The sequence below is a fragment of the Glycine max genome, chromosome 6 (genome assembly GCF_000004515.6).
Source record: "Glycine max cultivar Williams 82 chromosome 6, Glycine_max_v4.0, whole genome shotgun sequence".
Taxonomy (NCBI): domain Eukaryota; kingdom Viridiplantae; phylum Streptophyta; class Magnoliopsida; order Fabales; family Fabaceae; genus Glycine; species Glycine max.
Window position 1 is genome coordinate 8,529,152 of NC_038242.2, and position 60,948 is coordinate 8,590,099.

Genomic DNA, 60,948 nt, shown 5'->3' on the forward strand with positions numbered 1-60,948 from the left:
CCACCACCAGCCGAGGCTGATTTCGTGTCTCTAGAAAGCAAAAAAAATTAAGTAATGATAGTTGCTTAAATCCAAACCAGAGACTACTCACTGAGATGAGAAAGTATCCCGTAAACCATAGTTAGCGCTAGGGACAATGTGTAATAGCCACCACACCATATCATCTATTTATATAACTATAATTAAGCTCACATAACTCATAGGAGAAAAAGGCTGAACACTTTTGATTCCAATTTGTCCAAATTTCGCCATTAGTTGATATACCTATATATTTTGGAGAAAGAATGGCCTGAATGGGTGTCGTCGTACAAGAAAAAATAGGTAAAAAAATAAACATATATTTAGTGTGTGACTAGTTCATAGTGAAAAGTATCAGGACTAATATTTTGCTTTCTGTCAAATGTGATTTTAATAAAAATACAGATGTTGAGTTATTGTCAGGTAAAATTAATCTTACCTCTAAATCTTAATTTAACTAAAAGTGAAAAAAATATTTTTGTTAGGTTGAAAAAATTATACTTAGAGTAGTGGATTTGGTTTCATTGTGAGAATAATGAAAATTGATTTTGAGTTCAATCTAATTAACTTGATTTTGTCAAAATAAAGATATTTGTATGTTGTCAGGTAAATTTGATTATGCCTAAAAACCTCAATTTGATTAGAAGTATAGATAAAAAAATACCAAAAAAAGTAGCTTTTGCATTGAATTAAAAAATTTACACCGACTGTTGTAGCAAAATTGCTTTTGGCTAGGAGATGAAAGCATCCAAACAATAATTACTTCACTTAAAAATTAATTTTACAAAATCAATTTTATTCAAAATCAATTTTATAAACATTCATCCAAACAAAACTTTATATTTTTTTAAAAATGCATTTAGAGTTAAAAGAAACCCAAAAAAAAATCACTATGTCAAAATCAATTCGATGATTTGGTGGAGAACAGCCAAGTATCATTGTGTCACCATAAAAAAAATAATAAAAACAAACAATAAATGATATAATGTTGATGTGAGTATGAACATGAAAAGAAAAACTAGTTACATTTAACGCATCATCATTTCAAACACACAATTCAATCAAAATCAATTTTACACACACATTCTCCGAAACATACACATAATTGAAAAACATACACCCAACACAAGTATATAAGTAAAAGGCAATTAGATCTTATTCATATGTCTTTCAATGCAACAAGAACTTTTCCTTTGATGTAATTATCATGAAATTGGGACCAATGTCCCTCTCCTGTTAACCAAAGCCCAAAGGAAAAAAAATTACCTTAGTTAAGATCTTCTGGCTTAGAAAATAGATGTGTCAATTTTAACCCTGCAAATAAAAATACTAGAAAATAAGTCGAGAAATATATGTGTGGCTAAACAACAAAACATATACAAATGTGCCGATCAAAATTGATAAAATGATAATAAGACCGATCCAATCCCTTTTGAGCATATCATGTCTCTCAAGAGGGGGGGGTTGTCAATTGTTGATAACAAGATAGGAATAATTAATATGGACATAAATTTCCCACCCTAAAAATCAACAAAATCAGAAGAAGTTATATTGCTTTTGTCATTAGAAGTTAGTAAAGAGGTTGGGACAACTATGAATGTAAGCTTTCCCCTCTCAATGAAAGTAAGAGAATTTAGATATCTTTATCAATAACAAAAAATTTATATGTAAAAATAAGAAGGAATCAAAAGAACTAACAAATACAAATCCAATCAACAGAAAGGAAATAACTTACAAAAAGAGACAGAAAATTAAATTTATGACTATGGGAGCTCAAGTTGCACAGAGGTTATATAATATGTGTTTGTGGGGGTGAAAGTCCTTGAATTCACTTCTTTATATAAAACAAAAGGCGCAAAACGGCCACAAGAATAAAAGGTTTAATCCAACCAATATTTCGTTCATGCAACACTTTTTAGATAACAAATTAGGAAAGATATTTTGAAATAAAAGAAGCTGCATAAAAATATGTTTTAGTTACATGACTTGGAAGAGTACATTTCAAATAAAAATAATTATTCTCTTAACTAATGTTTCAATATGTACTCACATAAGTAGTTAAAAATTTGATATAAACGCACTTATTTTATGGGTGTGGGTTCCAATATCTCTTAAGTTACTTTCTTCACCGGTGGGCAACCCTCTTCAAGGAAATGCTTTGATGCTTATAGGCTAGTTAAATAGATGTAATTGGGTGGAATTGCTCGTTGTAGGTAGACTTTTGCATGGAACTACTTGTGGTAGGAAGACTTTTTGTGGCAACTCTAGAATGTCAACTCCCAGTTCGGGTTTGTAAAGTAATCATATAGGTAAATTTTTGCTGACTACTCCAGCATGTCATTAACACTCTTCCAAGTAGTATTGGACTGACGTTTTAAACGCACGTATCTCATGATTTTACATCAAATGTTATGTTGATGTGGAAGCTAAAAATTGTTGCTTTAAAAAATTCATGTCAATTTGGGTTCATAATCGTTTCCAAAACACACTTAAACCTCGAGTCAGCAATAACATGGTAATTTTTTCTCCTAACTCATCACCTTTTGACACACCTTGTAACTAATTTTCAATTATTGTGGACTACAAGAAAACTTCCATTTAGCATGGACATTGATCCCACTATAAAGAGTCATTTAGCATGGACAGACGTTAAAAAGAATATTCTTTTAATTTATTAATTTCACAATTAAGCTTTTTTAACTCTTCATCTTACATCTTTCAAGGGCGCTTTTATTTAAAGTTATATGTATTTTTTAACAACAATTTTATTATTTAAAAATAAAATGCATATTATGTGATGTTATACACAATTTTCTTTTATATTTGGTTTATGGCTTTATCTCTTTTATATCTGAATATTAAAAATATGCTTTAAAGTTAAAGAAAATAATTTTTATCTTATTAGATTGTTCACAACCTTTTTTTGTTTATTCACAAAATATTATAAGAAAAATAAAAATCAAAAACAAAAAATAAAAAATAGTATTGTCTCCGATCAACACATGAGGACATTTGAAGCTGAACAGAATTTTGTATATACATATATATAGAATATTCATCTCAATTTTGTAGTTTAGTTTACCATTTTCCTAATTTTATATAGCGGTAAGATTTAAGTGCAGGTACATGGACAACCGGATGACTTCACAAAACTTTCCTTCATAGGATGAATTTATTTAAGGAAAAGAAACAGAGACTTAACAAAAAAGAATTTGAGAAAATTAATCTTATAATAGAAACTTGTCTGTAAATATATAATGCTGTCCTTTTATAATTTTAACAAATATAGTAAAAATTAAGAAGGTTCACAAAAGGATAAAGGGGCACTGAAAGCAATAACGGTAGTTTTGCCTTCCTTTTACTTTCATTTTCTATATTATGGAGGATTGAAAATCAAAGCAAGTTCTTGCTTGCCTGTACCTAGTTGGTGCACGTGTGAAGCTGAGCGAGGTTTCCTGTGTATCAGATTCTCACAGATAAGATGATTGTGTTCATTTGAAACGAAGAGTGAAAGACAAGACGCGTATAGTGTGTTTGTTTTTCCTTTTGGTGTATTCCATTTTGGAAAGAAAACGAATTAAAGGAATAGAATGAAAGAGAAAGAATTAAACAAATAATAAAAATGAAATGATTTTCTACAATATTTGAAAGGATAAAAATAAAATATGTATAAAAATAATATAAATATTCCTAATAAAAATATATTTGAGTAAGGATATTTTTGGTCATTTAATATATAAAATAATATTTTTACTTGTTTCTCTCCTCATTCTAGAAGGAATACTTCTAGAATACTAAACATGTGAGATTCACTTACTTTTTATTCTTCCTCTCAAAATTAAATGACCAAATAATTGTAAAAAAAAAAAAAGAAAGGAAACCAAACAATGAAAGGAAGACTATTTTCCTATCCTTCCTTCTATTTTATAATGTACCAAACTTAATTATTTAATTTTAAGAACTTTTTTTTACAGAAATTTTTACGCACTGTTTAAAAAAATATTTTTTAAAATAATCTGAAATTAATATTAATATAATTTTTAAGGTAATTATTATAAATTTAATATATATTATGTATAATAATTTGTAATTAGACAACAATATAAAATATTTTACAATATTAATACATAAATTATTTAATCGATTACGAAAATTCTAATGCACTAATTAAAATAAATATGATTAAAAGATTTACTACTTGCACTCAAATAAAATCCATTAAAAGTTACTATTTGAGATGTGTGCACCAATACAACGAGGAATTGTTGAGAGAGAGAAATGGATACTTTATTGCATATAGAGATTAGCGGAGCGGACACTTTATTACAAAATAAAGAAGTGTGAACTTTATTTAAGAGAGAGAAAACAATGCAATGACAAACCTGATTGTCATAAACAGAATTCATTAAGTGCTACTAATGCCCCAGTGCAATGAAGTACTATAGACAGAGATAAGTGTGTATTGAGTAAGTGAATACTCTATTGCCAATAGAGAAACTGATACCATATTGTAGAGAGAGAAATTGGTGTAGTAAAGGAAGTGAATACTTTATTGCACATCTTAGAGAAAGAGATATTTTATCCTAGAGGGAGAAATTAAATAAGTACAGTAGAAAAAGTTAAGATACATAGATATAAAAGGAAAAGGTCTTATAATTTCGTTAAAAAAAATAGAAAATTTATTAATTTTCCTGATTAGTGTACGAACAAACCTTATTCTTCCTCCTCTAAAATCAAATATAAGGAAAATTAATCAACTATTATGTTCTAGATTAATTACTTTTACTTCTTAAAAATTTAACATTTTATCTTCATCTCTAAAATTCAACTATTTGACTGTACCCAAAAATCTATTATTTATATTATCAAATGAATGGCTTTTAAATTTATCTTTGTATAATAAATTGACGTACTTTTTTAATTAAAAAGTATCTTATCTTTTTTTTTTCTTTTAAACAATGATATGCCACTCTTTTTATTTTAAGGTTAAATGCAATTGAATTAATCAAATATATTTTATCATACTAAATTTTTTTATTTTAATAAAAAATTCTAAGATTCTACATAAATATACACATTATTGTTTCATAATTTTAAATATATTTACAAATTTATGTATATTATTCAATTTGAAATTTTAATACAATACTTATTAGTAAATTGGTTTATGGATATTACTCACCACTGTGAGCACTGGTTAAGGAATTTAAAATAATTTTTTTCTTCCTCTGAATTTACATTGAAAATGTATTGAAAATCATAATAGATGTGCATTAATTCCAACTTTGAATGTGTTTTTTTATTCCTTAATAAGTGTTCTTAGGATTTTCCTTAGTTCCTGTAAAAAAAAAAAAGCATTTGCCTTAATTTAACCCATAGGAATAATTTTAAAAAAATTAAAAAATAATTAATTTAGTTAATAGCATTAAATTTATCCTAATTTTTTTTATGTTTTTTTATTAATTTTTTGATTTGGTTTTTCTTATAGTTACGGAAAATATTAATGAGACATAATATTGTTTCCACATATTTTTACTTGTTTAAATTCTTTTAATCTCATTCATCATCAATATATTTATTGTTTTAATTTTTATTGGTTATACATGTAAATAATCAAAATATGTCTTCCAAAATGTTATTTATTAGGAGACAAATGTATTTTCACTATATACCACGAAAATAAGTTTATGCTGAGTATCTCAACAGCTCTTGTTCAGGTGCACAACGGAAATGTACTTTTGTACTTAAATTGTGTGTTCATCTCAATGGAAATGTATTTTTGTCGAATTTAATTTTGTAAGAAAAATGAAAAGTAGAAGGTTAACTTAACAAAAATGACAGTGATAATAGCAACTCTCGGTAGATTTTCTCTCATTGGGTCAACGAGGAATGGAGGATCAAAACTCTCGTTGGGCTTTGCAATTTCAACACTATTGCAATTGGTTTTTTTTTTTTTTTGTTCAATACAACTTTTTCTGCAAATATTCATAAGAAAAAAAATAATTTACATCATTCCCCGAAATAATTATCATTCTAAATTATTTTATACAAATTAAAAAAAAATTTAAAAAATTTTTTTACAAAATTAACCTTAATATTATATTAAAAATCTAAAATGACACTTATTAGAAATATTAATAAAAAAAAATAATTATTATATGTTGAAAATCAAATGTTGACACTTTTTTGGAATAATTCCTTTTCTAAATATGATACTTTTTTTGAATAAAAAAAAGTACTAAAATTAATTTATAAATGAGAGATGTTCAACTCAATTAATTGAGTAAGATGCATAATTTATCATAAACTTATATCAAAATCATTTTTTTGACAGAAAATTTAATTTAAGTTTATAAAAGATTATTTATTGTAAAAGAATTTACTGTCTACATATATAATTACATTATAATTTTTTTACACAAATAATATATTAAAAATATTTTTTTCAATAAAAAATAACAATTTTGTTGGTGAAATTGTCAATCACTCACCTATTGTTATTTTTGTTCCTAACATAAATAAAATTAAAAAAAATTAACAATTATAATTCGTCACTTATTTTAGTCCCGCAATTAAGTAAAGTCTGTTTCTTTTAAAGAAAATACTATCATGGCACTTGATTGATAATGTGGCATGTGGATGCTGCCTAACACACATGTAAATGTCATGTGATATATCCATGGATGTTTCAAACTATAATTTAATAGATTTTTTCTTTTAGTTTTGCTAATTCTCATTGTTATGGAAGTGTTATAAATTCTTAAGATCATATTTAATTTTTATGGATAAAAAGAAATTTTCACTGTTAATATAATAATGATTGATAATTTCATAGTATATGATTGATTTTTATAAACTGATTGTCATTATTTATTTATTTTTATCTATTTTCTCTCTTTTTCTTTTCTTACGGTCAAACACATTTATTCAAATGTAAATCTAAACTTAAACGGACTAATATCACAATGTATACGACTGTATGGGAAAGAGGGAAAGCTTAGTCAAAGGATTGGTTTCTTTCCACTCCGTCCCTGGCGCTGAAAGGTGTAACACCAGACCACACATCACTTCAATGCTCAGACCACAGCAATGCAGAAATGTTAGTGATGGCATCAGAATATTCATTAATGAAAAAGCTTTCCTCGAAATTCATATCAACATGTCAAATCCATGCACGTGAAACAAATTTCACAATAGAAATCTTTTAATAAAAAAAATTTAATGTATAAACCAGTGTCTAAATAATTTGATTAATTATAAATATATTTGAATAAACGAATTAATGAGCAAAACAAAAGAAGTAATTTGCTCGAAAAATGATATAAAAGAGAGAGAGAGAGAGGAGGACAAAAAGAATGGATAGATGCAGAGTGTTGGTAGCCAACTCAAAAATGTACTAAGTAAGAAGCAGGTAGCAGAGGGGGCAGTGGGAATACATTAATGGCATGAATCCGTGTGCACGCAATTGCTAACCAACATACTGAATCACTGACACTGTCTCATCTCATCTCATCTCATGGTCCTCACCATCTCCTTCCCTTCCTTCCTTTTTGTCCCCCTCCCTTCCTCTCAACTTTTCTCTTGTTCATTTACCCACCACAAAAACCACAAGTGATAAAATCATAATCCTAATAACCCTAAAGTACGTACGCCAATAAATATTCAAGGGAAAATACTAACGACTCTTTTTATTAATTGTAGCAGCAGAGAGCACATGCAATAATATGTATTTGAGTTGTGGAAAATAAGAAAATGAATGGAGGATGCTTGCATGGTTGAGAGAGGAGGAAGAAGAGGCGACGGCTGAGGAGGGGAGCTTAAGGTTTTGTCAGTTGGAAATGAGAATGAGTGAGTAAAACAGCAAAAGTTACAACAAGGAAGGTAATTAGCGGTATGTCAATCAAAACGACAGTGCCGCAGGTGATGGAGAAGAACTCGGACGAAATACTGTCTCTGACCCAGAAACAAGTGCTAGCACCTATTATTATTCAATTACAACTGTCCATTGCGTAATGGTGGAAAGGAAAGTGGGATCATTGTCATTGCGTTGCGCCACTGGAACGCGCACGCCACACACCAATCTTCATCAATGCAATGCACCCTCAACCTCAATCACCCAATAACTGCACCTTCCTCTTGATTACTTTACCCGGTACTACTAATTTATATATGCTTTTCATGATTTTATTGCATTTATATTTTATACATTCTGACAATAGAATTAACCTTGTTTCGATCAAAATCAATTTACTTCACACATTACATTTTATTGTATTTTATCAGCAAAAGATATTCATTGATTAATGACACAACAATCCATACACAAAAGGAGAGGAAATAAAAAGAATTCATCCTATAGCTCCTTGGTTATTTCTTATTTTTGTTTCTTATATAACCAAGGATACAATCTACCACCTACCATAATTTGATTTCACAAGTTTAATTTATGTACTCCAAAGAAAAAAAAAAAATCAATAGCGGGTTTGGATTCATGCTATATGATTTCAAATTACATTAAATATCAATTAATATAATTTTAGGTAAATATTCATAATTTGATTTCCTATCAAAAAATTGATCGAGTTAAAATAACTTTAAGTAGATTTTGTATTGATTAATTGTTTTCTAATAATTGTTTTTAGAGTAAAAATATTCAAACATAAATTACATCATTTTACAATTAATTTTAATTAAAATAAATTTCATTCAAAATTAATTTAACATTTCTCACACTACTTTTGTAACTAGCAAAAAATTATCTCCAACCATCTAAAATTATCATTCTTTTATCTTTATTGGAATATTTTATATTTTTAATCACTTATGATTTATCACTTTCAGGCTATCGTCTTTTTTCTTTATTTTTAAATTGAATTTTAATAGTTTGTTAATCTTATATGAAAATTTAAACTAGTTGTTATAAATCTATAAAAAAAGATAACTTATATATTACAAAATATTTATTTATCATGAATTTTAACCATATATAATGTAGTTTATATATTAAAATAAGTATTTATAATGAATTTTAATTAATAAAAACTAATATTTGTTCTATGCAATATACATACTAAAATAATAGTTACAGAATAATTTTTTAAAAAATCAAAACATAACAGGCAACTTTTTTAGGTCAAAAGGTTAGAAGTTATAGTATTTTTTATTGCTTTTTATTAAAATTATTAATTAAGGTTAAACTAAATTTAGAATATATTATACATAATTACATGCACTTGATTTTTATTAATTATAATCTTTACTGTTAATTTTTAACAAATAACTGTAATTACATTTGTCCTAAAAAAATACATCATCCTTTTTTAATAGCCGAAATTCGGATATCCGTACCCATACTTTTGCGATGCAATTGAAGATACGGTTCAAGAATAAGCTTTTATAACCCTAAAAAGAAAAAGGTTTTATTTCCATTATTTTCAATTATTTCAATTACTCAGCAGTACTATATACATATACTACTTCGAAGTTGCCATCAAAAAATCTAACACGTGATAATCGAAAAGAAGAATCGACCTTCCCTCCCTCTTTAAAGTGATTAATATATAATCCAGGTGTGAATATATATATATATATATATATATATATATATATATATATATATATATATATATATATATATTCTCTAATCTCCCATGTGAAAAAAAAAATTCTAAATGTATTATGTGTAAATTTTATTCATTAAAAAGTTAATGCAAATAAATTATTGTTTTTAAAATAATTTGAATGAAATATTCTCTAATTCAGTCGTGATATACTACAAAATCTATGCCACACAGCCAATATCTTAAAAATCGAGTATTAATCATATGTTCCTAAAAAAGGGTGACGATAAATGATACAGTAGGATCCAAATTAAACTACGAATTAATTAAAATTTGAAAAGGAAAAATATATTTAAAGATAATTATCAATTTAATATAATAAAAGGTGAAGTGCGTGACACTGTTAGCGGGTAAGTCGGGGTCGTGGGATGCTGCAGCAGCAAAACAAAATCTGAAAAATAAAATGGGATAGCCAAAGCCAACATCATCATCTCCTCTAACCATGGAACTTTCTGGATCTCTCTCTCTCTCTCTAAAGCGGTGTGTTTTGTTTTGTCCACAACATTTTGTAACTATTGATCACAGAGTGAAGAGTGGAAAGTAATAATTTATTTATTAATTACAGTAAGTAATAATGTCGTCGTCGTCGAATTCGCCATGTGCGGCGTGCAAGATTCAACGTCGGAAGTGCACGCAGGAGTGTGTTTTCGCGCCGTATTTTCCGCCGGACAACCCGCAGCGGTTCGCTTACGTGCATAAGGTGTTCGGGGCAAGTAACGTGGCCAAGCTTCTCAACGAGCTTAACGCGGCGCAACGCGAAGACGCGGTTAAGTCATTAGCATACGAGGCAGAAGCGCGTTTGCGGGACCCAGTGTATGGCTGCGTGGGCCTCATCTCCATACTCCAGCACAGGCTCAAACAGCTTCAGAATGAACTCCACCACGCCAAGAAAGAACTTGCTTCTCACATCGGATCCCACACCATGCTGCCTCCTGCACCTTCCCTACTACCGCCGGAGCAGCAGCCACGCACTTTTTCGCTTTTTCCTTTCAAACCCGCGTCCACTCATCAGCATGATCTTTTCGGCTTCCACGACGACGGTGGCGCATCTTCCGCTTCCCACGCCGGCGGATTCAACAGCCACCTCGCCGCCGTATTCTCGCCTTCCCCTGCCGTTGATCACGCCTTTTCTCACGCGCCGATGCAGTCTCTTACTCTTCCGCATCACCAACACCTAATGCGCTCCCCGATGCAACCCAAGCCTCAAACCGACCCAGGTTGGAACACTGTTCCTTTTTTCTTATTAATTCCCTACTTTGTAATAGTTACTAAATTAACAACTTTTATTTAAGTTATTTTATTTCATTATTGTTTCATTATGAATTTCTTAGTTTTTAACACTAACATTTGGAATGGTGAGTTTTAAGGGTTTGTTCAAAGGTATAGTGTCTCCTTCGTTATGAAGATTAACATTAATCGTAACATCATAACACAACGGTTACACTGATTTATTTTGTTTATCCATGCTCATAGCGGAAAAATTAAAAATGTATGTGTAACAAAATTTGGAGTATTAGGAACGTAAAATTATTTTGTAATTTAACAAAACATCTTAAAAAGAAAACTGCTTGCTTTTTTTTCCTAGTGCTTGTTTATTTTGTAACGAGGGAAATAGGTTGTGTGAATAGAGAGAATATATTAAGGACGTAAAATTATGGCTTGACCAAGAATGGGATTCAAATGGGAATTAGTCCAAGTTGTTTCATTGGGATTAAAAATAGAATCTTGGTTTGTATGCTCAGAGTGCTTTTCCTTATTCAATTTTCCTTTTTTTGGACTTGCTGTGATGGTTTTGCTGCACCGAATCAAGGAAGGGTTGGTTGGTGTCTTCTTCTCTTTCGCACGGAGAGTGAGAGACTATAACAAAACAGACATGTGAAAACTGTTTCTTTTTGCTGGATTAGACGACCGGACATGAATGAATATGGATTTTTATATGCTTTTAGGTTCAAATGGTTTGTGTGTTAAAATATCCAAATGTTCAGCAATGTCATCATAAATAATCAACCCTTTCTAAAATATTTATTTTGTTAACTTCTGCAGCTTAGTTCTTCTCAATTGGAGGCAAATGGGTGTAAAGGAGGAAGGGAGAGACAAACTTGCAGAAAGAGGATGAAAGGTGGGGGAGACAGATAAGGGAAGGGGATATGAGACTGACTAATCCTCCATTGTTTTTTGGGTTTGAACTTTTTGATGATTTTCTAGGTAGATGCATTTTAGAAAGTAGGATCTGAATTGATGTTAGAGATCGAACGGGTTTTCTGGTAGAGAGCAATGGTACTTCCTTCATCCATTTTAAAAGAGTAACATACAAGAACACTCTTCCACTCTAAATAATTTATTAGTAATATTTTTTTTATATAGTTTTCCTATCATTTTACATCTCCTAGAATTAGAGTAAGTGCAAAGAAAAAAATTAGAGTAAGTGCAAAGAAAAAAATTACATGATGGTGCAATTATATCCCACGAATGCAGGCAATGTTAAAAATAATATTTTTTTATGGTCTAGATTTATCGGTTCTTTATATTCAAGAAAAAAAATTGTCATGCACTAAGATTGAGTTGTCATTAAAAAACAATTACATGCATGCAAGTTTATTAATTTTTATAAAATTATTTTAAAAGTTATACAAATTAATTTGTGAGGAAGGATGTTGTTACTCTTAAATTTTATATACAAATTTTAGAGAATCTTCATCTCATGCATTTTTATCTTCTATCTTTTTTTGTTATTTTAAATAGGTTTGTGGTGTTTACACATCTTTTTATTGTAAAAGAAAATGTGAAATTAAAACTCAAAGCATTTTTAAAGTTAAAGCCTTCTATCGTAGTACCTTTCTTCTCATCCTTATACTATAGTTGCTAGCTAATATTCAGGTAGGATAGCATTAATTTTATGAGTGATTTTAATTCCTTAATTCGGCGGAGAAAATAAAGTTCATGTTTTTAAAAGTTTAATTGTACGAGTGATTTTAATTCCTTAATTTGTTTCCACCAATTAGGTCTCTATTTAAAATTAATCAAATATTGCTTCTTTATTTATTTTCTTTTATCTAAGTCTCTTAGGACCCATTCAGCTTGCTAAAATGTCTTCTATTTCAATTCTAAATATAACATTTTATTTTGAAAATTTCAAGATTTATAAAGCATGTTTCTTGTTGTTTCTATTTTATTTGCACCACCATCTAAACGCCAACACTCATCCAACATCAAACCATTAAAACTCATACTTATTAAGAAAGTCTAACACAATTGATTTAATTTACCAATGCATATGTTTTTGTAATTTGTAAATATCCTGATTACTTGAGTTTGGTGTCAACAAATAAAAAATAAAAAAACTCACACTTTGTTAATGTCATTAGCATCTCAGATCTTAACCCTTCTAATTCTTTCTCAATGAGTCGATGGCAAACTTCCAAAACCTAAATGTGTCCATCATGTATCGGGAGGACTTAAGTTTGAGCATAAGAATTTCATCATCATCCACGTTGCCATAGTGGTTGTAAGGATGTTGGTGTTGGAAGAGGGTAAAGGTTGCGAATGGTGTTTAATTAGACACCGTTTTTGATGGAGGAACTCCTTTATTTGACGATTCAGGGTGCAAATATTGTATAAAATTGTGAGCATAATAAGTCACATATCTTACTCCATCAAACTAGACTTTTTTGGTTATTGTGGGCCTTATGAAAGTGTTTCAAGAAAATTATTTTTTTTTCTTTTCTTTTTTTGACTTTGGACTTATTTATTTAATTAAAATAGTTTCAATTTTTTCTTAAATTCTAGTTAATATATTGTTATTTTATTTTCTATTTAACATGAAAATAAAAACATAAAATGTCCAAAGTAAACGAGTCTTTATACTTATCAATCAAAATATTAAATTCACTCAAAATAAAAAAAAAAATCACAAATATTCTTTTCTTCAAATTCTAATCTTACATTCTACAAAATCCTTCAAAGTTTCACTAAATTTATAACTTAAATAATTTCATATCCCAAATTTATCATAAATCTCTTAAATATTTTGATAAAAAGTTAAAATATGATAGTTTTAAAATAAATGATGGAGGGACAAATTTTTGTTAGTTTTAAAAATTAAATACTTAACTAGTTTAAAAAATATTTCACGATTAAAATCATGTGTAATTCAAACTAAAAATAAATAAAAGTATAATTAAACTTTTTAAATTATATCTTATTTTTCTTTTATTTCTCATCAACAATTTTATGTAGGAAATTAAATTAAAAGATTAAGTGAACTAGAGAATTAATAGGTAAATGTTTACTTTCAGAAAATAAATATATCGGTGGAAAAATAATCATTGGGCGACTGGGCGATTTTTGGTTGTCGTAGTCATAGTGATAAGTATATGGTTAGGGGAAAGGATGAAAATTAACATCTCCTGTTTCATATATTGTACGAATATAGTAAACCGTAAATGGGCTTAATAATGTGCATGTAAAAATAACATTACGTTCACTCAAAATTCTAGAGAAAGTAAATAATTTTTTTTTCTAGGCAAAACAAAGCAATATATATAAACAGGGAGTAAAGGAGTCATACAAAGGTGGTACCAGAAGTACCCAGGTACACATCATACTAAGATATTCCCCAAATAGCTTTGTTGCAAATATAACACTAGTTATAGCCAAAGAAACTACACCCAGAGGCAACAAAAGCAATCTATAATCAACAAAAGATAACTCATCCCATTGAAAGACCCACTATCGATGTACCATATGTACTATGTATATGTAGTTTGTATGTATACTAGAATCCCCTGTACCCACCAAAAAAAAACTATACAATGACCTTATAGTCATTCGTCTTTCCCACCTCTCTCCATGCTACAAATTATACACCTAATATGCCAGCTCCGGTGTTAAGGCACCACTGTGAAAAGGAGTAACAGAATGAATCATCATAAGCTTTGACCCAACTCCATGAATGAAAGAGTACCCCCTGCGGCAATTTTTGTAAATGGAATTCATAGCTGTTCAAAATGATATCATTTCTAGTTTTCCAGATCATCCATATATACCACCGCACACCACAGGAACTTCCATCTAATTTGCTTAATCTGATTGGCTCCCACAAGATTATGTTGACAAAAGTGGTCACTGATTGATCGAGGGAGCACCACAGAAAATTAATATTCGGGAGCACCTTCAGTTTCCATACAGCCTTCATGATGGCAATCTTTGGGTTATCACTAAAAAATTCAGTGATTCCAATATATGAAGATTTTACAGAATAACGACCATTTGGTTCACCGCGCCAGATCCAGGAGTCCCCTTTGGATTGTCTCAAATTGTAATTGTTCACCTCATTATAGTAATTGATTTAATTGTTCCTATTCCTATAAGAAATGTAGTCTACGCCACTCTAAGTTCCAAGACCACACTCCCATCTCACACACTTTTTTCTCCCTCTGACAAGAAATCGCATACATCTGTGGGTATTTAAAAGCAAGAGGTTCACTCCCCACCCAAGTATCTGTCCAAAAAAGAGTTTTGTCCCCATGACCAACTTTTTGCACAACCATGGATTCAAACCACATACCCCCCCCCCCCAAAATCTTACAAAGGTCTTTCCACCACAAAGAATGACAAGCACTAAACCTCTCCAACCCCCAAATTTATATTCTAAAACTTCACTCAGAGACTTTTCTTTTTCACCATAAGCTCCCACCTCCACTTTCCAAGCAAAGAAGCATTGAAGTTATAAATGTTTTTTATCCTTAATCCCCCTTTGTTTTTTGGTTTACAAATATTATTCCAACTTTCCCAACAAATTTTCCTCTTACCATCCTCACTACAACATAAGAAATCCCTTTGAATTTTAATGATAATATCCCCCACGGTTTTAGGGGCTTTAAAGAAGGATACATAAAAGATAGGCATAGACGATAGAGCTGAGTTAATCAAGCACACTCTACCCGCAAAAGATTAGCCTATCTATCAGTTGTCACCTCATCAACCTCGATAGTGCCAAAGTCGTTTTTGTTGAAGTTAACTTTAAGGCCAAAAACCAATTCAAAACAGGATAACATGCTCTTGATGGAGATAACATTTTGTAAGTTGTTTCCTAGATGAAGATAGTGTCATCCGCATACTGTAGGAGATTGATTGGCACCTTTTTCTCACCCACCAAGAAGTTGGCATATAAATTTTTACTTATGGCTTCCTTTATCATTCCTATAAGACCCTCAATAACTATAATTGATATTGGTTCTTCAATATGGACGACTCTAAGAGGCATGCTTCTTTAACAACTTGAAGTTTGTAGAATGAAAAACCCTAATTCTAAAGAGACTAAGCAAGGGAGGAACAAAGGGGAATCAAAGAAGAGATTGATGGAACAAAGGGAGTGAAAGAGAGGAGGGAGTGTGATGAAAAAGAAAATATGTTGTTACAATGATTAAAGGGAGTATGTTGTTGCGCTGAAAGGGAGAGTATGCGAGGAAGAGAAAAAGGTTTGAGGAAGCAAGATTATTTAAGCAATTTAATTTTTTTTTAAAAAGGAAGGGATTGAAGTGTACTTAGCAAAAAAGGAGAATGCATGTAGCAATAGGCTACATAAAATATGATGGACCAGTAGCGTAGAGTATTCCAAATCGCGGCCCGTATTCATAATGGACTATTAGGCCAGCTTACTCATTAAACAGATCCAACAACTTATAATTACCCTAAGGCACTAACAATGGTTATCGTTATAAGAATCTTGGAATCATGATCATTATCATCAGATAATTAACTTATCACCATGAATATCTCACTTATTACCAATAATAATGTCAAAGAGATTATAAGAAGATAATGTGCTACACAAACTCATTACCATGGTGTGCCCAATGCTCATGTGCTGGAATGAAGATTATAAGAAGATTCAAGATTCATTTGGTAGGGACTAGGGAACCTGTTTCTCCCTACCATCATTACAGCAATGAGCTAATTGTGATTAATCATCACTAGACAACACCGGCATGGAGCTTCATGTTGCTTCACAGGAAAGGAGATCAATTATTGTGTTTTGATCACCCAGTCAAGTTTTGGGTGCAAACTCTGATGATTTCGTAGTGGTTCAAGAAACCCCAACAGCTATGAATCACCTTTTGTTTAGCTAGGCACTTTGTATTTACGCTGTTAATTAAGCGATTTTTTTTCTTTTCATCATCATGTAACAAAAAAAAATACAGTATTTTTTTAACAATTTTTTTCTTTCTAGTTTTATGCTTTTAATCAATATTCATTTTAATTTAAAAATAAATACAAGTGGAAGCATGCATCATGCGTATCCATTTATCCACTATGTTAATTTTCTTTGTTCTCTAGTCTCATTCAACCTTTTGACAAAGTACAAAATAGTTAAAGGGAGGAATAGAATTATAGAAAGAATGCTACTGGTCAAAAGTCGGTCACAACTTTTTCTTTCCTTTAGTTTTGCATGAACCTAACCTCCCCGTGTTGGAGGCATTTAATGTGTAGAATACTTATACAATAAAATGAATCGATAAAATAATACTTTCAGTTACAATTTTATATCTAAGTCGGTGATTCAACCTTAAATTTTGATTAAAAAACTTATATGTTAAATCATTCATGTTAAATTTTAAGTTTTGGTACCGTGATTATAACTTAAAACTTTGAGAATGATTAAAGTGAAAAACACTATTATTTAAAAAAGGTTAGTTAAAACATAATACTATCCTTTACAAAACAAATTACAAGTGAAATGATTTTTTTTAACAAAGTTATAGACCTTTTCAAATAATACAAGCTTTGATCCTACTCTGTATAATGTAATAATTCATACATTTTACGGGCGTTAAGTTTACAATTAATAGATTTTATATATTATATTTTAATATTACATAAAAATGTATCTAAAATATGTAAATATTAATAAATATGAATAATAATCATAATACTATTGATATATATTCAAGAAACTGTGTATTTACACTGTTTTATATATTTTAATTTACAAAATGTATATTTTGTTATGACCATAGACATTTGTTTAGTAATATTTTTTTATTCCATATCAAACCTTTTCGTTAAATTAAGTGATATTACTTATTGATTCTAAACAAATTTATGATAGACAATAGTCTTAACTCTTGACGATATTTTTTAAGCATATTAGAGCAAGCTTTCGGGTGTTAATTTACAATTATATGGTGCTATTTATATTTTTTATTTTAGTTGCTTTACAAGGCAGTTTTTAAGAATTTAATTTTAAATCAAATATTGATTTTCCTACTTATGTGATTCAATTCTTTTTTAATTTATAAAAAACAATATTCATTTATGTTAAATTTTTATTTGTTTTCTATAAAATAAGTTTATTTTGAGAAATTTTTTAAATTAATTATTTTTAAAATTACCAATTATGTTTTGAATATTTTAATAATGATAAAAATTATCCTCACATTCAATGTATTTTAAACGTATACTTTTTTTTTCTGAAATTCGTATAGAAATCATACGCTTTATATTACATGCACAATTTTTTTATTTCAACTTCTTATTTATAATTTTTTAATATATATTTATTTTAGAAAATTAAAATTGTGGTATTAAATCATAAATATTAAAATCGTGATAAGTCAATTGTTTTGGGATATTAAAATCATGGTATTGAAATTGTGTTGTGATAAATTGATTGAACCTCTCTTTTTCTCGTCACCTTGATACTAAATTGGTCATGATATTAAATTGCGTTTCCTACAATAAAAATATATATCTTACTACAAGAAATTCACGATTTAGTGTCAACCAGATACTGTCACTAAATCGCAAAAGCGACGCAAAATTATACTTAACATCAGCTTAATTTGGGTTGATTTTAACTTTCTAAGAGTAATAATCAGTACCCAAGTAGTACCTTCCAACTTGTTTGTTAATTAAACGAAGTGCTTAATAACTTTCGGGAAAAAAACCAACAAATTCAATCTTCCAAGTTAATAATAAGGTTTCTGATTGTTCTACTTCATTGAAGTGCTACGAGATCGACTTCTCCGAAAGGATTAGAGGAAGGCGAATGCCCTGCCAAACACGCAACAGAACAAAACCACACACATATGCTAACAAAATGTCACTAACATGATTTTAATTAAAATGTAACAATGACGATAGCGTGAGTTGCAGTCCTTTGAGATCCCCCAAGTGTTCATCTCTAATGCTTCCCACCAAACAATCATTAAGCCTAAGATAATGAAAGTATGCTACAAAACAATCAATCATTAATTATACTCAAAATCCAAGCAAAATTATCGACTATCATATAATTTACACAAAAGTACAAAACCATACCCTTTTGTTTTTAATATTTATTTCTTATACAATATTTAATGTGAAATTGACTACACAAATATTAATCAATTAATATTTTACATGATAGAGCAGGCATTTGGGTTTTCATCACTGAATATTTGTATGTAGCGATCATCCACGGTGGTTTCTGATATGTTGGCAGTGTCAGCCACCTTCCTCACCATATTAGGAGGTGCCTTCTTATCGTAGGCTTGAGAAATATATGGGTTAGCCACCATACTGTACGGAACATATGGCCATAGCTCAACCTTCTTCTTAGTAGACTGAGCAGCCTTAAGCACTTTCTTTGGCTCAACATATCCTGTCACTGTTGCTTTCTGCTGCTTCAAGTCCACTTCCACCGACTTAGCTCCTATTGATCAGTTTTTAGATTTTCCATTAACAAAATTAACAAGTTGATGATGAAGTGAAGGAGATAAGTAGATAACAGCATCTTGCAAATAATCATATATTGGAGTTAATAAAAGTTTTTTTTTATCGATAAATGTTACTTGTTAATAAAAGTACCTTTAACACCAAAAAGAACATGCTTGACCTTGCGTGCACAGCCTTCACAGTCCATTCTGATTTTCAGTGCTACAGTTTGGACTTGCTTCTTCTTCTTCTTCTTTTTGGTGCTAAGTAAGTCAGATAAGTATTCCATAGTGCCTTGTACTCCCATCTCTGATTCTCCTCGTGTCAGCTCAAGATGATGGATACTGATATGTGATAAATTATTATCCAACCTTTGTGAGTGTGAGTGTGTATATATAGGTAATATATCAGCCAATCTAGCTAGGTCAAGTAAGAAGAAAATCTATGGCTTAAGTTGAAGCTTATTATTAAGAAAGACTGTTTTAATATGGATCTTAAAATATATATAGAAAATGACTAGTCGTTTTTTCTTTTTGTTTTCAAACGGTAGGGTGTATGCGGTGAGAAACAAATATGGCCAAGTGAACAATATCATAACGAAGAGAAAGGATACAAAGTAATTAATTAAGTGACAAGTGATATGAGGAGGCCAGGGTGCCTTAACTCCTTGCCTGTTCTGCCGTTATGTCAACGTATTTGCATGTACTGATAATCGTCCAACAGGTGGACAAATAAACAATCAATCATAGAGAAGTTGGGCTGTCCTAGTTTACTAGAATATTCTTATTTTTTGTATTCAAATTCATATACGACCACTTTAATAAAGAAAAACATGAAATTAACAGACAACGGATATAGTACTATATTCAAGTTTCATTGAGCAGCTAGAGAAGAATTAGATCTGAATTTAATTAACGTTCATCCACAAGGGCTACGTGTAATAGCTAGATAGAGATTTTACTTAAGTTGGGATTTCAGTTTGTTTAATTAAGTATAGCCCTTCTTTATAATTCTATAGTTTGTTTTTATTTTTTTGTTTTAAGGTGTGGGATGTTTTTAAATAAGTCTAACCCGACTTGCTAATTAGTTTATTTACAAGTCCATTTCATATTAAGGTTTTAAATAGGTTACTGGAATTATCCTTAAATAAACCAATAGGTATATGAGCTTACAGACAATTTTTTTTTAAAGATAAAAAATAATAATACATGAGAACGATATACAGTAAGGAACTATACATAGCAAAATGACATTCACAAAAAATCCCAGTCACAATTAGTAACCCACTGTATCCAACAAAACGATTAAAAGACTAATATACTATGATACTAGAAACGATTAAAATAACAAAAAGTATAGTACATTTTATGTCTATTAAGACTACCGTAAATAAGAAACATTTGTAAAATAATAAATTAATACTATATATTAGATATTACTGTTATTAAAAGTAGTAGAATTTTCTAAAAACTCACAGTTATCCTACTTAGCTATAAAGCTTTTTAGAAAACATAAATCTGGCTTTTTTACTAAATTGGCTAGACTAAGATAAACTTTAAAGGAATTACTAGGCTATAGACTGTCAACAGATGGTCTAATTTATTTTTATCCTTAATTGCAAGTAAAAAATTATGAATGAGTGTGGACCAGAAGTATTTTTTTTACAGCCTGTGACCAGTATTGACTCCTGTATCTCCATATATATGTATAAAAGTAAGATTTAAAATATATTTAAATGTTTAAATTGAGAAAGATGATATATTTTAATTACTATTTATTTATTTTCCTAGTTTTATAGTTAATTTTAATATCGAATAATATGTTTTTAGTAGTTCATAAATGAAAACACATTGTTAAGAGATTAGAGTTCTTTATCTTGAATGTAAATTATAAGTCCAAATATAAATATATAAATACAAATTAGACATATAAACACAAACCACAATTAATACAAATGCACATATAGGTTCACATATGATTTTTTTTTCTTAAACATGGGTATATATATTTGAATACACATTTGAATAAATATATTTTTTTATTATTGTTTGAAATTTATTGAATATTATAAAAATTGAATTTTTTTTTTGCATCTCTCATAATTTTATAATTTTTAATGCATTTTAAATAAAAATATGTCAGAGTGTATTACTAGCTAGTACTAACTGATGCAAATAGAATAGTATTTTATCATCCGTAAACTTTTTACTCATTCCCTCCAACTCTTATATACTATTAATCATATCGAGAGCGAGGAATGAAAGTGCAGCGTTTGGTGAGCCTATAAAAATATATGATCGATAACGTCACGGTAAAACACGGTTTTGCCTCCAGAATCAAAGATTTAGTTGTATGTATCAGAATATTTTAGAGGAAAACGAGTTTAATGCTTGGAGGACACGAAATTTGAAAGTAATTAAGCATTCCATTAGTAAAGTACAAGATCTATATACGTTGTGGGGATGAGGGAAATAGTCCCCCCGTCACAAGTTTGAAAAAAATCCACCTAATATTTTTGTAACTATGCATAAATAATTGAGGGTCTATAGACTTGGATAGTTGGATTTCATCAGCAGTTGGCACGTTGAAGAAAGATCTCACGGACACTTGCTTATATATGGAGACCCCAATCGTTGATTTGCAAGCCACGTGGCAACAGAGCTTCATATGTTTCATAGATTGTCCGGTAACAATTCTGCACTTGTCGAACTATACATACACTGTTGTTTGAGGGGTATATGATTGGGCGGCGGTGGCACTGTATGAGACATTATTAAAATTATTAAGGAAAGGAACACAAACCATAAACAAAGGCACAATGAGTTTGGGTTTGGCTACTGTGACACATGGCTTCTATATAATGCTGGATGAATAATGAAAAGTTCCATCTTTGGCCATTTTAGTTTTGATGTGCGAAAGAGCTGCATATCCTTGAAAATGAAGTTGTCCCTTTGTTTGTTTTCTCCGATTCTACTGATTGTCATTTTTTATTTTTATTTTTCGATTTCTTCAAAATCAAATGATGATAAAGGAAATCTAATATTGCTCAATGAGACAAAATTTGTATTTAATATAATCCCGCGAGGCAGACTAGTTTAATCACATTCAATTTGGAGGATGTCACTTGTGTGGTTTGTTGTGGAAGTCTAGAAGATACTTGAATAAATGTAAATCCAAGTTCAGGGTCCACGCCATTCTTGTAATAGACTATTCGACCCAATTATGATTTGACAGAATGAGGATACCCTAAATTTCATTAGGTGTATTTTTTAGGCGTATCCATTCATGTAGTACTTCAAATTTTATCTTAACGACCACCACACCGACATTTACATAATATAATACATTTCCAGTCGTGTACGAGTGATGATCTTTCTAGGTCAATGTAGTTAGGTCGTCTAACCACCTTATACTACTATAGTAAACACTATATTCTTAGACTTTTCATCTATATTGAGTGGTTTGTGTCAAGCAAAGTGAGTCGCTGAATTTCCTAGGTAATGGGGGTAGGGTACTAATTAAATACAAGAAAATAAAACAATAAGCATATATGTGCGTGTATTCTTACAAACAAAATGGAAGGATACTTATAAGTTATCATTATGAGTTTGAAACATGTATGGTACGGTTTTTTTTTTAAAATATTCCTTCTCTTTTTTATTTTTTTAATCTACACTCTTTTATAATTTAATTTTCAATATATATTATTGGAGATTTTCTCTCTCTTTTTTGTTTTTTAATTTAAAATATTATAAAATATAAATATTATATTATATAACTTTTTAATTGGTTTTAAAATTATTTATTTATTAAATTAAATTTTATAATTTTTGTTTTTTTAAAGAAAAAATATACAGATAAAAAAATTAAAAAATTGGATAAAATTATAGTACAATTTTTTAGTTACTTTGTATGTACTTTTGTAGTTAAATTTATGTGCTATTGATATTTTTTTTTGTTATGTTCGTTAATTAAAAAAATAATAAAATTAGTTAGTAGTATTAAAATAAACTAAAAAATACAGTAAAAAAATAATTGATATATCTATCTTATACAATAGACATAAAATTTCAAAGAATAGTAACTGCTATATTGAAAATATCTTTAAAAATATTTGTTTAGCAGTTATTTTTTGCTTAAGTGATAAGAATTGATATTTTTATGATTTATGGTTTGCAGATATGAAAATAAAATATTAAAATATCCAAAAGATGCTAATAATTATTAAATATGATCGTGAGTTATTTTTTATAATAAAAATATGTTGAAAATATCTTTAAAGATATTTAATTAGCAATTATTTTTTGCTGTCACCTGAATCGATGTGGCAAGAATATGAACGACATCACTCGGTCCTGATCCAAGGAGAAAGAGAACGGCAAAGGATTGTCCCGTTTCAACTTGCATGCCTACTACTGAGATATGAAGAAGAGAATATAAACGGAAAAATACAAAAAAAATGTGAAGTTTGTCGACAATATGATCATAATAGAAACAATTGTCCTAACATGTCTCCATCTTAATTAAGTGTGTTTAAGTATTTTATTGATAATGCAATATAATGTTCTTCTACAAATAAGTTGTTAAACAAAAGATCTTCTCATTTTTAATTAAATCTAATGACATAAACAAACTAATTATATTTAGTAATATAATTATATTAGAAAATTCATACTTTAAATAAAAATATTCACCTAAAAATATGTTAAGTAAATTAAATAATAAAATAAAAATAATTATATTTAATAATATCATTTTCTTTAAAAAAATTAAAAAATAAAATTATAAAATTTAATTTAATAAATAAGTAATTTTAAAACCAATTAAAAATATTATATAATATAATATTTATATTTTATAATATTTTAAATTAAAAGAAAAAAAAAAGAGAGAAAGTCCTAAATAATATATATTGAGAATTAAATTACAAAGTAGTAAGTAGTGTAGATAAAAATAAATAGAAAAAAAAAGATATATTTTCGAAAAAAAACCTGCATGGCAATGGTTGATATTACCATATCCAGTTCTGTACTTCTGTTATTTCGAGATCGACTGAGATATATGCCTGCTCCTAAGCTAAAAAACAACACTGTTGTTGATCTGCAGAATGTGATAGGGGACTGGTTTTCTTCATCACCGTCATCATTCATATAACAGCACATATTTTCGATTCAGGAGTAGATAATTTATTAGAACCGGATCGAATTAACGGTCGGGACTAAAAATTGATGAGGTCCAGACAGTTCAAAATATTAATTAAAAGAATAAAAACGTAGTTAATAACTGTTGTAAAAATTTGATTTAAAAAAATGTTTTTGAATTTTTTTCAAAATAAATAAATTCCCATGCATACTTTAAATCTATGTAAATATTATTATCATTTAATTATTTATTATGAATTATATAATACAATTTTTATATTCTCTAAGTTTTATTTAACTTAATTTTATAATTTATTTAATTCATTTCTTAATATATTATATAGTATTAAAAATACATTTTTATTACTGATCTAATCAAAATTGAACTAAAAATATAGTGAAATAGTTCATAAATTTTTAGCATGTTGGTTTAAATTCACTTATAGCACAATTGATAAAAAAAAATAGGAATGAAACAACTAATAATTACTTCAGCATTTTCATGATGTTACTAAAAATCACTAAAATCAATTCTCACTTATTATTCAAACTTACTATTAATAATCAGTGAGATTCTAAAACATTGAATAACGAGTGCATGCAGACTATATATATGCTGGCTCTCCTTGTATGACTGTATCCATAGCTAAAAGCAGCCATATGTACCTGAGCTTGATTTCATCCTAAAGCTAAAATAAGAAGATTAGTATGCGATGAGTTTTGATTACTCGAACATTAAGGTCAAATAAGACTTTTTCTTTAGTCTTTCTCATTCGGGCGAGCTAAAAATATTACGTGTGGTTCATTTCTGTACAGTGTACTCTCGTCTAATGGTACATGGGCTGACACGCCCAATTTTTTAGGCCCTCCTAGAAATTGCATTTGTCTATTGACAAAATGAAAGAAATAACTCATATCGAAATTCCATAACTAAATCTCATGAGATATTAGAGAATTATTAAAAGGAAGAATTTTTAATTCACTTTACACATATAGAAGCTAAACAGAACATTGGTTTTAGATACCAATGATCTTGTGTTATGCAAAATTTGAATACTTTCCCAACTGAAATTAGCCTAAAAAATTTATTAAGATTATTTAAAAGTGTAGTTTAATTTTGAAATATATTTTAGTTATATTTAAGATTAAAAATTTAATTATATTAAAATTAATTTTTATTTTATTTTAAAAAATGATATATAAGATTAAAAATAACTGATAAATAAAATCACAAGAAAAATATATAAAATAATCATTAATATAGAATATGGACTTTATTACACAGTATCTTTGGAACATTCGTTAAAAAAATTTATTCTTCATTTTTCTAAGAAATCATTTCAGGTGTATTGAAAATTATAGAAATAATGTAATGATAATATTATTTTAATAGTGAAAATAATAAGAAAAAATAAATTATAAAGAGTGAATGAAAACATAAGATAAATAGATAAATTAAATGAAATAATTAAGGTAAATAAAAATTTAAGGAAATTAATAAATTTTTAAATAAATAATGAATAATAAAGACAAAATAGCAGTTAAAAATATATTAGAACAGATAATTAAGATAAAGAGAAAATTCAATGACATAATTAAATTTTTAAATAATATTTTTTAAAAAAAATAAATAAATAACATGAAAAATGGAAAATAAAAACATATTAAACGAAATCATTAAGGTAAAGATATAATTTAATGAAATTAATAATTTTTTAAATAAATAATTTTTAAATATATAATTTTTAAATAAATTTAAAGAAATAATAAGATAAAACAAAAATTAAAAATATATTAAAATAAGAAAAAGGTAAAAATAGAATTTAATCATATTAATAATTTTCAAATAAATAATTTCTAGAAACAATCAAACAAATAAATAAGACAAAAATAGAAATTAAAATATATTAAAATAAATAATTAAAGTAGGGAGATGACTTAAGGAAATTAATAAATTTAAAGTAATATATTTAAAAAATAATTAGAATAAAATTAGAAATAAAAAATATTAAAATAAATAATTAAGGTAAAGATAGAATTTAATGAAATTAATAAAATTTTAATAAGTAAAAATTAAAAAATTAAAGATATAATTAAGATAAAAACAGAAAATTAAAATAAATATTTAAGGTAAAGAGAGAATTAAATGAAATTACTAATTATTAAATAAAGAAAATTTTGAAAAAATAATAAAATAATTAATATAAAATAGGAATTAAAAAGAGATTAAAATAAATAATTAAGGTAAAGAGAGAATTTGATGAAATTGATAAACTTTTAAATAAATATTTTTTTAAAAATATGTTAATAAACTTAAGCATATTAATTAATTTTGGATAACTTACACTTTTAATTATTTATCTTACTTTTTATATTTAGTTTGATACCTTCCCTTTTATAATATGTTTGGATGAAGCAATTTAAAATTCCAAAAAATTTTAAATTCTAAAAATTTTAAATGCTTTAATTTAATTTTTTTATTTTTAAAATTATGTGTTTGGATATAATCTCTCTCTTCATTAATCTGAGAATCTCCAATGTCTTGTCTAGTGTTTTTCCTGCAACCTAAAATGGACCTGACATCCTTCTCCAGACACCTAAGTGGTTCCCTCCTCACGCGCCCTCTCCACCTTCCGCCAAATGCGTCACGCCTTCACCGCCAACAAGCACTCTGCACTTGACGATGCCTACGCCATGGAGTCCATCAGCGACGATCCCCTGGCGGTGTCTAGCGGCCAAGTCATCGTCGGTGTCGAGAGTCGTTATCGCATCGTGTATCGTCTCATGAATGACATTTACGTGCTCAGCATCACCGTCATCGACCAAGACAACTCAGTGAACGTATTCGAGTGCATCCACATCGTCAACCAGGTCGTGAGCGTTGTGGTGACGACGTGCCGCGACGTCGACCGTCACGCAAGAGAAGATCAGTCGCAAGTACGTCGGTGAAGGTGGCAGAGGAGGCACATGCGGCAACGGAGAGAGGAATTTTCAAATTCACTCCCTAGAAGATAGAATTTGAAATTCTATAATTTCAACTAACTAAAATCCCTTTTAAAATTCTAAAATTTTTAATTTATTTTACTAAAATATCCAAACAGTTATTTTTAATAAAAAAGAATTTAATTCCCTATAAAAATATATTATATAGTTAAATTATTCTATCCAAACACACTTTTAAATATTTGTTTTGTTTTCTCTCTTAAATTTGAAAAGAACACAAGCCAACCTCTTAATTAACCCATTGAGCAATCCGCTTCTTTGAACCCCATTAAAAGCTAAAATTTTCAATTTTAATTACAAGAACACAAGCCAACCTCTTAATTTTTGTTTTCGTTTTGTTCTGCCTTTCGTGCTCAGGACACTAATTCTCTTTTTCTTTCACATTTTTTCCCTCAATTTTTGTTTTGCCCCACTGCACCGAAGGTCTGTGTTGGGAAAATACACTCAACAACGGCAGTATGGCACTATTACGTATACATATAGAAACAAAAAACAAAAAAGCGAAGTAGCCAATACATACATGCGTGTATAACAAAAAAGGATCACTACACCACGCCGGGCGCACTTCATTACGAAGCAACATAGACACACACACTAGGATATATTTTCATGTCTCAGCATTTCCTTTCATCTCCAATTCAAATCCGCAATACTTTACAAATTTCTTACATTAATTACATTATCGTCCATCCATCCATCCAAAATTTCTCAATTGGCTGCCAGCTATATAAATATGACATGGAGTTGTGATTTTCGTCACACTTTTCATTATGCATGTATCAATGTATTAATTTCATTGACAAACAAAAAATTCAAAATTCAAGATCCATGGTATGCATGACTTTTATCGTGGCTATGGTCACTGTCCTCGCCGGCGCTCCAAACCATCATGCTGGGTGACATGATCGGAACGGAGAGCGGGGACTGCATGATAACGACGTGGAGGAATTGAGAGCAGAATCTGAAGAGGTAGTTTCAGAAAGGGAATATAGCGGCGAGGGAAGGAGACAGTGGTGAGGCGTGGTCACGAGTATTCCATCAAGATGGGAGACTCACGAATCACGATGAGGTTGGCCTCGGAAGAAGAATGTGGTTACCCCGATGAAGAGTTGGCCAAGGAAGCTTCCAACGAGACTGAGCGATGTGGGGATTTAGATTTACGTGAGTGCGTTACTTATGATGGGCCTGGGCCTGGGCCTTGGGAGGTGTTTCAGCTTCACCATTCGGATTCGGACCCCTTCTTAAAAGGCACTGGATTTGGAGATCTTAATACCTACTTGGGCCGGCCTGCTTCTGCACCTCTAAGGCCCATGACTCCTGTCATGTGATTCTCAACTACCCTACCCCAGTTGTTTTCTGCATTTTCACTATTGTTTTCTACACCATTGTATTATGGAAAGTTTATTCTAAAATACATACAAATTGCATTCTTGGAAAGTGCAGGAAACAATTATGAGAGTGCAAGAAACTACAACCTATAGCAAAACAAACACCCTTTCAACTTCCTCGACCAATGCCTTATACTTAGTCTTTTTTTGTTTATGCACTTGGTCTCTTTGTGCTTATGCACTTAAGAATGTGGGATTGCATACTTCTTTAGCCACCATCGATTGATGCCCTCTTACAAGAGCCTTGGATACTCATCAATGCACTCATGCTTCTAGTAAGACACCCACAATGCACGTTTCCCAATCCATAGCCTTTATGTGACCTTAATCACTTGTGATACGTGCCCGAGGACTTCCAAGCAGTAAATAAGATCAAATATGTTAGACTTTTGTAAGAATATTAGATTGGTCAATTACAATATATCCTTATATAAAACCTAAATTTAAAGTGATATTTTTTTTTTATAAGACTCAATTTATAATATTTATTACATTAATTAATTTTGGACTAAAAGAGAGATAAATATTAATAATAATGATAATTTTAAAAAAAATATAAATTTAAGAAAAATTTATTACAATAAACTAAAATAATTATTTTTTATAATCGTGGTGAATTAAGTAATTGAATCTCGTATACAAGAATATAAGGACCATTACACTCTTATATTTTGAATGTTTTTGGAGTAAGTTTCCTTACCCAAAGACACGCTCTAAAAACATGAACATATACATAATAAATTTTAATTAATTTACAGTTACTGTTTAAAAAGATGCGTAGATGAACTTGCTTTGGCATATGAATACAAAAATGGGGGATGTTTGGTGTAGGCACGAGATATAAAAGGTCAAAATCAAAAATTGAATTCCACAGCCCAACAGTCACGGGAATTGGGGTCTGGCGAGAGCGAGTGGAGTCCAAACTCAATCCACGAGTGAAGACACGTGGAAGTTGGAACAGAACCATTGATAATAGTCCAGCAATTAGATATTTTTTAGAGGCCTAATTGATTACCAGATTAATAAAGAATGAGTCAATTTGTTTAGGTTGATCTAAAATATATATATTTCAACTCAATTTATTATGGGATGGATCATGGATGAACCAAAATAATTAAATGTGGCAAAAAATATATTATGGGATGTCGGTTGGCTTATCAAGTCATTTATAAGTTGATTCATCTAATTTAAAAATTAAAATTTACAAGATCAATATAGTAAACTAAAAAATAAACCGCTTTTTCTAACTTTCAACCTTTACCAAAAACTAAATAAATAAACACAAAAAAATTCAACAACATACTAATTTATTATAATAACTTTTTTGAGGCATATTATAGTAAATTTTGAAAATAGTTAAATGAAATAAAAAAATGTTGAAGAATTTCATAATTAAAAATTAAATAAATAAATCATTAAGCATGCAAATTAATGACATGTGATTATTACAACTTAAATAATAATCTTAACTATGCAAAGTATTTTTTTTTAAAAAAACTTCATCACCCATAATAATATTATTTAATTCAAACATAATTGACTATTGATATTAAAAGAAAATAAAAATAATAAATTTTAAATTGAAAAGTTTAATTTTAGTCTTTTTTTTTATAAAAATTCTATTTTTTTTCCCAAGCGCTAACTAAACCATTGTTTATCTATCTAAAACGCATTGTCTAGTCACTTGATGAACCAAAAGTCATATACATTTCAAAATTTGAAAAATGAAAAATAGTCTATTTTTTTTAGAAAAACTAAAATCAATTTTTTAAAAAAATTTAGAGAGATCTAAAATAAATTTTATCCTAACATAAAAGGTATATATATATATATATAATAAAAACTTATCATATTCTTATTATATCATACTTTTATTCAATTTTTATTTCATTTACTATCTTATCATATCATAATCAGAAAAGAAAAAATTATTAAGGTCAACATAATAATAAAGAATTTGGATAGCTAAGTGGATTTTTTTTAAAAAAGTAATATCACATCACAAATAAGAATTGTTTGGTATAAATATATATTTATCATATGGCTAAAGTATAATACTAGTACCAGTTGTGTTAAAAAAAAAAGAAGAAATGGCAAGGGTAGTTGTGTTGTGAGTTAAACAACCATAGAGGGGCACGTGTCAGAAAAATCGCAATTAGATTATGTTATCTGGGATTTAGTATTTAGCATTAGCAATGGTTGGAATTGGGAGTTACCTGCAACTTTCAATTTGAACGCAAGACTTGCAGTGAAGTGTGCGTCATGTGCTGATGCCACTTTCTCTCACTTTTACGTTTTTCATCGATCCTCTTCTCTTTGCTCGTCGGGACCAGGTATTCCTCTTCTTCTCATTCTTTTCTTTAATTCTATCATTTCCACTCTAAGCATCTCTTTCTCTTTTATTCCTTGCTTTTTTTAATTAATTACGTCTTCCTTTTCTGACTCTAATTTCACTCTTCAATTTCAATGCGCATCATTTCTAGTTTTGATCAAATGACTATGGGATGAGTTTCTTCATTCGTTATTGTGTCTGTGTTTGGAGAAGTAGTGTTAATCAAGGGAAGTGGGGAAAAACCTTGTTCAAAGTGATGCTTGAAAATTGTATTTTTTTTTTTGTAAAAATAATTTTTAAATATTGTTTTCCTCTCTGACTTACATCCTGGGAAGGTGAAGTTCTGAAAAATTGTTTAGCCTTGGGTGTTTCTTTCTGTTGGATCTGCATCTTCTGATTTATTGCATTATGTGATGCTTTTCCTTTTTTCTTGTTTCTATTACCTGCTTCTGATGGCTACTTGTGTGGAAGATTTTATTAGTTTTATTGGTAAAAACTAACAAGTTGTCTATTGTTTTCTTCATTTTGATGAGTGAAGGAGTCATGATGGAGTTTTTCCTTTTTAATTCTTTTTCAAAAGGGAAGTTTGTATTGCCTTTGAAGTCCTTGGAAGGTGTTTGATGTTCCATTTCTCTCTTGTTTTATTGTTGTAAGTGATGGGTTGGTTGTTGTTTGCTTATGCTGCTTTTTTGTCTTTTTATTTTCCATTGGATAGAAAGGGGTCATTTGATGCTTACAATGCCTTTAGTTTTTGAGAACTGAAATTTCCTCTCTTGGTGATAATGCAGATATTGAGTTTTGCTAGATATGGGCGCATTTTTTAGTGTGGCGAGTACAAAACCTGACCAAAGGGAATGTAGTGAAATCTCTCCAAATGAAGCATGTAAGAGGCAAAGAATGTCACCTACTGTTGATGAAGAGAATCCAAGGCTAATTCCTAATCTCCCTGATGAGTTATCACTTCAGATTATTGCTAGGCTTCCTAGAATTTGTTACTTCAATGTAAGGCTGGTATCAAAGAAGTGGAAGTCAACTATCATGAGTTCTGAATTGTATAAATTAAGAAAAGAACTTGGGACAACTGAAGAGTGGCTATATCTGTTGGTTAAGGTTGGAGAAAATAATCTTCTGTGGTATGCTCTAGATCCTCGTTCTAAGATATGGCAGAGAATGCCTAATATGCCCAATTTTGTTAACAAAGAAGAATCTAAAAAAGGTTCTTCTAGGCTTTGGATGTGGAACATGGTGGAAGGTATAAGAATTGCTGAAGTTATTAGAGGCTTTCTTGGACAGAAGGATGCATTTGATGAAATGCCTTTTTGCGGTTGTGCGATTGGAGCTGTTGATGGATGTGTTTATGTTCTTGGTGGATTCTCTAAGGCTTCAACTATGAGATGTGTCTGGCGGTTTGATCCAATACAAAATACGTGGAGCAAGGTGACTTCTATGTCAGCGGGTCGGGCATACTGTAAGACAGGCATCTTAAATAACAAGCTTTATGTTGTTGGAGGGGTTAGTCAAGGTCAAGCTGGATTGGTTCCTCTCCAATCTGCTGAAGTTTTTGACCCCTCTACAGATACATGGTCACATGTACCTAGTATGCCATTCTCTAGAGCTCAAGTATTGCCCAGTGCTTTTTTGGCTGACATGTTAAAGCCTATTGCCACAGGGTTGACCTCATACATGGGAAGATTATGTGTTCCTCAGAGTCTGTATTCATGGCCCTTTTTTGTTGATGTTGGGGGAGAAATCTATGATCCTGAAACTAACTCGTGGATAGAAATGCCTGCTGGAATGGGTGACGGATGGCCTGCGCGGCAGGCAGGTACCAAATTGAGTGTTGTAGTGGATGGTGAATTATATGCTTTTGACCCTTCTAATTCTATGGATAGTGGAAGAATCAAGGTATATGATCAAGGTGAAGACGCTTGGAAAGTAGTTATTGGAAAAGTCCCCATATATGATTCTGCTGATTCAGAGTCTCCATATCTACTTGCTGGTTTCCATGGAAAGCTTCATGTCATTACCAAAGATGCCAATCATGATATTGCGGTTCTGCAGGCTGGCCTGCGCGATAATTTGGATTCTTCACCATCACTCTCAACTCTGTCACAAAGTACATTGCAAGAATCTCCAGAACTGGCTGCCGAATCAGATGCAGCAGTTGTTTGGAGGGTAGTTGCTAGCAGGGATTTTGGGCAGGCTGAACTAGTCAGTTGCCAAGTTATTGATATCTAGACTGAAACCAAACAATAAATGTGAAAAGCAGTGATAGTATTTGTTTGTCGGCAGCTACACGACTTAGCCTCATGAGAATGGAGTTGGGTCCGTTTGTATTTTGAATCAGGTGTGTGAACAAATAGCTGAGTGTTACTATCGTGTTTGGTTTCACGTATTGGATGTGATTTTACATGTTTTGGATGTGATTTTTATAGCTTTCATGTCCCAAACGTGATTTCTCTATTCTTAACGTGTTTCCAAACATGGTAATAGTTCATCTCTACGACTGTACCTATTGATCTTCTCATACGAGGTAATTAAGTGCCACACCTATTGTCAATTGCGGTACTGATATGCCAGAATAATATCAGAACAATTCATTATTAGTATGTCATTAGAATGTTAGATTACATTAGATAATGCAAATAAGAAGCCGAATTATGCCATGGAAAATTTAGAGTGGTAAAGCTCTTGGTTAAGGAATAAAAAATAAAAATAGAGAATTTTTAAGGAAAATAATATTTTATGTTATTGATGTTCTTTCATTGTTATTTTTTTATACTTTATTCATTTCAAATTATCTGTCATTTTAAAAAAAATGTTTTGTTTCAAATTATGTTATTTTAGAAAATAAAAATGCTTATTATTTAAAAAAGAATAAAATATTTTTTTAGTTTCAATATTTTCGCTGAATCTTGTATTTAGTTGTCAAACTTTTATATCGTTCAATTTAGTTATTAAATTTTATATAAAAAAATATGTTTAGTCTTTCGCAATTTATAGTTTAAAAAACATGTAAAAAATTGAGAGTAAGTTTAGGGATTAAAAATATATTTGTTTTTTTATAAAGTTTAGAAACTAAATTACACATGAAAGCTCAAGAATTAAAAATAAGATTCAATGAAAAGGATTAAAAATATATTTTATCTTTAACAAAAACACTCTTATTTGTCCTTATTATCAAAATATTTAATTAATTCACCATTACAATTATTTTTTATAAGGATATTATAGTTAAAGAGGACTAGGCAATTGAAGTTGTTGTGGGACAGAGATTGTAAACGTGTAGGTTATTCTATTGTCCCTACTCCTCTTCCTTGTAGGGAAATTTATTACGATTCATGCGCTCCCCTTTAAGAAAAAATTGTAACAAAAAAAAATCGAGTATTTTATAATTTTTATTGTGTTACCAAACATTCACTACTAAGCATTGTGAAGTGTGAACCGAACACTACGATTTTTTAAACGTGATTTTGAGAAAAATAAGAATTGGTTATTACATCTTATTACGAATAATTAAGTTACAAGAGACTTTTAAAAATAATTAAGTAGTTATATGATTTTAAATTTTAGTTATTTACGTTATATATATAACTTAAATTTGTTTCTCGTATAAAAAAATTAGGAGGCATATCTAACGAGAGAATAATCTTTGTGAGAGTGAAAAAATTTAATGTAATGTGATAATGTAAAAAAGTTTGATTTTTTAAAAAAAGAAAACTCACATGATCTATGCATTTTATGATTATTTTTTTAAAATATAATGATACCCGATTATGACATGTTTGTATGACATAAGTTAATCAAGGAAAGATTTAAATTGTTACCTTAAAAGGACTCTTAATCATGCCAACAATCTTGATCTAACATTAGAGAAAACCTTAATTTCATGGTTGTTGTCTTAATAAAAAATTGTGGGAAAAATTATGGAGAATTTTTTTTTTCTATCTAATTGCTATGATTTTTCATAACATTATATCTCACAAAATTATCTAATGTATCAATAGTTTTATAGAAAAAAAAAAACACAAAGACACCTCATTTGAGTAATCTATTGCCTTTTTAGTTTTTGCTTTTTGTAATTTTTTTAAAAAAGTGTAGATAATTTACCTTTAATTTCTATTAATTTTTACAGGGTTTAATTCAAAAACAAACCAATCATTAAACAAAAAAATAGACATATTTTGGGAACTTAAACAAAATAATAAAGACCAAAACTAAATATTTTAAAAAATTACCAAAACTAAAATAAAAAATCGTTATATTACAAAACCAAAAACGTATTTAAATCTTCCTATTATCAATGTGATAGTTATAAAATAAAATAGATATATCAACGTGATAGATTCTTTCCTTCTCTTAAAATCATTTTTAAAAAAAATAAATATATTATATTATTATTATTAAATAAAGTATATTTTGTTAAAAAAAAAAATCATTAAGAAGAAGAATTATTTCTCCTCAAAGGATACCACTTGCCAGGTCCAAAGTCACTGTGTGGTTTAGAGTAAAATTTGTTTTGGATTCTGACCTTACAGCTTAAACTAGTTAAAAGCTCAACTTTCCGACTAAACAATCAACTTAGGTCCAGATAATCAATACTTAGTTTAACCTGGTTTTAATTACAGACATCGAAACATATAGCTAGTTCAGCTGGAAAAACAAAAAAAAAAAACAAGTTTTCACAAAATTGTTTTTAAATAGAAATAATCTTGTTCTTGTTCCTGTACAGAAAAAAACAATTGCAGCATTCAGGGTCTGGTAAAAGATGTTACAGGGATATATACTTGGATTCTTAACACAAATTATTTTATTTACACAGTATTATCTGCTGCTTAACTTTGGAGATGATGTAATGCCATACCAACCCTTGCAAAAATATAACCTCTCGCTATGGCTGTGGAGCCCCTTATATCATAATCTTCTATCTATATATAATTAACAGAATGGAATATATGATGGGGCCACGAATATATTGAGCATGAATTATTATTAGCCTGTGCAGGGGGGTAAAAAATGCTTCCTTACTGTGGCTATAAGAATGGTCCCAAAAGGAGGATGATGAATTAATTTGAAGCCTTCTTAGATGCTCTTGTATTCTTAATAGTCATCATGAGTTTTTGTCTTTCACCTTCAACCTCTGCAAATTGAAGGCTTAACTGAGAGTAACGGTCATGCATCTCTTTCAGTTCTGTCTCTACAGCAGAATGTCTTGTCTTTAGTTCCAACATGTCTTTAATTAGCTCATTGATGTCCCTGAAGCTTCTGAATACTGCTTCTTCATCACTGTGTTGTTTCAAGAAAGAACTGAAACAGAAAAGAAAAATGTCTCAATGCCGACACCAAGTAGAAACTTGTTTGAAAAGTGTAGGGAGCAATTACAAAGGGTCAGATTAATTTCAAAAATTGTATTTATGTCTAGCACTACCAGATTCTGAAGAAAAGAAAATCGTACAATACATATAACAATTGAACATGTGTAAACTGAAGCAGAAGTAAAAAACCAAAGACAGTTTACTGTTATTGAACTTAGAGTGGCAAAGTTTTTTACTAGTCAGCAAGTTTTAATCAAGAAGAAAGAGGTGGAATCTTAACAAGAAGTGCTTCCAAAATTGCAACTTTATCAAATCTCATTACTGTTGCAACGGAGAGGGTACCTCTGAAATTGGATGTTTGAGGACTTCTTGGTCCGCAATGCTTCAGCAAGCTCAATCTCCAAAGCGAGCACCCTTTCTAATGCATTACCGCTGATAGAGAATTTATCAAAAACAGGGAATATGTTTCCTAACTCTTGATTGGCCTGAACATAGTACAAATTTAATAAGAATCCAGACAGAGGTATGCTTCATAGCAATCAACACAACAAGAATCATTTACCTCGTGTAATTGCATCAGTTCTCTTTGCAGACCTGGAAAACTTGACTCGTGGCTTTGACCATCTACTGAAGGAAGCATATTCTCATTTTTCATCCTTTCCAACTGCAATCAGAAGACAGAACTTAGAGATCAGACACGACTATAAATGTGGCAACTCAGACCAGGAAAATGCAAAAGATATCTATATGGGATAGTGCATGATATTAGACAAGGAAAGTACTACTTTTAAGAGTAAGGAAGACTGGAGCAATAAAAGAGTAATGGAAACTATAATAGATGAAAAAAGATCAAATAATGACGCCAAACTATGCATTTTAAAAAATTACCTCCTTATTCAAGTGATCGATGCTAGATTTCAAACTTTCAGTTGATGCCACATGCTTCATTACTTCTTCTAGTTGCAAGTCCTTTTCAGTTCCAAGAGTTTGGCATCCATTCATAACACTAAATGCAAGAGGATCCTATCAAATAATTATACAAATAAATTGTTAAAGCTTACCACTTAAGATCAACGAAGGAATGAATGCATTGGATATTACATTAATAGAAGGTACATAAATTTTTCTTCAAATGATACTCAGTTCCAGAGTTTGAGAATAATTCAACTACTACTAAAATAAAGACTAAGATTCCTTTCTTAATTAAAATATCATGCTGGACTCTGATAACAGCTAGTAACCTTTAGAAGTTTGGATAATCAACATTTTTTTGCAATCAAAATAAATTTTTATTATTGTATCAATATATCATCCTAGAGATAAGGTGATTTCTTCTTTTATGAAATGGTAACTAGAGATGTTTTATAAAAACAAATAAATAAATCAGTTACCTCGGATTGCATATTGATGCTTGCACTCTCTGGCTCATGACTGCAAGCAGCACAAGTAGAATTTTCTTGAGGATTAAATGAAGAGAATGCACCATTGCCCTCATTCAGAGAATTCACATGAGATCGGGAAGTCTCAACCAATTCCTTTGCCAATGTAAGCTCTACTTCAATTTTGGACTTCTCCTCATTGCATTTTACAAGAGAAGCTTCAAGTTCTTGCTTTTCTTGCTTACAACAGTCAAGGCTTATCGCTGAACACTCCTTTTCAGCCTGTAGGAGGTCATAAGCATTTAACAAATTGCGTTTATCAGAAAGTACAGCCTGCAATTCAGCCTCCAATTCCAAGATCTTCATTCCCAGCTCTTCATTAATTTTTATTTGAGAAGCTTCAGACTTTTTTCTATTCTCAGTTTCATCAACTGCATCTTGTAGTTTCCACAGCATTTCCTCACTATGCTTTTTTGACAAAGACAGCTGTTGTCTTAGTTCTTGTAACTTTGATTCATATTGTTCCTTGATAAATGCAATTCTCAAGGACTCCTGCATAGCAACCGGTGGTCCTTCATGTCCTCTTCTGTCATGGGCATTAACACACTCAGCCTCAGCTTTGTCTTTCAGTTCCTTCAAATGAATAGACAAATTCTTAAACTCCTCTGTCTTCAAAACCTGTTCAGCAAGCCTCTTGGTAAGTTCATTACATTGGTTCTGCAGCCTTAGCAGCTCATCATCTGATTGTTTTAATGAAGTGAATGCACTTTCCAGTTCATCCAATTTGCCCCGGAGAACTATACACTCGAGTTCAGTTTCCTCCTTGGACAAAAAGAGTTCTTCAGCATCTCTACAACAACTTGCCAGCAATTGCTCCAGCCTTGCAACCTCGAGGACACTCTGTCTTTCACACACATAAGAAGTATCGCTGACCTTCTCTTTCCTACTCTTATGCTCCTTAAGCTCTGACTTCAGTTCACTGTTTTGATCAATTAGTGCTCTATTCTGAGCAGTCAAGTCCTCTAACTCATATTTCAAGAAGTCAAGACTCGCCAACAATCTTGTGTTTTCTTCAATGCAAATCCGTTCTCTTGAAAGACAGCCATCCAATTCAGATTCTACATCAAGATTCTTCTTGTGGAGCACATCAAGTTGCCTGCAAGTGGAATGAAGTTTCTCAGCTAGCTCCTCCATATGATCCTCAAACTGAGCACCGGTAAAAGTCATAACAACATCTGTAGCTATGGAAAATTCATGCATTTCAGATAACCGAGTTTCCAGACAACTAATTGAAGAAGATTCTTTTAAAGCATCTGTAAGATGTTTCTCAGATTTCTCTAGCAGATCTGAGATTCTTGATTTTTCAAATTCTAGGTCTGTCACCATTTGCTTTAGATGGACAAGTTCTTGTCTGTTTAGATCAGAATCCTGCAGCTGGCATTGCTTCTCATTCAATTCTGTGGTAAGATCTGAAACTGTTTTCTCCAACTTTTCTCTGACAGTTTTCTCAGCATGCAACTCGTTATGCAGAGAATGCAAGCTCTTCTCCAAAAAATTAAGTTCAGATGAAATCTTGGCAGATTCTTCTGCTTTTTCCTCTAAAGACAACTCCAATTCTTTCTTTCCCTGCAGCTGACTTTGCTTCTCATTCAATTCTGTGGTAAGATCTGAAACTGTTTTCTCCAACTTTTCTCTGACAGTTTTCTCAGCATGCAACTCGTTATGCAGAGAATGCAAGCTCTTCTCCAAAAAATTGAGTTCAGATGAAATCTTGGCAGATTCTTCTGCTTTTTCCTCTAAAGACAACTCCAATTCTTTCTTTCCCTGCAGCTGACTTTGCTTCTCATTCAATTCTGTGGTAAGATCTGAAATTGTTTTTTCTAACTTTTCTCTGACATTTTTCTCAGCATACAACTCATTATGCAGAGAATGCAAGCTCTTCTTCAAAAAATCAAGCTCAGATGAAATCTTGGCAGCTTCTTCTGCTTTTTCATGTAAAGACGACTCCAAATCTTTCTTTCCCTGCAGCTGACTTTGCTTCTCATTCAATTCTGTGGTAAGATCAGAAACTGTTTTCTCCAATTTTTCTCTGACAGTTTTCTCAGCATGTAACTCATTATGTAGAGAATCCAAGTTCTTCTTCAAAAAGTCAAGCTCAGATGAAATCTTGGTAGATTCTTCTGTTTTTTCCTGCAAAGATGACTCCAAATCTTTCTTTCCCTGTAGCTGGCTTTGCTTCTCATTCAATTCTGTGGTAAGATTGGAAACTGTTTTCTCCAAGTTTTCTCTGACAGTTTTCACAGCATGCAATTCATTATGCAGAGAATCCAAGTTCTTCTTCAAAAAATCAAGCTCAGATGAAATCTTAGCAGATTCTTCTGTTTTTTCCTGTAAAGATGACTTCAAATCTTTCTTTTCCTGCAGCTGGCTTTGCTTCTCATTCAATTCTGTGGTAAGATTGGAAACTGTTTTCTCCAACTTTTCTCTGGCAGTTTTCTCAGCATGCAACTCATTATGCAGAGAATCCAAGTTCTTCTTCAAGAAATCAAGCTCAGATGAAATCTTGGCAGATTCTTCTGTTTTTTCCCGTAAAGACAAGTCCAAATCATTCTTTTGCTCTTTGATTGTTGCTAAGGTCAGCTTATACATTTCAAGGTCACTAGATGAAGTATCTAGCTTTATAATTTCTTGAGCAAGGTCCTGATTTCTGGAATTAAGTTGTTGTAGCTCAGCTTCCAAATGATCCAGACCAGACAAAAATTCTTTGTGATGCTGAGAAAAGAATTCTTCAGCTTCAAAACCAGCATTAATCCTGCTAATGATCACCTCAAAATCTAACTGAAGTTTCTGCAAAAGGGCACCTGACACAGTTATCTTATGTAACATCTCTTGCAAATCATGCTCAAACTTCTGTTTCATGACTAGAACATCTGATTCTGTGGTATTTAAAGATACTTGAGCCATAAGTTTTTCATGCACTAGATTCTCCTTCTCTTCAATGAGTAGCAGGATTCTACGAAATGCACTTTGTTGCAGCTCTTCTAGTTGCAATAAGAGGCCTTCTAAGTCTTCACATTCTGAATCCAAACAAGCAGATCTACTACAAAGAGAAAGTTCACTGTGTCTTTCTTCATATGATGTAAGCAATTTCTGTAACTTATTAGACAAAAAGATGACATTATTCTGCAGATTATCCTTCATCGAAACTTGCTCGTCATATTTAGCTCTGATAGATTTTAACTCTTCCTGCAAAATGGATAGTTCATCATGAAGATTATTCTTTTCTAGGCTCTCTTTTTTCAATAAACTCTTCAACTCTGAGTTTTCTGTACTGCATGCCATGTACTTGCCCTCATAACTTCTATACTGTGTTAGAAGAACTTCCAGCTCGTTAATTTTCTCGGTAAGGAGATTGTTTTCATGAGCAAGATCTTTTAAATTTGCCTCTAAAATTTGGTTCTGGAGAGCAATATCATTGCTATTTGCAGTGCAAATCTCCTTGTACTCATTTAGCGAGAGGATATCATTCATAGCATTCTGCAACCTCAACACTAGTAGCTCATTGGATTCATTTGTAAGCTCCAGCTGCTGAGAGAGTTGAACAATTTTCTCTTTCATGAGTTGAATGTCAAGACTTGCTTCAAGCAATGTTTCTTGCAGAGCCTTAGAAAACACATCTGAGTATATATTTGCAAAATGCATTTGGCTGATTTCTTCTTCAACCTGTCTGTACAACCCCTCTTGCAACTGAAGAGATCTTTTCAAATCGCTGAGTAAAATGTCTTCACCCAAATGTTGTTTTTGTAAGGAAGAACTGTGATTTCGGCATAGCAATCGATTGGAAGTATGACCTTCTGAAAGTTTAGGATATGTCACTGGCTCTGGGCTACCATCAGTATTTGGAAGTGAAGAATCAGAAAGGGTCTGTTTTATGAGATTCTCATTTGTTTCATGCATAGAAAGAACCTGGCAAGAAAGCAGTTCAAGATCTTTTTGCAATTGACCAACAGCAATAGAATAGTTCAATCTGGCCCTTTTAAGGGCTGCTTCAGCTGAAACAGCCCTTCTTTCAAACTCACTGTTCAGAGATTCCAAAATGCGCTTGTCTTCAGAAAACTTCATTATCTGCTCATTCATATTTTGGTGCATTCTCTCCATCTCAGTCTTACCAGCAGAAATTGTGTACAGACAAGTAGAATGTTCATTCCTGAGGTTCTGCAACTCAGCCATCATCTGCCTTTGATTCTGCTCAAGTTCCTGAATAAGAGCTTCATAGTAGCACTCCATCTGGTCCATTTTCCGTACAAGGCTTTCCCTTTCGGTTTTGGACTCATCTAGCTCTCTTAGAAGTGCAAAAACTTTTTCTTTCATAGGAAGGGTAGGATCAACAGAATCAGACTCGTGAGACACAGGGCCAGGTATGGTAAGATAATGAGTCATGCTTTCAGGTTGAAATAAACCTGCATCAGACCCAATATCTGTTAAAAATTGTTCACTTTTATGTAAATCCATTTTCTTGTTCTCTCTTTCATTGACAACTTTGGCCCCTGAAATTGGCTCTCCAGATTCTTGTTTGAGATTCTGCAAAATCTCAGCCAGTGCTTCTAACTCCAAGTTAAGGAACCTACAATCCCTTTCTGGAAATCCCATAGACACCTTCTGAATATCTCTTATCTTCCCTTCCATGAGCAAAAGCCCCTTAAGCCATTTAAGCTGTAAATTTTGAAATAATCTATCCGGATCTGTACCAGTAGGTTCTTTCTGAGGGAATGCTAAGCTCAAGTTAGAACTTTTAAGCTGCTCAAACTCATCTCTGAATTTCGAACACTCTGATTTGAGTACTGCAACCTCCTTTACTAACTCTTCTCCTGATGAAATCTCAGCAGCAAGTTGCTCAGAAAACTTATGCGTTTCAACACCTATTTCATCAGCATGATTTTGCAAAGAACTTACCTTCAGTTTTAGATCAAAAATAGACGACTTAACTGCTTCCAAATTTCCCATAAGTCTGCTACTGTTCCTATCTTCAGAAGCAGCAGCCAAATTATTGGCAGCTGAATAGTCTATGCTCCAACCATGAACCCGATCACTACCCTGTGCAGGAAACTGATTATCAGGTGCCTCTCCTTTCTCTGGCTGAGAACTTTGACTGAGGGATAGGCCACCTAAATCACAAGAGACTGCACTTTTAAGACTGTCCACTTCATGTGTACTGGAGATATCATGCTTCTCTGTATATATGCTTTCAGAAGTACTAGACGAGCCATCAAAGCCAGCAGCAGAGTCAGCATAATCTTCATTTACCCCTGATTCTTCTTCAAGTGAAGAAATGCGGGGGAGATCTTTAGATTCTCTTTTCAATTTCACTCTTGAATGAACCTAATTTCATGAAATAAATAAGGGGTTGTGTCAAGCAAATGAAAAAAAAATGCTTAATTTTTAGGAAGTAAACCAAGACTACATGCATGATTCTCCATATGGATACTAGATGGTACATCTTTTTTTTTTATAAAAAAAAGTTATATTTCATCACCAAGAACACATAATTGCTAAGTAGTTTTCATTAGGATTAAAAAGGAATGTATGTATGTATTCTGTCTGGAACTTGTATTTTTATTTTTGTAGAATGCTTTATGCCCTTCCAACCAAGCAGAGGAGAGAAAATATATAATGCTTGTAAAGGAGAGTAGGTGCGAAACCTTATTTATATGATTATTGACATTCTGGTCAGGAGATGACTCTTTGCTGTCAGCAGATTCATCATGAGTTCCTTTGTCAGAGGTTGTCTGTAGACCCCTCTCTCTGAGTTCCCTCTGCTGCTCAAATTCTCTGAAAGAGATAATAACATCAAATAAATATATTGTTTTCAGAACATGCACATCCTTAAATGTCATAACACATTTATGGTACCTGAAACCAGTTTTGGAAGTCAGAAGCTGCACTGTGACCTAGCTTCAAACAACAAAGAGAAAAAAGAACATCAAATCCAATGATGTCATTAGCAACTGAAGAACTCCAAAATGAAAAATTTGCAAGAGTTGTATATGTCATTGCTAGGTATACAGAAATGCATAAACCATTAGATTGTACTTCCACACAACCATGTAAGTGAATAACCAATGAATTAATAAACTTGAGAAAGTTACATCATAGATAGATGAAGTCAGAGATCCTCACATGTAGTGTGACTCCAGGCTCACTTCCATTAAGAGGCAAAGCAACAGCTGTTGGCTTCAAGGCATCAACAAAATCAGCTAGATTGATGTTGGCCTCGCCAAGGATGCTAGATCTTGACGAACCCTAGAGTGGTTAGGCCAAAAATAAAGTCAGTAAAGTTCTAACTTGTAACACAATTAATGGCCACAAGCGTCAATGCCATTAGAAAACACAGACAATATTTAGGTACTTTTTATGGTGGCAAGCAACAACGGAGAGGATAGCTTGTCATAAAATAATGAATTATGTTCTATCATGAGTCAGAGTGTTGATTAGATTTTATCCCAACATTAAGATCCATTCAAAATCTGAATCTGATAATTTTGAACAAGAAACTTTTTAAATTTAAAAACAACAATTCAAGAGTATCTCTGAATATTGCATCACATTGTTAAAGAATATAATCAAGATCTCAGAACATCAATTGGGTCAACAAATAAAAAATATGCTCATAAAAGATGCTCTATTAGTGTGGGTGATATAATGAAGGTTTTTGCATTAAGCCATAAAAGATATGATTAACTTCGTCTTATTGGGTTCCTGCCTTTCACATGTGACAATTCTATAATGCTATGGCATAATAAATTGTATTTGTTTAAAAGCCATGAAAGAACATTACCATCCCCACAACAAATTTATAAAACTTTTCCTCATATTGTCTAGTTTTAATGTCTTGGAGGAGTCTTGTAGTTTCGTAGATTGGATCTGCCCACTTGCAGGTTCCATTTCTCACATTTGCTTTGGTTGTCTTTGATGTAGCCTTCACAGAGTCAGCGGGGATGAAAGAGATAAACAGTTTATCCCATCCTGACTGTGGAATCTATACCAAACAGAAATAAAATTTGTCCTTAGTAATTGCATAAAGAAATAGAAGTAGAACTATGGAATCAACAGCAATAACAATATCTCTGTCACAAACCAAAACAGATTTAGAGCAGACTCCTTCCAAAATTTTCAACTAACCATGGAAACTTCCTAAATATAAATTCTCTACAAGATATCATCCAACCATGATGACAATATTAAGGGTCATGTAACTGTAGCTGATAAAGAACCTGAAGTAGCTTCATTCATATTACATTCTCAAAATGGAATTTTAAAATAGCAAATAGTCAAGATAGGGGTGGAAATAATTTGAAACGACTAGTATACTATAAATGAGTTCAAGAGAAGAGTTGATAAAGAAGTCAATACTTGCATTAAGGGACCTCAGGTTTCTAGAGCTTGATTAATTTTTTAGTAAGATGCGGATGTAAAACTTAATCACTGCTAAACTTGATCAAGAATTTAAATCTTCTTCAACAATGGCATAAACCTAAAGTGTTTATTCCTTACAAAAAAGATAGACCATTTTAGTATTAATCATTTCACAGGTGAACATTTCTTAACCCAATAAAAGTTTAGAAACACTGTCACATAGATATTAGAGCCATCACATAAAAAATATAGGATATTCCTGATATGAGGACCATTTTTATTTTAGTTAAAGCCATAGACTCTAACTAATTATACCTCTAATAAAAAATTTGAGCCTAGACCACCTCTAATCTAATTAAAGAGGGAGTACAAAATGACTACTCAAGCCTTTTATATAGGCTCTAACTAATTATTACCTCTAATAATACCAAAGAAAAAGAAGTTTACGAATTGGTTGCAACATAAGATTTATAAAGCAATATCATATTTGGGTTTGAAATAAATTTGACCGAGATGATAGAATCATAAGACAAAATAAACAATGATAAGCACGTGAATACTAGACAGAAATTAGTATGACAAATGAGAGTGCCAACCATCATACCGACATACTGACAGACATGCAACTTATAACATAACGCCAACTAAACTTTGAATAAATTCTGAAAACTGTAGGTTTAAAAGGCAACTCAGACCAAATGTGCAATGCACTCAGAACATCTTTAGGTGACAGATGGGAATTCTCTAAGCTACAGGGATTACTTTCCCTTCCAACAACCTAAAACGAAATTTCTTCTTGTGAAATTTGAAATTTCCAACCTAAAGAATGGAGGAAAAGTTGCATAGATGGGAAACTTACATGTGTAGCATGGAATTGGAGCCGGAAAACAACCTTTACTTTTGTCTTCTCAATCTTCCACTTAGTAACCCTCGACATTGTCCAGAAAATTAATCACGCCTTATATGCATTACTGCATAACTTACAGGCTCGGTTTTCATTCCCAGCTCCCACACAGGGTTAATTGTTTACTAAGATAGCCACCAATGCAGTACCTGAATGCAAAAGAAGCAAAGAATCTGCATTCACAAGTATCCTTATTCTTAGGAAACACTTAAGCAATCATGCTGCATTAAGCAAACTTTAAAAGCAACTCAGCTATAAAAATATAAAAAAATAAAAAAACTCAAGCCAATTGATGAGCCCCTGATCCAGAATTACAAGCACTATGTCAGGTACAGAAATTACTTATTATATCCTTAGATGAATTAAACGATTTGCTTTAGTAAGCTAAAGGACTCAACCAGTACACATTTTGAAACCAGAGAAATAGGGAGAGAGATCCAAATTGAGCAATGCATCAGTCTTTTCTAAAGCACTTCACAACAGCAATGAACCAGTAAAATTTTGGGCTAAAAAAGATCCAGTAACATAATTATGAAGGCTGTCTTCATATTACTGCAATATGTGATTATTAAACAAAGTCAAAAAGTTCTGCAGCAAGAGGCACTAAGAACCTACAACTTTGAACAGACTCAAAATTTCCAACTTCAAGTTAGTCAAATATGACCCGAAATAATGCAACAAAAATGCTAGATCTCCAAAATAAAACATCAGACGAAACGTTTGTTTCCAAAGTCAAACACATTTTTCAATCAGACAAGAGTCCTTTCCAACTGAACTGAAACATTTTTCTTCCTGAACTCGCAAGACTAAACATTTTTCACCAAATGGAACAACTAAATCCAACATTCTCCTTCATTTTCAGAACAAAAGTAAAAGAGGAAAAAAAATAATGACGGGAGGGAGCAGAACCCAGATTGAAAAATAAATTGAAAAAAACAAACTTTTTACTGTGACATACCTTGTTGAGAGACGAAAGGTTGAAAATTTAACCGGGAAAATCCACGGATCGAGCAGAAAGAATTCGAATTTTAAGCAGAGGTGGAAGTGGAAGATGGGAAAAGGAGGAGGACCCAGAAAGATGCTGATTTTAGACAATGGCGCAACTAAATACTGAACCCCAAAAAAGACTCAGAACCCAAGGACTGACAAAAGCATGGTAGAGTAAAAGAGAATCCTAAAAAACCCAATGCTTACACAAAGCTAGTAAAATAATGTAGCTAAAAATAGCACTATTTTTTTTTTGTATTTTCCTCCTTAGATATTGTTGACACTTGCACAGTTGCATAATTCAAACCAAAACATTACCAACGAGAATTACCATAGGGACAAAACAAAAACAATCACCTCAATGCCACTTAAAGCATGACACTTAAGATTTGTCAAAGTTACTGGCCGCTACTATGAGTATAAATTGTTGCAAATTTTCTAGTTCTGTTTTTATTCTTATGGATAAAAAAAATTAAATTACTTACTAGTACTTTTTTAATATATTAAATTAAATAGTGTTGTTGTGGTCTTGTAGGGTGGCATAAGAATAAGATTTCAGGCTACAAAGCAACTTGGGTATATTGGGTTAGGTACCCTTGCCCCTCCAGATCTGTAGCTGCTTAAGAAGCAAGAAAGATTGAGACTTTTGAGACAAGTATCAAGATTGAACTAAGACCCACAAGGGAAAAAAAGTGGAGAGAGATTTGATTTGAGTTGTTGTGTTGTGTTGTGTGGGTTTTGGTTTGTTAAGTTTTTTTCTTCAAAGAAAAAACATAAGGGTCTAGCTAGCTGGCGTGAATTAGCAGAAAATATAACAAGTTATAAACATTAATAAAGTAAGGTAAAATGGCGCTGTGAAGGAAGGATTAGATGTTCTATCAACTTCACGAACCCACTAACACTATGCCTCTAATTAGTGATTATCATTTATCACTGTCTAATTGTCTAATTAGGCATATATCTACGAATTGGGTGGGGGAGTCTAATTAGAATATTAAATTAGCATTCTTAAAATTATCTTGCAAGAGTAGTTTTCTGAGTTTCCCGTGTCTCAGTGGTTTTGACTAAATTGGGACATGATGAAGCAAAATAGCCTTATCCCTCCTTGATTTATGCCTGGTTTTAGGGATTTGGAGGCTTCTTGTCATTTTGGTGTTGTTTTTACACTCTATAAAAATGCCTACTAATCAAGAAAAATGAGCCATTTAAGTTTGTTTTTTTTTTAAAATAAAAAAAACTTCTTTTTGCCAAAAAAAAAAGGATTCATCTGAAATAAGTTACCCAAAATTTTGTTTCCCTACTTGAAAGTAAATTATTAGCAACCTCGAACCTTAAGCCGCCATCTACTGTTTATCCAAATCTAGTTTTTCATTGTACCGAAAGGTGTTTTAATTGTTTAAATTAATAGTCTTTGATAGACAATTGAGTGTGACTTTAAATTTGACCGGATCATATATTAAGAAATAAGTAAATAGTATATCAATCGATTGGTTAAAAAAAAATAAAAAACCAATCGATGGTGTAAATATCATCAATTAAATTATTAACTTTTATAATAACTATTATAAAAATTATATTAATAATAATTTTTTGCATTGATGATATAAGATACATTAATCTTTTAAATGTATGTTTATTTTATTGGTGTGTTATTTTCCACTAATGTTTTGAGAAAAAAAAACCCTAGTGTTACTTATATAGTAAGATGCATTAGAACTCACATTGTCTTAATTTGAACGGAAAAACAAATATAGTCTACTAAATTTTGTGATGCGTGTAAGGTTACAATAAATGATTACTTATTACTCCTTCTAATCATTTTTATAAAAATTAAATTATAGGTTTTGGTTCATCTTTTTATAAAAATCAATCTAATTAATGTCAATTGCATTATTTTTGTTAAGTAATCCCTTTAATTATGAATTATTTCTTTTAATTCATTGAATATTAGGTAGAATACATTAATATTTTAGATTTTTCCGGTCTAACACCAAATTCGTAAATCAAGAGTATAAAATTATTCCAACTTATTATTTCATGTTCTTTGATTCGAGTGTTAAAGTATATAATTGTGTTAAATTCTTAAAAAGACTAAATAATCTAATTTCCATCAAATGGGTTTTGAGTTGCTAAATGTGTGAATGCTAGGAAAAGTAAAAGCAAGAATCAAAATTCATAAATCTATATTGCTTGCAAGTTGCAATCAACATTTACACGACGCATTCACACAATTATTAATTCAGAACCGTTGATCAAAGGTACAGTTTCATATTTTATCACAGTAAATAAAATTTAAAATACATATTTAAGATCCTAGTCATCCCATCTTCATTCAACTGTTACGAACGCGTGAATCCATGTAATTTCTTACTGCCGTGAATCCATTTTCACTTGCCAACCTCAAAATATCTGATGTGAACCTTTCCTATTGGTATTGGTACAATTGGAAGTCTGAAACTTGAATTGCAAAGTGCAGGTGCGAAGTCAATTCGGAATCAGAGATTATGAGACACCAAATAAACTAGTCCAGAAACTAATCGAATTTATTAATTTCAGAAAATGTAAAAGAAATCAACACATAAAACAAAAGAATTCCATAGAAGAGTACATTGTTGGAGACATGCTGACAAGAGGATTCAGCCAAAGATAATAATAATAAGGAGCTCCGATCCAATTGCTGATGTCGCTTGATCGATCATGTGTACGTAGCGAACTATGCTCACCATATAATAATAATTTAAAGACACAATGGGAATTGTGGGGGACATTTTTAGTGGTCTCCATGCACATGGCTTTGTTTCAATGGAGCCTCTATTTCAACTCAAAATAAATACTCATAGTAATGTATTGATCATGCCACACAGCTAAGCCAATACCCTTTATCACGTGCAACGCGTCACGCAGTTGCTATTGTGGTTAAGTGGTGGTACTCTCTCTGTGTATTGTTTTGTGGGGGGGTTTATATGCAGATTTTCTTTTTGGAGGTTTCAACTTAATGCTGAAAGGTAGTAAACATTTAATGCAAAGGGTTTATTTGAGTTGAGAACGATAAATTTATCTTCGTGAGAGACGCGCGCTTTACTTAAGGAAGGGTGATATTAAATGTTAGATATGACATAATCCCAAGCCACATATTACCATCTCCGCAAGTCAATTTCGTTTCACGAGACCATTCACACTTTAATTCTACGTAGTACTCTCTCCATTTTTTTTAATTATTGAATTTTTGGAAAAAAAATGTTTTTATATATTTATTATTTTTAAATTTTAAGGTTACATGAATTATTATTTATTTTTTGAATAACTGTTAGCAAATCAATTTTGTGTATACTTATTTCTTTATTTTTTAATTAATTTTTTATAATATTTTAAATTAATATGTTAGATTAAAATTACAATTGAATCAAAATTAAAAAAAATGTATAAAATATAAAAAGATTAAAATTATATATTTTTTAAATTAGAAGAATTAAAATTAAAAAAATCACAAATCAGATAATAAAGATAACTAAAATTATAATTTAACCTAAAAAAATACTTCATTCATTTTAGTATGATTGTGGTATAAGAGAAAAAAAATTGTCACAAAATAATTTTAATTTTTTAATGTAATATTAATTATTTTTTCTTGATTTATGTAAAATAATTTAGGACAATAATCATTTAAAAAAATATATAAATTTATATTTTAATGTTTTCTATTAATTAAAGTAATATTTAATAATCAGGTTGGAGAAAGCAACTTAACCTTAAAAAACTATCACATTTGTTTGGAAACAATTCTTAAATAAAAGTAATTTGTTAAGATTTAAGCAAAGAAAGATAGGCTTATATATTCACCAAGAAAAAAGGAAGATGGGCTTATATTTTCAAGACCCGGCTGAGTTGGACAAAGCGGGTTTTGGAGTGTGTGTTCGGGTCTTGGCCGCCACCGACGAAGATGTTCACTTCAGGATTGTCTCCATCTCTCCTATTCCCCGCATTTCATCACAAACTTTATTCATTTCTCTTCTCTATTCGCAATCATCGCTGTTAACTGGTAAGCAATTATTTGCTTCTAATTTGGGAGTTTCATGATTCTGACCTAACTTTTCTCACATCTTCTCATTTGCTCTTTTCATTACAAGTTTGCATATCTTGGTTTTGGGTTTTTATATTTTGTATATATATGAGTATGAATGAATCACTATTGGGCTGTAGATTTTATACATAGAGGGAAATACATCATTTGCAAAAATCTGCTTTTTATGCAGGTGCATTCTGGAACACTGGCTGGTTAATGATTCATAGTGTTCTAAAAGCAAGTAGGTTTCAAAATCCACGTAGAGAAGCCCTTGTTTTGACCATTGCTATCAGTGGTTGTGTTTGTCGTTTAGCATTTAGCTCAATGAAAGAAATCAATTGTAAAGTGGATTCTAGTTCATGTACTCTTGCCCCCAATAGGGAACCCTGCATCACAGAGTCCTTATCAGTTAGTGGGAATGGTACTACTACTTCATCTATGAGTGTAAAATCCACCCCTGAAATTGAAAAGAAGTTTGTTCATCATGTATATGATGCTATTGCGCCGCATTTCAGTGCCACCCGGTTTGCCAAGTGGCCGAAGGTTGCAGCATTTTTGTCATCTTTGCCTTTGGGATCTCTTGTCCTCGATGCCGGATGTGGGAATGGGAAATACTTAGGTTTGAATCAGGATTGTTTTTTTATAGGATGTGATATAAGTCCTTCCTTGATTAAGATCTGCTCGGACAGAGAGCATGAAGTTCTGGTCGCGGATGCTGTGAATCTCCCTTACAGGACTGGTTTCGGTGATGCAGCGATATCTATAGCTGTGTTACATCATTTAAGCACTGAAAATAGAAGGAGAAAGGCAATAGAAGAATTGGTCAGAGTTGTTAAAAAGGGTGGCCGTGTTCTGATTACAGTTTGGGCTGTAGAGCAAGAGGATAGTAAGCTGATTACCAAATGGACTCCACTGAATGAGAAGTATGTTGATGAGTGGGTAGGACCAGGTAGTCCTCATACTCGGGCACCTTCATCCTCGTCATTGGAAAGTATCCCCGAAAGTGAGGTGAGTACCTCTGGTGAGCACATGGAAGTTTGCCATGAGGCACATGCATCAAGATATTTGGAGGAAGAAAAAAATATAAAGAATCAACAGGAATACTTTGTTCCCTGGCATTTACCTTATCATCGTGCTGAAATCAGTGGCGCTTCTGCCGAAGCTCTTGCTGCTGGTCTGGCAACGAAAGATGACAAAAAAGGTGCTGTGGTGTATAATCGATATTATCATGTTTTTAGTGAAGGCGAGCTTGAAAGGTAACATTCCATGGCTTAGATCTTTTTCTTTTATTTGTCCCCATGTAGTAATTTGCTAAATTCACTCTCATCAGGCTTCGTGTTTGACAAGCTTGATCTTGAATGTCTATTATGCTATGTTAGCATACTTTATATCTGAATCTAGAAATATGAATTATGTAAGCAAAGTTGGATGAGATGGAGACCTTAGATTCAGTAAAAGCTGTTCAAAGTTCAACTTAAAACTTAAAAATTGCTGCTTGAGTGTTAGTTTGTTGTCAAATTGTAATTTGTTTTCCCCCTTATCAAAGAGATTGAGTTGCTACTTGTTAAAGGAAAATTTAAGGTAGAAGTTATGATATTTTTGAAAAGACAAGCTATGGTCTTTACAAGTAACAAAGGGATTGAAGTGGGCACTGTCATGCCATCGTGTGTCTTCCTTACCACTTTATCCAATCAACTGGATCTGTAGTTGCATGACAAATTTATGATGACCTTTTTATTTATTGGTCCCTTGCTACTCTATGTTTCAAAATAAACATTTCAAATTTTAATATATGAATAATTTGGAATTGCATTTTAGATGACTTTGCATGCTTATATGCATGATGCACAAGTTCTGATTTCTAACTTATTTTCATATCTTTTTGCAGTTTGACAACTGAAATAAACAATGCTATAATTGTTGATCAGTTTTTTGATAAATCCAACTGGTGCATTATTCTAGAGAAGACAGTATGACCAAGAAAGAAGAAACCTGGTTGATATGTGTAAGGGAACAAAACTAGGCTGCTGCCTCCTTTAAACATCCGTCCAGCTTCTCATCCTTGAGGGAGTATAGCAGGCCGGATTGTAGTATAACAACTTTTACAACATTTATCTTGCAAGTTCAACTTTGAATTAAGGATTGTAGTATAACAACTTTTACAACATCTAACTTGCAATTAAAAAATATACACAAATTTGGATGAATTAAGGATTTCATCAGACTTTTAGTATAAAATATTTATCAAATAATCTCACTCAAATCTTTGAGATTTTGTTAGATTTTTTTTATTGGTTACTAGATTTTCTTGTCCTTATCACACATACCTATATTCTTTTTTTAATAATTTTCTAGATGTGTTGTCATCTATATTTCTCCTATTCTTTTAGAATAAAAAAATGCCAAATATATTTTTTCCTTCTGCACTTTCTCCTTTGTTTTCTAAATTAAATTAATGTTTGTCTTGTATGCTAAAATTAATCATGTTTTTCTTATATTGACTATGTTCATAACTAACTTGTTCGACATAATGTATTTTCGTGATTGTCACCCTTAATTTTGTTATTTATATAATTCAGTAATTCTCCTATCAATTTTTCACCCTCACTTATTCCTTTTAGTATATGCTTGTTATTACATCTCATTTAAATATGTCATTACATTTATCATAAAATAATTATAGTAAATAAAATAAAAAAATAATGTATAATTTTAAATTTATTGTTCAAATCCAAAAGTGAGAATGTGAAGATGTTATTGCAATAAAAGTTGGTATAGGAAGACATAAAACTAGAATTAATATAATTATTAAAAATTAAAAAAATTATTTTGGTTTTACTTTTTTTATTCAAATTTTATTATTTCTTATTATTTTTTTCATTAACTCTAGTAATTTTGGATGTATTTATAAAATTCACAAAATTCTTTCAAATCTTATAAATCTATAAAATTCTTTCAAATTCTTATAATGTAAATCTATTAAAATCCAAAATATCATAAAAGTTTTGTAAAGAAATCTGATAAGTCAAATTATTTCTACATAATCTTTAAAATTCACAAGGTTTTTTATGTTAAATAGTCTTTTAAAATCTTAATTCAATACATTTCATATAATCAAAACTATTAGAATTTTTTAAGAAATTCAATAAAGTTCATTGATATTCAATTAAGATTTTTTACAACTTAAAAAAAGTCTTTTGTTATTCAAAAGTATACAAATTTCGATGAATTCTTTCTTAAGATGGATTTCAAGAGACTTTGTATGAGAAAATACACATTAAATAATCTCAGTCAAACTTGAGATTTCATTAGACTTTCTTTTTTGTAAATTGATATGTTTTTCTTTTCATCACACACAGTCTCCTGTCTTTTGTTGAAAGTGATAGACATTCATAATTTTTTTTTACTCTTTTGAACAATAATCAACATGTCATGAAACGTGTGATATGAGAGATTTTTTCAATTCTTTGAATTTAAAAGACATCTTGACTATGTGCTTATACATATGAATGAAGGTTAATATATATGAACATGAGAAATATACAGTTTTAATGAACATGAGAAATTGACTCGTGTATAAGTAGATATAAAAATATAAATGAGGTTTAAAACAATTGTTGGGTATATTTTTTGTTTGATGAGATCGTTATTGTGAGGATGATTACAAGTATTTATACTACTGACATACATTATCATATATAATGTAATTTTTGTACAATTAGCATGATTGATGATTGAAGGAAAATGAACCTACCGTGCTTGTAAATATGATAAAGAAAATTAATTTGTTATGTAACATGTTTAGACTTCTTTGTATAAGATAGTTTTATTTAAAGTATTAGGTAGACAAAATTTATGGTTTTATTAATTATTTTGAATGTTTTTTTTTTAAATTCACAAAATCATTTTAAATTTTAAAAATTCATAATATCCTTTTAGATCTTATGAATTCATATGTTGTAAGTTCATTAAAATCTAAACTACAAAATCCTAATCATAAAAGTCTTTAAAAAAATCTTAAAAGTTAATTATATTCTTATATAATCTTTTAAACTTCACAAGATTTTTTTTATGCTAAAATAGTCTTTTACAATCCTAATTGAATACACCCCTTAATGTTGCCTATAAAGCAGTCAGGTTTTGTTATCAGTCATGAACTCGTGATTATGTAATACTTTTGCTGCAATGGCTTCTGCTTGCCAAATATCTAACAAGCAAAATTTGACCATTTTAAAGGGTCCGCACCGTTTTGGAAATTGTTTTCCCCTGCTTTTGTGCTTTAAGGTACTCGATCTCAGTTGCTCAGTAGATAATGTATTTCTGTGAGCGACCTTGAATGGGAGAGATTTCCCACCTTTGCATGTTACACATTTTGACGTTGATGAAGGGAGAGTGCCCACCTTTGCATGTTTTCACACTAATTCCCACTTATAACTAACGACAATAAATTCATTGGTTGAGTTCTTCATTCCACTTAAAAGATAAGGAGTAAAGGGGAAGTACATTTGTTATTGTTGTAAAGATAAGGAGAAAGAACTCGGGTCTGCCACTTTTGTTCTTGGTTAATTATTGCCTGTTTTCTGACTTTTTCAATAGACACCCCCTTGTAACTACACTCCTTTGAAACCCTTAACCCTTTGTTTGGTGAAGGAGAAATAACATGCAGAGGAAAGAAATAGATTACAAATAAGACAAGTATGTTTAATAGAAGAGGAGTAGACAAATGGAAAAGTGAGTCAGACCAGTTATTTTCACTCTATTTCTCTCATCTATTGTCATTTGTCAAATTATTTTTTTCTTGTTTTTTTTTTTACTTAAACCAATATATTTATTTTCACTATACTTCTCTGGCCTGTTTTTTCTTTCCTTAAATATAAAAAGGCTATAAATGAATAATAAAATTATGATGAGACATTTTTCTCAAATCTAATGCAATCAACTCATAAGAACATCTCCAATCCGACAATTCATTTTTTCCCCATTTTTTGGAGTTCATAAATGCTTTGATAGGTCTTTCCATTACACAAAATCCATGTCAAAATTTCCAAGGACCAATGCTTATAACCGGTTCTTTAATAGGCTGAGAAAGGCATTACAAGTTCAAGCTCTTCAAGCAGAGTAAATGTAATGGATCATCATAAGTTGCATCAAACAATAAAGAGCAAAAGATGTAGAAAGACGGTACATATAGAACAGGAATTCAGGAAATAAGAGAAATATTTTCCTCAGACCTATTTTTGTCTTCCTCGTGTACCATTCTATACAGGCAAGTGAAATGGGCAGAAAAGTTAACATAAGACATTGATTACTTTGGTGGTAATCTGTATAACGGAAAATCAGTAATCTAGGTGACATATTTACAGAACTTTGGTAGCCCATGCTAGCAGTTCAAGCCCCAGTCATAAGGCTGATATGTCACCTTCAACTCGGAAGTAGCAAGTAGGTCCAACAATACTTCTGAGTCAGCTGAATCTAAGTAGTTTGAAACATGCTTTATCACCTCTACCTCGTTCTTGCCAAAATCTATACTATACCTGAGAATGAACAAGGAGAAATAACTATAATCAGATTTGAATACACCAAAATAAAACACTAATTTTAGCAGTCCAATGTTGTTTCTCATTGATAATAGTAAACGCGTGAACATATTTAAGTTTTACATACAAAACAATACTGTATTAAACATCAAATTGGATTTTCAGCAATATATTGTTCATTTGCATTTCTGTGGGACCCTTCACGTATTTATAAGTTCAAGTGACATTAGCCGCCAGTCAAACATACAAAATTAAAGTTTTAAATACTTTTTGTTTGAACCATTCAGCTAAATATATAATTTGAAAGGCTTGGTTTCTCAACGCATATATATGAAGTATTTGATGAGTTGTCTCTGCTTAAAATTACCAAAAATCACATCAATTATATTCAGAATCCTCCGTAGAAAGAACTTACCATTTTAGGATCTTACTGGCATTTACAGCCTTTGCAGTCAAATCAACTGCAATGCCTCCATTTCTCAGAAAATTACGGGCTGCATCCAATAACTCTTCATCAATATTTCCAGGAGAGTAGCACCGAAGTGCAGGCCCAGATCGGGTACCATATACCAAAGCAAAATGAATAAGAGGCTCAGGGTAAGGAAGTGCCACCTGACAAATTTGAGCACCAAAGTAACCATGCTATTCAAGTAATTTCACGGTGAAAGCATATGTACCAAACAGCACAATAATTTAAAAGTATTACCGACAAATTTAATTTATTAATAGCAAAAAAAGTATTTAAATTGCTAGCAGTAACTAATGTAAGAATTAATATAGCTTACCGTCAACCGTTTATCTTTTACACCAAATGGCTTCTTAAGGTTATATGGTGGTCGTTGGTTTCCCCTCAATATGCCATTTTGAATAGCTGAAAGTGAGTAGGTTGACCCACCAATAACATATTTGAACTCTCCAAATAATTTCCTTCTTTCCAGTGCTCCATCTGGATGGCCCAATACTAAGATTGCATGGATGGCCATCATATTATAAAGATTAATAAAGAACGCAAGCTTCTCTTCTCTAGACGAATCCGATATTTCCACTCTTTGAAGCTCTTCAACTATTCTCAGATACCTAAAACGATAAATTGTATAAGTAAAGAAATTCTAGAAATAACTGAATGTATTATCAATATTGCACGGCAAGTGTAAGTTCTAACGCAAGGAAAAAGACAGATAAGTTAAAGCAACCTTGCGAACTCCTCACTTCCATGTATACTTGTATAATCAATACGACGTCCATCTTCATAAACATAGGCTTCAAACATAGCACGAGACAGAAACCTCAATCTTGATGCAATTTCTGCTAAAGGCTTGAGCTTCAAGGTAATTATGCCCCTAGTAATGTTGTGACATTGTGATACCACAGTTGGGTCATCATCCAAAAACCGATACAAGTGATTTCCATCTTCAAATATATCCTCACTAAAGCAAAGCAAAAATCATTGAAAACGGGGGAAGGATTATCAAATCTGTAACAACTAACAAAACATAATTAAAACAATGGAAAATGGAAAACAAATAGAGTACTTGGACTCACTCAAGAACATTTTGAAAGAAAAGTTTGTCAGCAAGCTTTTGTGCAAACTCAACAGCCTATCACACCAGACAACAATTAGAAAGATAACAATGGCATTATGAAGCAAGAAATTGAATCTATGGTATATTTGGTGAATGATTTGTTCGAACATGTTATTGAAAATATATCAAGATCAAATTCGATGCAATAAATGATTACATACGACATACGAAGTCATAGATGGGTTAGGTATCACGCTTGAGGCTTAAGACAAAGCTTACCTCTGGCCTTTCCAAATATTGATCTTCTGATAAGAAGTCGATAGCTTCTGAGCTGAGAAAAGAGTTAGTGAACCTGCGCATTTTATACAGCCGATCCTTCACAGCAATAGATTCTTTCATTTTACGGACAATAATTGCCAATTCATCAAGTGGTCCACTACTGGACACATCATCCTCTCCAGAGAGAGGTGGTGATGGGGCTTCAAATAATGGTGCTTCAGTAATAAGAAAGTCAACCTTCTCATCAAGTTTACCAGACTCATCCAGGTTTTTTAGCTCATTCCAGCCTCCAATTAGTATTTCATTGAAAAAAACCTTGGGTACAGAAGCAGATCCAGAAATCTTTTCCAGCTCCACCTTTCTACCGGGGAACACATCTATGTTGATTTCAACATATCTAAGCCTTTTCATACGCAAAAATAGCCTAATTGCTTTAGATTCTTGGCACCCTAGTTTTGTGTACAGTATAATCCTTCCTTTCATGGCTATTGAGTCCCCCTGCTCAGTTTTGTTTTCCACACCAACATCAGATGACTTCTTGATGTAATGTAAGGGATTCCAGTCAAATTTCTCCACTGCCTTGTCAGACACCACTTTGGTTTCACCGACTTTTGGGATGTCTGAAACATCCTTACCTTCATCATCAGCATTATCCTCGGTACCTTCATCTCTTTTTCCAGAAAGGCGGCGCATCATGGTGGAGACTGCCACTGCACTCTTCTCCTTAACAAAATTCTTGAGAGCCACAGCCTTCTCAACCACACCTGGAGAATCCTGATCATTCAACCTACGGCCTGACATACTCCGGTTAGCTTCCATCCCTGGAACTTCTGTTCCATCAAATACAGGCTCCAAATTGTGGTCCTCGCTAGGAATTTCATCTGACTTATCAAATATCTGCGTTGATTCCCTATCAGCCACTTCTTTAGCCAAGTCAATCTGTCCAGAATTATTATCTATATTTGTTTCTTGATTTTTAGGCTCCAAATCTCCACCTGCACCCATCTTATCACCGGAATACTCTCGCTTATCAGTACTGACTTCAGTTTCAGATTTGGTCTCTAAGTTTTCTGGTTGAGTTCCAGATTGCAAATTCCCACTCTCATCTTTTGTATTAGACCTTGCATCTTCCCCGTCATTTATCTGGTCTGATATATCATCCAATTTATCGTCTTCGTGACCAATTTTCTCAGCCTTTGCCTCCTTCGATTGTTTATCCTGATCAAGTTCCAAATCATCTACTCGCAGATTCTCAACAGCTTGAAAACCTGCTCCATTTGTCTCCACTAACTGTTGATTTTCCATGGCGAAAGCAAGCTAGAGTTCATACGATACGCTATAATCCAATCAATAGACCTACGGGAAATCAGACAACATAAATATAAATTAATTACGACGCAGCGTAATATAATAACAAATAAACAACCGAAATCATCCTTTTGACGAATAACAAAAACCTGAATTATAGTTTTAGACGGCTACAGAGATTAAAAGAGTAAGAAAGTTGCAATAAGTAAGATTAAGCGTGAAAGTAACGGACTCATTATCAGATCACACAACACACTAACAGCAGCAAGACACGATTACCTTATTCCTGATCTATATTAGACAAATATGAGGAAATCTAAAAGAAAAGTGCTTCTTCCCGAACAATCCAAATCCAACCAAGGAGCAATTAATTATGAAATATCGAAAGCATAGCATAATAAGCAAGTATATGAATCAAGGAATGAATCGCATATAACATATGAGAAAATGAAAAGGGAGAAAGAACTTACGGTTACAGATCGGAAGGAAATTGGAAAACAAGATTGATGATGCGTTTTGTGAAGGGTTCGTTGACTGTGTTGAATAAATCATAAATGTGAAGTGTGTTACTGTTTGGGTCCGAAACATGAAATGAAACCGCAATTGACAGAGGGATAAGCGGGAAGTCCTCAGGGCGGCTGTGCCCGAAATTTTCGTTATAATTTTTCCACTCAACCTTATATTTATAACAATTTTATCATCTAGATTCTAGAAAAAAACAGATCCCTCCTCATTTTCTTGCACCGTAAATTTTGGGATAATGTAATGGACAAAATCTTGAAATCTTCTATGAATCAATCAAACTGGAAAATAAAATGAATGTTATTCACAATAATAACGTGTATTACGTGAATACTTTTTTATTTTATGGCATTTTAAAAAGAAAATAGAAAGTATTTAAAATAAAATAATTTTAAAATATATATTATTTTTAATATAAGTTATGATAAAAATAGAATAATTGTAAAAAAAATTCTCTTCCGATATAAGAAATTTTGAAATAAAAGAAAAAGTAATTTAGAATTTTTGAATTATATAAACT

The 60,948-nt window shown here is 31.2% G+C and overlaps 6 protein-coding genes across 9 annotated transcripts; 3 read left to right on the forward strand and 3 right to left on the reverse strand.

Annotated features, from left to right (window-relative positions):
• Window positions 1–10,035: 10,035 nt before the first annotated feature.
• Window positions 10,036–11,997, forward strand: LBD25 (LBD domain-containing transcription factor). Its single transcript, XM_006581496.4, has 2 exons — window positions 10,036–10,855; window positions 11,682–11,997. The coding sequence occupies exons 1-2, from the start codon at window positions 10,213–10,215 to the stop codon at window positions 11,684–11,686; spliced, it is 648 nt and encodes a 215-aa protein (XP_006581559.1). The 5' UTR covers window positions 10,036–10,212; the 3' UTR covers window positions 11,687–11,997.
• Window positions 11,998–18,967: 6,970 nt separating this feature from the next.
• On the reverse strand, window positions 18,968–19,702 carry LOC100805807 (uncharacterized). The gene is given in 2 exon segments (NM_001255656.2): window positions 18,968–19,332; window positions 19,488–19,702. Coding segments are annotated over 2 exon segments (450 nt in total). The 5' UTR covers window positions 19,642–19,702; the 3' UTR covers window positions 18,968–19,036.
• Window positions 19,703–30,837: 11,135 nt separating this feature from the next.
• Window positions 30,838–33,801, forward strand: LOC100806691 (F-box/kelch-repeat protein At1g22040). Of its 2 annotated transcripts, none has more exons than XM_006581497.4 (2): window positions 30,838–31,199; window positions 31,987–33,801. In XM_006581497.4, the coding sequence occupies exon 2, from the start codon at window positions 32,006–32,008 to the stop codon at window positions 33,434–33,436; it is 1,431 nt and encodes a 476-aa protein (XP_006581560.1). In that variant the 5' UTR covers window positions 30,838–31,199; window positions 31,987–32,005; the 3' UTR covers window positions 33,437–33,801. The 2 variants fall into 2 exon arrangements, with proteins under 2 accessions (XP_006581560.1, XP_003526599.1); XM_003526551.5 differs by lacking the exon at window positions 30,838–31,199 and adding an exon at window positions 31,222–31,847.
• Window positions 33,802–35,877: 2,076 nt separating this feature from the next.
• Window positions 35,878–47,582, reverse strand: LOC100807223 (early endosome antigen 1). 3 transcript variants are annotated; one of them, XM_014776330.3, is made up of 11 exons: window positions 47,168–47,582; window positions 46,165–46,358; window positions 44,728–44,928; window positions 44,070–44,192; window positions 43,803–43,840; window positions 43,592–43,721; window positions 37,905–43,271; window positions 37,402–37,536; window positions 37,076–37,177; window positions 36,856–36,998; window positions 35,878–36,505 (listed from the first exon to the last, which is right to left on the reverse strand). In XM_014776330.3, exons 2-11 carry the CDS (start codon window positions 46,240–46,242, stop codon window positions 36,265–36,267), a joined length of 6,558 nt encoding a protein of 2,185 aa, XP_014631816.1. In that variant the 5' UTR covers window positions 46,243–46,358; window positions 47,168–47,582; the 3' UTR covers window positions 35,878–36,264. The 3 variants fall into 3 exon arrangements, with proteins under 3 accessions (XP_014631816.1, XP_014631817.1, XP_040872327.1); XM_014776331.3 differs by having other exon boundaries at window positions 46,165–46,382; window positions 47,168–47,505; XM_041016393.1 differs by lacking the exons at window positions 44,728–44,928; window positions 46,165–46,358; window positions 47,168–47,582 and having other exon boundaries at window positions 43,803–43,844; window positions 44,070–44,193.
• Window positions 47,583–51,059: 3,477 nt separating this feature from the next.
• On the forward strand, window positions 51,060–53,522 carry LOC100807751 (alkylated DNA repair protein alkB homolog 8-like). The gene is made up of 3 exons (NM_001255237.3): window positions 51,060–51,235; window positions 51,450–52,515; window positions 53,148–53,522. The coding sequence occupies exons 2-3, from the start codon at window positions 51,476–51,478 to the stop codon at window positions 53,233–53,235; spliced, it is 1,128 nt and encodes a 375-aa protein (NP_001242166.2). The 5' UTR covers window positions 51,060–51,235; window positions 51,450–51,475; the 3' UTR covers window positions 53,236–53,522.
• Window positions 53,523–56,458: 2,936 nt separating this feature from the next.
• Window positions 56,459–60,691, reverse strand: LOC100820242 (uncharacterized). The gene is made up of 7 exons (XM_003527870.4): window positions 60,377–60,691; window positions 58,599–59,954; window positions 58,339–58,394; window positions 57,990–58,223; window positions 57,582–57,873; window positions 57,212–57,408; window positions 56,459–56,793 (listed from the first exon to the last, which is right to left on the reverse strand). The coding sequence occupies exons 2-7, from the start codon at window positions 59,901–59,903 to the stop codon at window positions 56,640–56,642; spliced, it is 2,238 nt and encodes a 745-aa protein (XP_003527918.1). The 5' UTR covers window positions 59,904–59,954; window positions 60,377–60,691; the 3' UTR covers window positions 56,459–56,639.
• Window positions 60,692–60,948: the final 257 nt, after the last annotated feature.

Coding starts and splice junctions, on each gene's coding strand:
- LBD25 (XM_006581496.4), top strand. CDS start 10,213: ATGTCGTCGTCGTCGAATTCGCCATGTGCGGCGTGCAAGATTCAACGT.
- LOC100806691 (XM_006581497.4), top strand. CDS start 32,006: ATGGGCGCATTTTTTAGTGTGGCGAGTACAAAACCTGACCAAAGGGAA.
- LOC100807223 (XM_014776330.3), bottom strand. CDS start 46,242: ATGTCGAGGGTTACTAAGTGGAAGATTGAGAAGACAAAAGTAAAGGTT. Junction 43,841..44,069: donor AGCCTGGAGTCACACTACAT/GTGAGGATCTCT, acceptor GTTTGAAGCTAG/GTCACAGTGCAGCTTCTGAC. Junction 36,506..36,855: donor TCAAACATCCAATTTCAGAG/GTACCCTCTCCG, acceptor TTTCTGTTTCAG/TTCTTTCTTGAAACAACACA.
- LOC100807751 (NM_001255237.3), top strand. CDS start 51,476: ATGATTCATAGTGTTCTAAAAGCAAGTAGGTTTCAAAATCCACGTAGA. Junction 52,516..53,147: donor AGTGAAGGCGAGCTTGAAAG/GTAACATTCCAT, acceptor ATCTTTTTGCAG/TTTGACAACTGAAATAAACA.
- LOC100820242 (XM_003527870.4), bottom strand. CDS start 59,903: ATGGAAAATCAACAGTTAGTGGAGACAAATGGAGCAGGTTTTCAAGCT. Junction 58,395..58,598: donor AATATTTGGAAAGGCCAGAG/GTAAGCTTTGTC, acceptor CTGGTGTGATAG/GCTGTTGAGTTTGCACAAAA. Junction 57,409..57,581: donor TAAAAGATAAACGGTTGACG/GTAAGCTATATT, acceptor CAAATTTGTCAG/GTGGCACTTCCTTACCCTGA.